Source organism: Eleutherodactylus coqui, chromosome 7 (genome assembly GCF_035609145.1).
Source record: "Eleutherodactylus coqui strain aEleCoq1 chromosome 7, aEleCoq1.hap1, whole genome shotgun sequence".
In the NCBI taxonomy this organism is placed as follows: domain Eukaryota; kingdom Metazoa; phylum Chordata; class Amphibia; order Anura; family Eleutherodactylidae; genus Eleutherodactylus; species Eleutherodactylus coqui.
The window spans coordinates 164,736,135-164,808,223 of NC_089843.1; the positions used below are offsets into that span (position 1 = coordinate 164,736,135).

General features: G+C 45.2%; 1 pseudogene; it reads right to left on the reverse strand.

Moving 5' to 3' along the window:
- Window positions 1-37,751: 37,751 nt before the first annotated feature.
- On the reverse strand, window positions 37,752-45,118 carry LOC136573552 (myosin-9-like; annotated as a pseudogene).
- Between the last annotated feature and the right edge of the window lie 26,971 nt (window positions 45,119-72,089).

Genomic DNA, 72,089 nt, shown 5'->3' on the forward strand with positions numbered 1-72,089 from the left:
AGTTGTGTCCTGTTACTGAAACAGTAACTCCTGTAGCCACAAGAATATCTTTCCATGGCAAATGCTCTATCATTTCCCAGACATAGTGTCACCCATCCCTACTCTGGGAAAGACAGGCAAGGAAGGTAAGGTGGACAAGGCACTTAGCCCGTCAATCTTCTGATTCCGCCGAGGTAAGATCAAGAGAATCGGCATCTTTAGACATCAGATCTGCATCACTCTACACAGCAAAAATCTGAGAAAATGCTATCTTTAGCCTCCTGAAGATTCCTTAACTCTTCCTGTGCCACAACATATGGAAGGGATTCACTGGTCTTTGGGGGCAGATAATTTCCACCCCTGGTCCAGTAGGTGTAGGTAGTCGGGCAGATGGACCATTAAAAACTGTATTAATTCTTTGCAGAGCCATTGTACTGCTAATAATGTCGAGTCCTAGGGACCCTGCTGCTCCAATACCTGAGGTTGATGTGAGTGCCCTCCTCCTCTGCTACTTTTCTTTAAAAGCTGGGGACGATGTATTTTAATACGCTCCACTTTATTACAATAATAGAAAGGGTGCCGAGTCTGCTGTGGGAATCCGTGAAGTGGAACCGGCCCATTCCTTATGGCTGGCCAGACTTTCCAGTTGTTCCCCTGTCGAACACAGGTGCCATGCAAGTAAACACCTTTATCAACTCTGCATTGGAGGCATCTGGTTGCAAAAAAATGTCAGTTCTTCGAAATCTGTTCTACTTTCTCAACACTGCTTGACTGCTCATTCTCAACTACTAATTTTATAGACTTTATCTAGACTTGCCAACTTCTGTACAAATTGCTCTATCATAACTTTGACATCTTTTTTTAGTTAACTTTATAATAATCTTTCTCCTAACTAAGCACCACGCAACCTTCCATTTCTCTCTTTGTAAGGCCAGGCTCACGTGAACGGGTCGGCTTCAGCTTGTGGCTATCTGCAGCAGAAGACCTACAAATGATCGCGGAAATGAATTGCAAGTGGTCCTGACTTGTGCAGTTATCCGCGTGGATGTACGTGTATAGATAGCGTATTGTCCGCGCGTAAGAAAGATCACAAGCAGAGAATGACATCAGAAAACAGCCCAATCCCATGGAAACACCCTTCTATCGCCCAGGCGACATTCCCTTGTGCTGATCTATTGGGAGAGCCTTCAGTACGGGATACTGCTCTCTAGGCTTGGCTGGTTTATACTACTTATTTTGGAAGTAGTACTGTTTCCCCAAAAATAAGACACTGTCTTACATTAATTTTTGCCCCAAAAGAGGCACAGTGACTTATTTTCGGGGTTGTCTTATACTTACCTGGCCCGTGGAGTCTGGCTACCTCGCGCTGGTCTTAGGCGCTGCGGCAAGCTGCAGTGTAATCCTCAGCATTGATACAGCACTCTTTCTAGTGGAAGGGGCTTTGAATACCCCACCTCCAGCAAGCGAGTTCTGTGTTTGGATCAGGAGCGCTGTAGCTCAGCCAATCAGAGCCGGCGCTCGATGAACCAATCACAGCCATTCAGTGATGTCATCCACTGAATGGCTGTGAATGATCAAGCACCGTATCTGATTAGCTGTGCCACAGCGCTCGTGATCCAATCACAGCACTCGCTTGCTGGAGGCGGGGGTATTCAAAGCCCCGTCACCAGAAAGAGAATGCTATGTCAATGCTGAGGACAGGGCAGCCTGTTATAGGGCCAGAGACCAGCTCAAGGGAGCCAGACACCACAGGCCAGGTAAGTATTGCAGTTTTTTTTTTTCATTTCATGTAGTTTAGCTAGGGCTTATTTTTCGAAACCTCCCCTACCCCAAAATAAGCCCTATCGTGTGTGGGGGGTGGGGGGGCTTATTTAGGGGAAACACGGTACAAACCACTTTTTAAAAAAAACACTTGTTCCTTGTGGAGGAACAGCCCAAAAGATTAAGCTGAGGTTGCAGACAGTCTGGATGGATTGCTCCCCTGGCTCTGTCCTGCATTGTCTGCCCACAGATTCCTTCTTTCTTTATTCCATTTGTATCTTGTCTCCTTGCAACTTGTGATCGAATCCGCGCCTATATGCAATGTTAATTGCATATGCACTGCGGATCGAACACATCCATAGAAATCAATGGAGCCCACAGTAAAATACAGCATTATACGATTTTTCTTCGTCTTCTCCTAGCCGCAAGTGTGAGCGAACAGGCGTAAGTCCATGTCTTTCAATGCCCATGTATTACTACATGTCGTCCGCACGAACGGAGATTGCAGAATCTGCAATTCAAATATGTGCGTGTGAGTCCGGCCTAAGGCTGTTCGTCAGTGACCGGCCAGTGTGCTCCCTTCTCTTCCCTCCTTCTGACTAGCGACAAAATTGCCTCTTTGACTCTTTAAGCTACTAATTACAGTGGCTCCTCACTGCCTCCTTTCTTACACTTTTTAATAGTCCCATCAAACTGATTACTATAACTTTTCCACTTTGTACTGCTACAAATATTTTTTTTTTCTTATCTCTCTATTCTCTCTCTGATCGAAAGGCTACCACAAAGCTGAATTATGAGCATTATCTCTGCCTAAGGCCGCCTGCAGACGGCCGAGTCGGATCCGACCCAAGCCCCTGCAGGGACCAGCGCGGCACTCACCTGTTCCCGCGGCTCCGGCTCTGTGATGTGCCGGTTGCCGCCCAGCCGGCGCATGCGCAGAGCAGAGCCAGTGCCCAGGGAGCCCTGCACAGAAATAGAGCATGCCGCTATTTATTTTGCGTGTGACATTTCGCGCGGCCAAATCACGGCCGTCTGCATAGGATTGCGTTTTCCAACGCAATCCTATGGCAGCTTCCACGGGCGGAAATTCTGTGGGAAATTTCACAGTGAAATTTCCGCCCGTGTGCAGGGGGCCTAAGGGTTTTCTTAGCTCTTTGCTTCTGTTTAGTGGTTCCAGAAGTATGCAATCTAGTTACACACCTCCGGCACTGAGGGGAGGGAGTGGCTGTTTGCATCTTTCTGCCTGTTTTCTTAGCACATTCCATGGTTACAAGAGATACAATCAAGATCTCAGTCCTAACACCTTGCAACACAGAAATAGATGTTAGGCTGGTTTCCGCTCTGTGTTGGTACCTCCGGTCGGAGGTTCCGTCGCAGATCCGGCTCGACATACTAGAAGAAAAAGCGCTGCAATTCTAATATCCTTGTAAGATGACTGAGGCCAACATGGCCGACTCTGGTCAAGACTGATTCTCCTACATGCAGCTTTGTATCTTCTCTGCTTTGCTCTGTACAGCAGAACTCCCAGCCACATGCTATACTGGGGACGACTGCATGGCACTGTTCAGGTCAATGCAGGTAGCTGCAGTTCCTTGCCCAGCAGAGTAGCCGGGAGCACCGCTGTGCTGAGAAAAGAAAGGGACCCATTGCTAAATCAACGTAACCCCCTGCAGTCATAAACTAATGGAATATCTTGCTGATGTTGTATCACTTTATAAGTTGAGATTAACCCTTTCATCTTTTCTCTCTCCTTCATTTAAGTCATACCCCAAAGGTGCTCTTACACCCTTAATGGCCGTTGACTTGGCCTAACTTGCATGGGTTTTCAATGGTGAAAGGGGAGTAAACTGTTGGCAGACATTCTTCCATTTTTCACTATTTCAAATTTAGCATAACAGTTACAACACCCTTTCTATATGCCGTATTTGGGTACAAAGTGGGTCTTCTCCTTGGGAGAGCCCCTACATGAGCCTGCAGTGCGCATGTGTAATGCTACATTTTCCCTGTAAGGTCAGGAGAAATTAATAGCTGATGCAAACTTTACCCCAGGAAAATCAGGTGTTTCCGGAGTAGCGCACAAATACTAAAGAGTTGTCTCTGATAACACAACCCCTTTAATACATAAAACAATGATCGTAAATAATGAAATTCCCTGATCAATTTCAGCCATTTCCATCTTACTAATTGCAGGTATCAACCGAATCCTTTAAGAAGGTATTAAAACAAAACTAGACAACGTAGTTACCCTGCTGCTCGAATTAAAGTAAAGGACCATCTGAGATTGAGAGGTTTTATCTGCTTTGAACAACTTCTCTTGATATCTCCTACTTGCACAGGCAAACCAGAATAAGAAGAGTTCAGCAGCAGCTTGTTCACAGTATCTATGTAGTAATGGGGGAGTTTTTCTGTAGCGTAAGCAGATTTCAGGTGTATTTACTTGTGACAGAAAATTTTGGCAAAAATTTCTGCAAATGTTTCATGCATCTGATTCACGTGCTGCGGAATCGACATGATTTGGATGTATGGAACAAATCTTACCTTGTCTTTTCACTATGCTTGGGGTTATGTTATGACAACAATTGTCCAAATTCACAGCCTAGAGGACACTTATGGATCCCCTGATTGGTGGGGACAGTGTAGGCAAGACTATGGGCATTGGCAGGTGCCTCCATTCTGGGAAATAGCTGCTATTCTAGCTGTAGCCAAGAGTATGACATTAAACATTTCCATAAGGTGAACATTCTATTTTATATTTTTTAATAGTGAATGGAACATGGAAAACTTGCAAACCTTTCCTACAGTAATGTTTTCCCAGGTCCTTCTGTATGTATTTTTTCCTAGTTCCTTCTGCATGTGTTTGTTCTTCTTTTTTATATGGAACAGAAATCTGACTTGTTTCATACTTGTGTAATCAAAATCACATGCAACCAACTCCAGAACCCCACAGAAACAACATGTACTAAAGCGCACATGCAGAACGTGCAGCCCATATCACTTGTTGCTTACATTGCAATTTTGTGAAAGGATGCAATATACTCAATTGTATAACCATGTTCATTAACAGCTCTTGGACTCCAAAGATAGCCCTCCTTTCTATGATCCTTGGATCTCTGTTCTCCGCGAAGAGGGGCCTCTTGAGATTCTTTCTCCAGGTGGCTCAGCTTACCATTCATTGTGGAAGTGATTGGACACATTCTCTGATATTTATAGGATGGGGACTAGGGTGGCCCTTATTTTTCAACTTTCTAAAAGTTTAGTTCCCCCCCCCCCCCCCCCCCCGATCTCGTTACAATCAACAACAAAAAGATCTGTGCAAAATTTTAGCTCAATTGGACAACTGCGAGTTGACCCTCATCAATCATGAACCTTTGAAATTTTTGCCCAGAGATTTGATTTCTTTCAAATATTTAGAATTTTATTTTTTAGTTATTTTATTTATGATCATTTGTTAACACTAGTAATGTAAATTAATGCAAGTTTTCATTAATTTAATCAGCATTGCTATTGCTAAGTTAAACTGGTGCTACAATTGATTTATCATAACAACTATGTTATGTGATTTGCGCAATAACTTTGCATGCAGCACTTTTCCTGCATTAAAAGTAACGTCACTAGTAACGGCGGTGTTACTTTTGACATGTCCCCTATGTATAATGCTGTGCACCATTGGTCTGCGTAAATAGGAAACTGCCAGAGTCGGTTAGGAACGGAAGACTGGAAGTCCCTAACAACCAACCCTCTCCCCTGTCCCCACCTACTTGCCCCCCTGGGCTAAAGCCCAGGGCGACAACTGGGCGGCGGTCCCTACTCTGCACTGATGGGGACCCCAGGACAAGGACAGGAGAGACCAACTAACCAGAGAGACAAATGTACCAATAACAGCGGACTAAAACGCCTAGTAACCAACAAAGAACAAAACAAGGAAAAAGACTAAATCCAAGTCAGAGCAAAACCGGGTTAGCAGACTGGGAGAGAAACCTGAGCAAGTGTTAGCTGGACAACAAGCAAACACTGGCAGGGACTGACAGTGTCTGTGGAGCAAAATACCAAAAGCCCCGCCTAGGTTGGGGCGGGACTTGGTGACACGCTGGCCGATAATGCTTATAGACCGGCTCTCCTCCGGCTGCGCCCTCCTAACAGGGGAACTCTGAGCTCGGCCGCAGAGGCCCCACCCAGCAGCACCACGGACCCCACACCTGACCCCAGACCGGATGCCAACCCGACGGTCTCGGGCACGTTGCCACGCCCACGCCACACGCCCCCTTCCAGCAACAGCAAGTCTCCTCCTAACAGAAACATTACTACCTTTATCACTGCACTTGATGGAAGGATGATCCTGGTTACAAAAGTGGACAAACAATCACTGAAAATGGCCGTATATTTACTGACTTAGGAGGGCAAACATGTGCACCACCTCAGCATGCAGATAGCAAAGTGCCAAATGAGGGAGCCAATTACAGCTATGAGGGATACCTGATGAAACAGCCACTCACACAACCTCCTAATATAGAGGGGGGTAGCTGCTTGGTTTATACTCCCACAAACAGTAGATACAAAGTGTCAGACCTTTTGATACATGTAGTGCAGCATGCAGACCAGCAACCTATTAATGACGCCATAATAGTTTGGCAGGTTGCCCTGCACCTTAAAAAGTGAACCACATTGGTACTGCCACCCTGGGCTCCCACCGGCATTTAAAAGCCGCACTGCATGTGAATAATATATAATAAATGCAAGATATTAGTTGGATTTTTTTCAAAATTCATAAGCTCACAAGCCAATCGTCAAGGCTGCTTGTGTTTTGTGAGTCCCTACACTAATATAAATACATCACAGAAGGAGAAATATAAAAACAAACAATCACTGAAAATGGCCATATACTTACTGACTCAGGAGGGCAAACATGTGCACCACCTCAACATGTGGGTAGCAAACTGCCAAATGAGGGAGCCAGGGGGAGCCCAGGGTGGCAGTACCAATGTGGTTCACTTATTAAGGTGCAGGGCAACCCGCCGAACTATTATGGCATCATCAATAGGTTGCTGGTCTGCATGGTGCACCACATGTATCAGAATGGTCTGACACTTTGTGTCTAGTCTGTGGAGGAGTATGCACCAAGCAGCCACCCCCCTCTATATTAGGAGGTTGTGTGAGTGGCTGATTCATCGGTGTCCAGCACAGCTGTAATTGGCTCCATCATTTGGCAGTTTGCTACCTGCATGCTGAGGTGGTGCACATGTTTGTCATCCTGAGTCAGTAAGTATATGGCTGTTTTCAGTGATTGTTTGCTTTTATATTCCCCCTTCTGTGACCTGGTTACAAAAGTGGAATTGAAAAACTTGAGAAGACAGTGGTTGTGAATGACTTTGCAGTAAGAGGTGTCAAACCCATTCAGGATTACAAGAACATTCTAACAAAAGATGTTATTTGTTTTACAGATCGTGGCCGGAGACCGTAAAAAATACCCAACTGCTACTAAATCCTCTCTTAGGAAAACACAATGTTCAATGTTCGTTCGTCCACGTTGTGCTTTGATTCTATAGAAATTATTTTTGTAAATAAAAGTGCATTTCTCTTATAGAAGTTGTCTGATATCTTAAATTTTTCATGCTATTTCAGGAACTTTTTGGAATCACCTTTTGGGAATTTTTGATTCAGTATGTTTTTAAACAATTGCTGGGGTTGCCTGGATGTGTCGAGATGGGGAAGAGTATATCGCTTTTGAATGGAACTAATTATTACGTAATGCATATACTATGATCCAACTTCAAGGTGTTGGAGGGTTGCCTGGCAGTTGTTTGATTGAGCTGAAGTTTTGCTCTGCCTGTTTTTTTGATTGGATTAGAATTACGGTGGATTCAGACGACTGTATATCGGCTCGGTTTTCACGCCGAGCCGATATACGGTGTCCTCATCTGCAGGGGGGGGGGGGGATGGAAGAGCCAGGAGCAGGAACTGAGCTCCTGACCCCTCTCTGCCTCCTCTCCACCCCCTCTGCACTATTTGCAATGAAGGAGGTGGGATGGGGGTGGGGCTAAGTAGTGGGATATAGCCACGCCCCGTCCCGCCTCTCCGTGGTGGGCCTGATTTTCCCCCTGGACATGAGGCCTTAGGCTGTCCTCCTGACTACTCAATCAAGATGGCCAGAGCTCACGTTCACCTGCCACTCAACTCACTGCCAAATACAACCCCACCATAATTTGGACAAGGTAGACTAACTTTTTGGGGAAGAACCCCAAAGATTCTACTAAGCAGGGGAACTAGTCTGACAACTCTGGCTTATTTAAGTGGATGGGCTGGATCAATTGTATTATAACTGTCACATCCAGTGACATATTTAATTGAGATATGTTCATACAACTTTTAATATTGTTATTAAAATTAACATATGATTGTCACCAGGCCCTCTACTCAGAATCACTGTCATTTGATTTCTCCCGGGTTTAATGGTACACAATGTAGTTCTAGGCAAAAACTATTATGACAACCACAATGTAAATTGAATGTGGCTACACAATCTCTAGAGTTCTCACTCCACTCAACTGTGAGTCACTAGGCCTAATAATGACCCATTAATTGATTAGAACATTTCCTAATGGTGAAGGTTTACTACTTCGAAATTCCACAAAAGAAATTTATGAAAATACAGCAGGACAATTTTGCTTGAGAAGAGTAAACCAGGTAGAATGACAGACAAATAATTACTCATTCAGTTATTCTGTGTATCTAATTTTATCAGCTTTTATAATATATCAGTCAAAAGATTTATGCCTGCATTTCAGTCAGAGATGTAAGACATGAATAAATAATGATAAAGAACGCAGTTCACATGCCTAAGTAATAAGCAATCTATGACTTTTGTTTATTTGTATATTCTCATCTTACAATTAATTTTCTTAGTGACCAATTGTTTGTGTTAGATTTATGTTCAGTATTTTTGCATTTTATAGTGTTCCAGCTTGTCATAATTTAGTCACTTGAGAATGGAAAGGAAAATGCTTAGGGTTTCAGTATTTTAAAAGGAATATTAAAATCTGTTCCCTTTTAGCTTAATAGCATTTTCTTCTGTATAAACAATTAAAGTGGTTTTCTGCTTGTAAACTATTGATTACACTTATCTTTCAAGAGATTTATAGGGGAGCTACGAAAAAGAAGGCAGTGAAGAAGCACTAACAACCAATTAGGAAACAACTCCATATCAGCATGGGTTTACGAAAGATTACTCCTGTCAAACCAATCTGATCAGCTTTTAAGAGGAGGTAAGTTCTAGACTGGACCAAGGAGAGTCAATGGATCCTCTATATTTAGACTTTTCCAAAGCGTTTGATACTGTGTCGTATAAAAGGTTGGTATATAAAATGAGAATGCTTGGTCTGGGTGAGAATGTGCGTAAGTCAGTAAGTAACTGGCTCAGTGATATAAAGCAGACGGTTGTTATTAATGGTATATACTCCATTGGGTCACCGTTAGAGATGAGTGAGCGTACTCGTCCGAGCTTGATACTCGTTCGAGTATTAGGGTGTTCGAGATGCTCGTTAATCGAGACGAGTACCACGCGGTGTTCGAGTCACTTTCATTTTCTTCCCTGAGAAATTTGCGCGCTTTTCTGGACAATAGAAAGACAGGGAAGGCATTACAACTTCCTCCTGTGATGTTCCAGCCCTATACCACCCCCCTGCAGTGAGTGGCTGGCGAGATCAGGTGTCACCCGAGTATTAAAATCTGCCCGCCCGCGGCTCGCCACAGATGCATTCTGACAGAGATCAGGGACAGTGCTGCTGATGCCGGAGCTGCTATAGGGAGAGCGTTAGGAGTTATTTTAGGCTTCAAGAACCCCAACGGTCCTTCTTAGGCCATAGTCAGAAATCGCAGATCGCATCTATCTGCGATCTGCGATTCCTGTTCTCTTCTCTTTTTGCGCTCAATGGGGCCGGCGGCAGCAGCGCCGACCCCATTGAGAACATATAGAAGACAAATCATTCTTCTCTGCCACAGCTGTAACAGCTGTGGCAGAAAAGAACGATGTTTGCCCATTGAATTCAATGGAGGCGGCAATACAGCAGGTTCCACTGAAAGCAATGGGCTGCCGGCGTGCGCGGGATGAATTGTCGGGAAGGGCTTAAATATAGAAGCCCTTCCCTGCAATTCATCCAGAAATGTGTTAAAATAAAAAATATATATATACTTACCTTGTCCCGGCAGACGGAGTTCAGCGCGGCCGACAGTGGGTGTGAAGGGGGTGTGAGTCAGATCTGCCTCTGATTGGCTCAGGCTGAGCCAATCAGGGGACAGGTCTGACTCACACCCCCTTCACACCCACTGTAGGCCGCGCTGAACTCCGTCTGCCGGGACAAGGTAAGTATATATATTTTTTTTTTATTTTTACACATTTCTGGATGAATTGCAGGGAAGGGCTTCTATATTTAAGCCCTTCCCGACAATTCATCCCGCGCACGCCGGCAGCCCATTGCTTTCAGTGGAACCGGCTATAAGCATGTAACCCAGGAGAAGTGGCAGCGGAGTGTTATGCAGGCAGTGATTGTGCTTTGTTGGAGGTAGTGTGGTGCTTAGCTAAGGTATGCATTGCTAATGAGGGTTTTTCAGAAGTAAAAATTGTTGGGAGGGGGGGGCCCACTCTTGCCGCTATTGTGGCTTAATAGTGGGACCTGGGAACTTGAGATGCAGCCCAACATGTAGCCCCTCGCCTGCCCTATCCGTTGCTGTGTCGTTCCCATCACTTTCTTGAATTGCCCAGATTTTTACAAATGAAAACCTTAGCGATCATCGGCGATATACAAAAATGCTCGGGTCGCCCATTGACTTCAATGGGGTTCGTTACTCGAAACGAACCCTTGAGCATCGCGATAATTTCGTCCCGAGTAACGAGCACCCGAGCATTTTGGTGCTCGCTCATCTCTAGTCACCGTTGCTAGTGGCATACCACAAGGTCAATATTAGGCCGTATTCTTCTTAATATATTTATTAATGAACTGGTAGAAGGATTGCAAAGTAAAATGTGAATATTTGCAGATGATACTAAACTATGAAAGTAATTAACACAAGAGAATACAGAATGCAGTTTCAAGTGCATCTGATTCATTTCAGTAGGAACTTAACCTGCAATACCAAACCTGGCCACTACAGTAAGAATGGAGCTATCTGCTTCCTGTAGAATTCAGTTTAGTACATGAGTACAAATATCTGATCAGCAGGGTTCCTGGGCACCAGACCACAGGCAATCTACTACTGATAGTCTATCCTTCGGCTTACAACTGGAAAACTCGTTGAAATATGTAAAGCAATATATTTCTTTGTTCACAAATTCAGAACCACTATTCTTTCAGGTAACATATTCATGCAAAATAACAGATTAGAGTATTACTATTTATAATGTTCTTATCCTATTTCCATTTCAATAATACAAGCATAATAACTACATTAGGTACATTCTAAGTGCTATTGTCTGTTTAATTTTCTCTCCTATTAGTACTGTAGGTCATTATAGGACACTGAATATGAGAAATATACACTGTAAGTTAATCACTTGCATTATGCACTTAATAATACTTTTGCTTTATAGCAATTTATTGTAAAATGCTCTCTTAAAATGAAGTAGCATGACATGTCTATAGAAAAACTAAATGCACCTTCTTTGAATGATATGGTTTTATGTACCAGGACATAATAGAAAAAGATATTTGGTCCTTAAAGGGTATTGAAATTAGGCAAATACAACCTCAGAACAACAACACATAAAAGATTAAACCTAATATAACAAAATCTCGTCCAAAATGTAGAAGCAGTACACCCTTATGGCTTCCAAAGGAATTACGAGAGTAAGTAGCAGCCGTGTGCTGCTAATCATATACCTTTGATTAATAATAATGTTTATTTGTATAGCGCCAACATATTCCGCAGCACTTACAAAGACAGGGGGAATACAGAAAGACAAAAGTACAAAAATTACAGAACCACAGTTACATAGTAATCAGTTGATGGAAACAATAGGGGTGAGGGTCCTGCTTCAACAAGCTTACATACTACAGATAATTGGGTGATACAGAAGGTAAAGGGGCTGTAGATGTGCACGGTATGGCGAGGTGGAGAGTGAAGAATGCTATACACATAGACAATGGTCAGACATTTAGCCACGTGACGGCAGAATAGGTATGACTACAGGGGAAGTTGATGGTGGCTGGCAAGGATTGCAGTCAGTAGGTCAGGGAGCATGTTATCAGGTGGTGTACTGAGGGGTTTGTTTAGGGAATGCGGTATGCCTCCCTGAAGAGGTACGTTTTTAGAGAACGTCTGAAGTTTTGTGAGTCCAGGATTGCCCGGGTAGCCTTTGGTAGTGCGTTCCAGAGGACTGGTGCTGCTCTGGAGAAGTCTTGGAGATGGGAATGAGAAGTTCGAATTAGAGGGGTGCGCAGTCTAGTTTTGTTAGCAGAGCGCACAGCCCAGGCTGGGTGATGGATTGAGATGAGGCACGCAATATAGGGTGCTGCTGCGCTGTGGAGGGCTTTGTGGATGAAGGTAGTGAGCTTAAACTAAATTCTGTATTTAACAGGCAGCCAGTGCAGTGACCAGCACTGATTAATTGATCATCAGCATGTGTGACCACCTCCATAAAAGCAGACATTTTGGAAGTTTGCTGGTCTGGAGCATTAAGGAGGGAGTTAACACAATCCTTAGGAGGAAGCAATCTTCAGACATGTGAACACACCATAGGGAATTCAGAGGTTGTAATACACGCATGTTTTTGTGCGCGCGTATGCATGCACATAAACACGCTCGTGCGAATCCAACTCCAATCTGGAAGCTGCGGAAAAAATCCATTAAGCGAATGACAGGCGAGAGCTGCCTGTAATTGGCTGAGCACCTCAGCCAATCAGAAGCAGGTCTTTCAGCAGGCGGGGATTTTAATTCCCCGTCTGCTGAAAGAACTTCAGTGCAGAGCCAGGGACGGTGGAGACAGGATGCGGCTGAGCCCCGGCAGCTGAAGAAAGGGGAGTATGATTTTTTTACACCAGTTTGGATTGTTTTTCAGGGAAGGGTTTATATTTAAAGACCTTCCCTGAAAAACAATTAAGGGGTGTCGGCAGCTGGATCCTCTACCGCAGCAGTCATCTGGATTTAGATGGGAAAAAATTTATTCATCCCTAAAAGATTGTGAATGTGTACGCAGCATATTATTGCTCACTATATAACTTAAAGAACTATAAAACTATTCATCACCCCTCAGAGAAAGAAATTCTGAGTTTCCTACAAAACATTAATCTCCCCTGTCTGTCCACCGAGGAGGGAGCTGAGCTCTCAACACCAATTACTCCACTCGAGGTCCTAGATATGATTAAATTCTTGAAGTCTCTCAAGGCGCCGGGCCCAGATGGCTTTTCAAATGGTTATTATAGAAAGTATGCTTCTTTGTTGGTTCTCCATTTGGAGTCTGTGCTCAATGGGGCGATGGATAAAGGTTCCTTTCCATCAGAGATGATGAGGCACTGATCATTACAATGCCGAAATCTGGAAAGGAGACTACATCTCCGGACAACTTTCGCCCTATCTCCTTGCTGAACATGGACATCAAAATCTATGCGAAGCTCTTGAGCGTACGTTTGTTCTCGATCCTTCCCACACTAGTGGCAATGAATCAGGTGGGATTCATCCCTCAGAGACAGACCCCTGATGGCACATGGAGATTTCTGGAACTATTCAGAATGGCTGAGGGAGGTAGAATCCCTGTCCTGCTTCTGGCGCTGGATGCAGAGAAAGCTTTTGATCAGATACATTGGAGATTCTTAAAGGCTACCCTGGAGAGGTTTGGCTTCTCAGGGCCCATTAAATCAGCAATCTTATCTCTGTATTTAGAGTCATCTACAAGAGTCTTCTCCTCTGGGTGTATATCTCCCTCGTTTGTTATTTCTAATGGTACAAGGCAGGGTTGCCCCCTCTCGCCTTTAATATTTGCCCTTCTCATGGAAACGTTAGCAGAATGGATCAGATGTAATAAAGAAATACAAGGAATCAGGAAAAGATAGGCTTATACGCAGATGACATTATTTTGGCAATCACAAATCCTATCACCTCCTTTGCACAGGCCCAACCTACTCTAACCACTTTTCGTAAGGTTTCATATTACAAGGTGAATAATACAAAATAACAGCAAATCATATTGGACACTTTCCTATTTGCTTAAAACCGGCACACTATATCGTATTTAGGTATCAACATAGCCTATTCCAGTTTTCTTACCATTGTAAAAAGCTACCTTCCCCTTCTTAACTATATCACGCAAATTTTAAATAACTTCCGTGAACCCTTTATTTCTTGGACAGGCAGAATTGCAGCTGTTAAAATGATGATTTAACCTCGAATTTTATGCATCTTTAGGCCTTAGTCAGACGAGCGTTTTTTCGCGCGATTTGCGCATCGCATGTCGCATGCGCAAATCGCGTGACCGGAGGCAAAAAATAGCGGGAAAAATCTGCACCTAGCCGCGTTAATCGTTGCAGCAAAATGCCCGTCTGACCGGAGAAAAATCGCCGTGCGCATCAAAATGCGCATGAAACTTCGTCTGACCGGCGGAAAAAATGATTTTGGTGCGCACATAAAACGCAGAACGCAGATAGGCGCGATCTGCGAATCGTCGTGTCCTATAATTTTTCGCATATGCGCATAAAAAGCGGACATGTGACCGATACCATAGCGAACCATTGGTTCTATATATGCGCAAATCGCATGCGCATGCGCAAATCGCGCGAAAAAACGCTCGTGGTGTTTTGCTGCAGTTATTTTAGATCAAATTAAACAATGGTGGGTCATCCCGTCACATAAAAAATGGCTTTCCCTAGAGACTGCGGCTTTTGAAGCTCCCTTGATTTCCCTTCTTGGTGCTAGGCCCCCTGCCCACCAACGCATGCTCTTCCAAGCCTTCAAATTTCGGTCCAAATCTGGAATCAATTGGTTTCTTTAGCTTCTGTGAAGGTCCCAACCGTAGTCCTTCTTTGAGATTTCTCTCCTATATACTTGCAAATTTTGACTTCAGAATATGGGAGGCCTCAGGTATCAAAAAAAATTGGTGATTTATGTAAAGATGGGGTCATGATGGGTTTTCTGACGTTAAGTCAGTAGAGATAAGCGAGAACCAAAATGCTCGGGTGCTCGGTACTCGAGTCGAACTTTTCGCAATGCTCGAGAGCTCGTTTCAAGTAACAAACCCCATTGAAGTCAATGGGGGACTCAAGCATTTTTGTATGGTACCGATGCTCCGCATAGGTGATGACTTGTGAAACACCAGAAAACATAAGAAAGTCATGAAAACACCACAGAAACAGATAGGGAAGGGCAGGGGCAGCATGCATGGCTGCATCTGAGGCTCCCAGGTTCCACTATTAAGCCAAAATGGGGGCAAGAGTCTAGCATTACCCCCCTAACAATTCACTTGGGACAAACCCTCATTGGCAAGGCACATGCGCTGGCACATCTTAGCTAAGCACCACACTACCTGCAACCAAGGACAATCACTGCCTGCAGGTGACACCGCTGCCTCTTTTCCTGGGTTACATGCTGGCATTGCTGTCCAACCCTGCGTTCACAGCGCACACAAAATTTTCCGTGCGCAGCTTTCAGCTGGCCTCATGCCACATGCTTGCTTCATAGCCACACCACCCTCATGTCTATTTATAAGTGCATACTGGATGAGGAGGAAATGGAGGCACACACTGCAGAGGGTTGGCAGGGCTAGGCAGCGACCCTCTTTGAAAGTGTGGGCAATAGCCCACAATGCTGTTGAGAATTGATGATCAATTGACGTATGATCATCATTCCAATCCTGTGTGACCTTCGTCAAAAAATTGTCAGGAGCCGCAAACGTGGGCATAAAGGGGACTCTACACATCTCCACTCTGCATGGGAAGCACGTGAGCGGGCCCAGCGTCAGGCTCGGTCCCAGCCTCCACCTTGTGTGACCCAAGGTGCCACAAGTTACATAGCAATAGGAAATCCATGTCCCCACACAATTCATTCTGTGTAGGTGTCAGATAGCTCAACACCGCAATGGGAAGTCTTTGAGTTCCTTGGGCTCGCCTATGCTGTCGGTGCACAAAGATGGCATTACACAGGAAGAAATCAGAGTGCCCAAACATGGCAGAGTTTCACCACGCCAAGAACCTCGGCCTCGGCCCACATTTCTGCCCTAGTCAGTCAGTGTATTTGTGCCACACAGTTAAAACACCGTGATGGGAAGTCTTTGTGCACCCACAGCATAGGCGAGGCCAAGGAACTGAAAGATGGTATTACACATGAGGAAAACACAGTGCCAAAACATGGCAGAGTTTCACCCCGCTAAGGGCCTCGGCCCACATTTTTGTTCTAGTCAGTCAGTGTATTTGTGCCAGACAGGTAAAACACCGCGATGGGAAGTCTTTGTGCACCCACAGCATAGGCGAGCCCAAAGAACTCAAGCATGGTATTACACATGAGGAAATCAGAGTGCCCAAAGATGGCAGAGTTTCACCCCGCCAAGAGCCTGGGCCTCGGCCCACATTTCTGCCCTAGTCAGTCAATGTATTTGTGCCAGACAGGTAAAACAACTCAATGGGAAGTCTTTGTGCACCCACAGCATAGGCGAGCCACTGGAACCCAAGGAAAGTTTTACACATGAAGAAATCAAAGTGCCCAAACATGGCAGAGTTTCACCCCGCCAAGGACCTCTGCCTTGGCCCCACATTTCTGCCCAATTCATTCTTTGTATGTGTCAGATAGCTAAACAATGCAATGGGGAAGCCTTTCTGCACCCGCCGTATAGGCGAGCCCCTGGAACCCAGGGACAAAATTAACCAGGAAGAAAAGAGGGTGCCCAAACATGGCAGAGTTTCCCCCCGCCCAGGACCTCAGCCCACATTTCTGCCCAATTTATTTTTTGTATGTGTCAGATAGCTGGACAATGCAATGGGAAAGCCTTTGTGCACCCACAGCATAGGCAAGCTGATGAAACTCAAAGAGAGTATTAAACATGAAGAAAAGAGAGTGCCCAAACATGGCAGAGTTTCACCCCGCCCAGGACCTCAGCCCACACTTCTGCCCTAGTCATTCAGTGTATTTGTGCCAGATAGGTAAAGCACCGCAATGGGAAAGCCGTCTGCACACTAGCCAAGTCAGTCAGTGTATTTCTGCCATACAGGTAAAACAACGCAATGGGAAGTTTTTGTGCACCCACAGCATGGGCGAGCCCATGAAACTCAAAGATGGTATTACACATAAAGAAATCAGAGCACCCAAACAAGGCAGTTTCACCCCACCAAGAACCTCAGCCTCGGCTCACACCCTCAGTAATCGTGGGCATAAAGCGGACTTGGATGCTAGTACAGCTGTGAACGTCTCTTTAAATCAGTTACGGTAGCTCCATCACTCCAAAGACTGGATGAACCACAAAGAAGTTTCACAGGCCATACCTGGCGCAGTTGATTCTTCCCCCCCAGGTCCTTGGCCTCGGCCCACATCCTCAGTAATCGTGGGCCTCAAGCGGACTCGGATGCTAGTGCAGATGTAAACGTCTCATTAATGCAGTAATGCTCCTTTTGTTTGGCCCTAACCACTGTCTCAGATAACTGTGGTAACACGAGAGAAAATACATATTGCCCACCGCTGATCCCCAGACCCAAGCAGGAGGAGGAGGTGGCATATTAAGGCCGAGAAACCATGACCGAGGTAGGACCCACAATACTCCGTGTGGGAAGTACGTGAGCGAGCCCTGGGTCCGGCTCGGTCCCCGCCTCCACCTTGTGTGACCCAAGGTGCCGTGAGTTAAATAGCTATGGGAAATCCATGTGTCCCCACACACTTCATTCTGTGTATGTGTCAGGCAGCTGAATACCGCTATGGGAAACCTTTGTGCACCCACAGTATAGGCAGACCCCAGTAACATTTCTGTAGCAAGAGTATAGGCGAACCCCTCAAACCTTTCAGTAGCAAGTGTATAAGCGGACTCCAGTACCATTTCTGTAGTAAGAGTATAGGTGAACCCCTCAAACCTTTCAGTACCAAGTGTATAGGCGGACCCCAGTAACATTTATGTAGCAAGAGTATAGGCGGACCCCAGTAACATTTCTGTAGCAAGTAACATTTATGTAGCAAGAGTATAGGTGAACCCCTAAAACCTTTCACCACCAAGTGTATAGGTGGACCCCAGTAACATTTATGTAGCAAGAGTATAGGCGGACCCCATAACATTTCTGTAGCAAGAGTATAGGCAGGCCCCAATAACATTTATGTAGCAAGAGTATAGGCGGACCCCAGTAACATTTATGTAGCAAGAGTATAGGCGGACCCCAGTAACATTTATGTAGCAAGAGTATAGGCGGACCCCAGTAACATTTCTGTAGCAAGAGTATAGGCGAACCCCAGTAACATATCTCTATAGCAAGAGTATAGGCAGAACCTAATAACATTTATGTAGCAAAAGTGTAGGCGAACCCCTGATACATTGGTGTACCAAGAGTATAGGCGAACACCTGAAAAAATTTGGTTACCATGAGTGTAGGCAGAGAGCAGAAATTCAGGCGCAGGTGTGCCGTGGATCCGGACGGCTTCCATAGGCTTCAATAGAAGACTGCAGGAGCCGGCCCCGTGGGAGACCCGCACTAAAATGGAGCATGCTGCGTTACAGGCAGACACCTGTAACATTTCTGTACCAAGTGTTAAGGTGGACACCTGTAACATTTCTGTACCAAGTGTATAGGTGGACCCAAGTAACATTTCTGTAGCAAGAGTATAGGCGGGCCCCAATAACATTTATGTAGTAAGAGTATAGGCGGACCTCAGTAACATTTCTGTAGCAAGATTATAGGCGGACCCCTGTAACATTTCTGTAGCAAGAGTATAGGCGGAGCCCAATAACATTTCTGTAGCAAGAGTATAGGCGGGCCCCAATAACATTTCTGTAGCAAGAGTATAGGTGGACACCTGTAACATTTCTGTACAAAGTGTATAGGCGGACACCTGTAACATTTCTGTACCAAGTGTATAGGTGGACCCCAGTAACATTTCTGTAGCAAGAGTGTAGGCAGACCCCAGTAACATTTATGTAGCAAGAGTATAGGCTGACCCCAGTAACATTTATGTAGCAAGAGTATAGGCGAACCCCAGTAACATATCTCTATAGCAAGAGTATAGGCAGAACCTAATAACATTTATGTAGCAAAAGTGTAGGCGAACCCCTGATACATTGGTGTACCAAGAGTATAGGCGAACACCTGAAAAAATTTGGTTACCATGAGTGTAGGCAGAGAGCAGAAATTCAGGCGCAGGTGTGCCGTGGATCCGGACGGATTCCATAAGCTTCAATAGAAGACTGCAGGAGCCGTCCCCGTGGGAGACCCGCACTAAAATGGAGCATGCTGCGTTTTTTTTCCCGCACACGCAATCCGTGCCCTTAAGGGGAAAATGACATCCGCAGATATTTAACTACCTGCAGGTGTCCAATGCATCCCTATGGGGTGCGGATCCGCGTGCGGGAAAAAACGCTGCGGGCTTGAAATCTTATTTTTACCGTGGACATGAGGCCTAAATCCTTGCCTGCTGAAAGGGCTGTATCTAATTGGCTGAGCGCTCAGCCAATTGATAAAATGACAGTTGAGCATTGCCTGTGATTGGTCACAGCACTCAGCCAATCACAGGCAGCGCTCGGCCATTCATTGAATTCAATTAAAAGCAATGTTGCCAGGACTTGCATTCACGCTTATTTGTGCACATTCGTGGGCACACATGCTCGTCTGAATGCACCCTCAAACTGACATGTTCCTAGCTGTTATTATATGTTCCCAAACATTCTCTTTAAACAAGTCATTGTTCAGATTTACTGTTCCAAGAAGTTAAGCATGTATTATTATTTCTGCACCTCTGCTGCCTTTGCCTGGCATTTTAGATGTTAATTCCTTATCTTGCATGTCTATGTTTCTTTGACCAATGGTAATGAATGAATTATAATAGATTTCATTATTGCAATTGAAGCTTGTGCCCCTATAAAATCTGATGTCTGTCAATCAGTAAACAGATTACTTTCATCAAGCTAAGTGTTGTTATGGTAAGAGTCAATCTGAGCTCAGCTTACTTCCAACAAAGAATTTAGACCCCAAAAAGCATATTCTAAAACAATTACTGGTTTTTGCACTAACATTCCTCCAGAAAGATGTGAGAGATAAAGTCAGACAGAAAACGATTGCTTTAAGTTATTGCCACTAAGGCCTCATGTCCACGGGGAAAATCAGGCCCGCTGTGGATTTGTAATGCGGATTTCTGCTGCGGATGCAGTGCGGATCAGCTTAAAATTGTATTTTATTGAATGCGGGTGACGTGCACATGCGTTTTTTTTCACGCGCGTATGTACGCGGATGCAATTTTTACGCTGGAGGTGTTTTGCCGACTTTATCCCCCCTCCTAGTACTTTCCCCACCTCCCAGCCTTGAAATCCGCAGCGGATCTTGCGCACCCATTTAATTCACATTTAAGATCCGCAGCCAATCTCCCGCACCCATAGAGATCAATAGGGGCCATCCGGAGCGTTATCCGCATCTAAATGGAGCATGTCGCATTTTTTTCCCGCCACCTGGAATTTTAAAATCACTTTAAAACACCATCCGCGGCTATTTATCTACCCGCGGGTGGTCAATGCATTCATATGGGAGATTTTACATGCGGATCTTAAATTTTATTTTCCCCGTGGACATGAGGCCTAAAGGTGTTTCTACAAGCTGCTGATTCAGGGGGAGTACTTCATTTTTCAAACACTGCTTCTGCATTTTTGCCTATTTTTTGTTAAATAAATAATGACACGGTGTAATTGGGCCTACGTCTTGTTCATGTGAGGTTGTATCCACCTAATTTTAAGAACTTTTAGAAGGACCAGATACTTTTTATTATGCCCTGATATGTGAAACCATAGAATTCAAAGAGACTGTACTTAGTTTTTCTCTTGAGTGTGTGTGCGTATATATGTATGTGAATAAAATATAGTTATATGAGATTTCCAAATTATTGCATTGTATATATATGTACACAATGCAATAATTTGGAAATCTCATATATATATATATATATATATATATATATATATATATATATATATACACTGGCTGATTTTCCCATCACATTGAGCAGCCGCTCAGTTGAATTGAGGTCTGAGGACTTTAGAGGTCAAGTAAACATCTTGAACTCTATGCCGTGTTCCTTCAATTATTCTAAAACAATTTTTGCAGTGTGGCAGGTCACATTATCTTGCTGAAAGAGGCCACTATCATTAGGGAATACTGCTGCCATGAAGAGGAGTGCTTAGTGCAAAATTTCTTACATTGGTTGTACATCCATTTGAGAGCCAGGAACCTGCAACTCCAATTCCAAAAAAGTTGGGACGCTGTGTAAAATGTACATAAATGTAAAGAAAAAAGAATGCCATGATTTGGAAATCTCATATAACTATATGTTATTCACAATAGAAAATGGAACACATATCAGAAGGTAAAACTGAGACATTTTTTTCATTTCATTTTAAAAAGCTAACTCCTTTAGAAATTCTTGGCGGCAACACATCTCAAAAAAGTTGGAACAGGGGTAACAAAAGGCTGGAAAAGTAATTGGCCCTAATGAAAAACAGCTGAAGGGTCAATTTTGTACAAAATCACATAACTGTGTATAAAAGGAAGAGCATGTTATGGAGACAGAATCTCTCAGAAGCAAAGATGGGCAGAGGTTCAGCAATCTGTTAAAAACTGTCTAAAAATTGTGGAACAATTTCAGAAAAATGTTCCTCCACATAAAATGCGAATACCTTGAATATTCCATCATCAACATAATGTCATCAAAAAATTCAGAGAATCAGGAAAAATTTATGTGCATAAAGGACAAGGACAACAGTCAATATTAGATATTTAACCCCATAGTGACCAAGCCTGTTTGCGCCTTAATGACCAGGATAAATTTTGAAAATCTGACATGTGTCACTTTTACATGGAATAACACCGTAAAGGTTTTGCATATCCAAGTGATTCTGACATTGTTTTTGCGCCACATACTGTACTTCATTTAGGCGGAAAAAAAAGACCGATAGAATTTGTGTATATTTATTAAAAGCACCAAATTGGGAGAATTTTGAAAAAAATCCTCATTTTTTTCACATTTCCAACTGCAATATTTCAAATATGTGCAAACATAATATAGAAATTTTTGATAAGGTATATATTTCCATGTTTACTTTATTCTCGGCGCACCTTGTAAAAACTCTTTTTTTTTTAACCATTTAGTAAATGCACAAATTTGACATTACTTATTAACATTTTGAGGAATACTTTATTTTCCTGCACCAAGCCAAGATTGCAAAGGTTTATAATTGTCAGAATGATACGTATCCCCACAAATGACCCCATTTTAAAAACTACACCCCTTAATGTATTCAGTGAGGGGGGGTCATGAGTATTTTGACCCCACGGTTTCTTTTCAGAAATTAATGCAATTTAGGCCTCCTTCCCACGAATGGATTTCCGCCGCATAATTCGCGGCGAAAATCCGCTGCGTTGCCCGCAGCTATTAGGTTCTATTGAACCTAATAGCTCAGGGCACACAGTGCGGAATTCCGCACCGTGAAATCTCCCGTCCTCACCCGCGGCATGCTCTATTTGCCGTGGGTGTACGCGCTGACGGCTTCCATTGCAGTCAATGGAAGCCGTCCGTTCATGCTATCTCCCGCTGTAACACAGCGGAAGATAGCGTGAAAACGCTTTTTCGCCTACCGCCGCCGTGTCATATGACGCAGCCGGCGCGTCACATGACACGGCCGGCCGCGTCATGTGACGCGGTGGGCGTGTCATGTGACGCGGCGCCGGTGAGCGGGGAAGCGTCATGCGGGAGCGAAGACTCCGGATCCGCTGGTAAGTATGGAGTCTCTGGGGGGCGCCGTGACGGGCTTCGCTGCGGAATATTCCGCGGCGGAGCCCGTCACGCTCGTGTGCAGCCGGCCTTAGACAAGAAAAAATAAAATTCCATATTTTTGCAAATATGTAATTTTAAACACAGGATTTTTTTCTATAGTGCACATGAAAATGAAGATTTGCACCCCAAAATGGATACAACCGTTTGTCCTGTGTTCAGAAATATACGCTAATCTTCTGTCCGTATAGACAACGGGGCCCAAACTGAAAGGAGCAGCCGGTGGCTTTCAGATCAGACATTTTGCTTGAAGGCGTTTTAGGCCCCATTGCAAACTTATAGACCCCTTGAGCAGCCAAAATGACACAGAACCCCACAAATAATGTCATTTTGGAAACTAGGCCTCTTAACAAATTCATCTGCGTGTACTGCGTATTTTGACCGCACAGTTTTTGAATAAATCAAAGCAAGGCAGAAGGAAAAAATTACGATTTATTTTTTTGGCAATCATGTCATTTTAAAAACAGGTTTTTTTGTACAGCATACATAGGAATGAAGACTTTCACCCCAAAATGGATACCCCCCTTTGTCCCGTGTTCGGAAACATACGCATTGTAGCCCTAATCTTCTGTCTGGATGCACAACAGGGCCCAAACTGAACAGAGCATCAAACTTTAACTGTCTTTTAACTTTTACATGATTGCCATTATCCATTGGATAATGGCGATCACGTGACCGCCATTAGTAGCCAGCAGCAAGCAGATTTTGAATTTCCTCTTGCCCTTCCCAGCTTCTGTGCTTGTGTCCCCCATTTTGGCGAGGGGCGCATGCGCCAAAGCTGGGTTAAGGTCAGCGGATAAGGATCCTGTCAGGGGACATCGCCTGTGGCCTTGGTTAAGTAATTTCACCTCCCCTCACAGATCGGATCCCTGACGGGAGGTGAAAATGTAGCTTTTTTTTACTTTTATATGATCACCGTTATCCATTAGATAATGGCGATTACGTGACTGAGAACCACGTACCGTGGCACCCCATGAAATTTTCTGGCTCTAGGCTACATTTAGTAGCCAGGTGCTGGGAGATTTTAAATTACCCCGCCAATCTACGGCTTTTGCGCCTGCGTCTGTCATTTTAGTGACGGACGCGTGCACAGAAGCCAGGGTAAAGTCTGTGGATAAATCCGGGGGCCTCCCCTCATGGGTATGATTCAAACTTTTTTCTTTTTTTATTACACTTTTTAAACTTTTACATGATCGCTGTTATCCATTGAATAGCAGTGACGATGTGACTGGGAACCGCATACAGCGGCTCCCGGTGACAGCTCCCTGCTCTCGGCTACTCATACTAGGCGGGAGCAGGGAGTTTTTAAGTTTCCCGGGCCTCCCGGCTCTCTGTGCATATGCGTGACATAATATATCTGGCGCGCATGCGCAGACGCCAAGGGCTAGTCCGGGGAGAACAAAGAAGACACCAGACATCGCGGAGGACAGGGGGGTGAGTATTTTCAGCTCCCTTATGGATCCGATCCATAAGAGGAGCTGAAAGTTTGACTTTTTCCAACTTTTCATTGACCTTAACGTGATTGCCGGTATCCGGTGGATACCGGCGAACGTGTGACCAGGAGTGGGGTCCTGTGGCCCGGGATGACACCTCCATGCTGTCAGCTACCTCCAGTAACCAGCAGCATGGAGCTGTCACATGCAGAGCCTGCAGGGCTGTCATTCCCAGAGGAAGCATGTTTTTACGTCCTCTGGGAATTAAGCCCAGCAGGCCAGGATGTAAAAAGGCAATGGGCTGGTCACTAAGGGGTTAAGATCTACAGACCTTCAGGTGGCACTGCATTAAACACAGGCATGAAATGCCTATCACTGCATGGGCTCTGAAATACTTCCAGAAATCATTGTCTGTGAACACAGTTCATGGGGGAATCCACAAATACAAGTTAAAACTGTATTATTTAGAGAATGACAAATGTGAAATTGTGTTTAGAAACCACAGACTACGTGTCCTGTGGACTCAAGAGGAGAGGGGCCATCTAGCTTGTTATCAGCACACAGTTCAAAAATCTGCATCTCTAATGGTATGGGGATGCATTAGTGCCTGTGCCATGGGCAGCTTATGCATCTTGAAAGGCACACTCAAATCTGATCAATACATAGAGGTCTTAGTACACCATATGCTCCGATCAAGTAAATGTCTCTTTCATGGAACGACTTGCATATTTCAGCAAGACAATGCTAAGCCATGTACTGCATCCATTACTACAGCATGGCTTTACAGAAGAAGAGTCTGGGTGCTGGACTAAGCTGCCTGAAAGCAAAACCTTTCACCACTAAAAAACATTTGACACATTAGGGGAAAAAAATCCAGCAAAGACCCAGGACTGTTGACCAGCTAGAATCCTACATCAGACAAGAATAGGAGAAAAATTCCTATCCCAAAGCTTCAGCAATTGGTCTCCTCACTTCACAGACATTTACAGATTGTTGTAGAAAGAAGAGGGGGATGCCAAATAATGGTAGACATGGCCCCGTTCCAACTTTTGTTAGATGTGTTGCTGCCATCAATTTCTAAAGGAGGAGTTAATATTTCAAAATAAAATGGAAAAATATCTTGCTTTCAGCTTCTGATATGTGTTCTATGTTCTATTGTGAATGCAAAATGGTTATCTGAGATCTCCAAATCATTGCATTCTTTTTTTTTCTTTACATATATGTACATGTTACACAGCGTCCTAACTTTTTGGGAATTGGGGTTGCAGATTTCCCAGTAAAAAATTACCCAGGACGTCACACTGACTCGCTTTCTTTCCATAGTGCATCCTGCTGTCATCTCCTTCTCAAGAAAGTGACAGACACACAGTAAATTTTCACATAATGTAAAAGAAAATATGATTCATCAGACCAAGTCCTCTTTTTCCATTGCTCTATGATTCAATTCTGATGCTCACTTTGCAATGCAAAATCTGTAACAGGGCCTTCACCAAACAAGTGACATTTATAATATTATATTGGTGTTTCCTTACGTGAGAACAAGGGCTCGGGTTCAACTGCTATATCCACATGGCCTACAGTTATACTTCAGATAGTGTTAAGGTTCTTAAGAGGCCAACAGTTGTCCCAACAATTATCACTCATGTGCTTTCACACAGGGGTGATCATTCATTGAATGGTGGTTGAGCACATTGGAGATCTCTTCTGGCCACCAGCCTCCATTCAGAATAAACAGGCAGTCATTAATAGATGAATAACTGCCTGTTTACATGTGCCAACAATAACTTGGTTTTGAAGGGAACTGAAAACTAATCGACTCTGACAATTGAGCTCTGTTGGGTTCTGAGTTTACATGGTATGACATTAACCCATAATTGCTCTTTTGAGCAATTTCCTGAGCAACTGTCAGCGCATATAAAAGTACCTTTACTATCCTTAGAAAAAAAGAGATGGATCTGAATCTTGGAGGAGTAGAGATAAATTGAATGTGCAGTAAAATGTAGGGAGAAGAAATGGATAATAGATATAGAACATTAAGAAGTAAAGACATAGTAGAAACAGAGGTGAGGACCATAAGAATCATAACGTTTTCATTTCTTGTACTAACTTGGTACTAATGCTCAAGGCTACTTACACAGTGGTTTCTCAACTTACAATATTAATTTATACTAGAATGAAAATTGTTAGTTGAAAAAAATTGTAGCTTGAGACCATAAATCTGCAGAAAACTAGTAAATGATTCCAAAGCCCCAAAATATTATCCCAAAATAGTACAAGGAAAAAATTGTGCAATCAAAAAGAGAAAAGCTCCTCAGCGCTCCGTCAAACTATACAAAATACATCACGTGATGACGACTATATGGGAAAAAATGATGACTACAAGGAAAAAATTAAAATAGTAGAAAAAGAAGGATAACTAATTAAGTTCAAGCACAAAGACATACTAAAAACTGTAAATCACTTTCTATATAGAGGACAAGAGTTACTTCAGTGTCCTATATGGTATACACAGTGTACCTAAAAAAAAACATGGAGCTGCTCTCACCTGGTGCCCAAAGGAGCCGCTCATCCTGGCACAGGTAGAGATAACTAGAGAATATGTAGCACCACTACGTACTGTAGAGAGGTGTTTCAAGTTACGATGGACCAGGGAAACCTATTGCAAGTTGAAAATATTGTGACCTGAGGCCATTGTAACTTGAGAGACCAGTGTAATACTAAGAATACAATAGAGCATTCTCTGATTGTCAAGTGCAATGAGTGATGAATTGCAGACTACTAGATCACAAATTTCAGCTATTAAGTAGCTGTTATCTATAGATGGGTAACAGAGTGCTTAACCATGGATTTGTAGAAGATTTGTTTCTTTATTGGTGCTATGGAACACTTCCAGGGAAACACAACAAGGGTCTTTTGGCCAGGTCAAAATGTTTTTCTAACTGTTAGTATACAGAATTTGTTTAAAGCACCATTGGTAGTGACACACAAGAAAACAATCAAAACCTCATTATTATGGATTGTAAGCTCCAACATGCTGAGAGAAATTCACTTATCTGGTCATTAACTGCACCAAACTGTATTTTTTTTCTTCTGACTTAGAAAAATGCAATCATTTTGCTTAACAATTCTCTTCACACCAGTACATAATCTTGTTCCCCTGTGGTTATAGTGAAGCAGAACACACTTTTATTTCTGATCTCAAAACAAAATATAAGAGGCTTCTTTTTGAACAAACTAATTATTTCACCTTCATTTACTTTATTGCATTTTTATTGTAATTAATGCACTAGGGATACATGCAAACTGCTATTATTTTATACTGTCTAGATAAAAGACTAATTCTGTGGATAGTCAAGCAGGGCAAATAACCGTGAGATTCCTAACAACCAAGTTTATGAGCATGCTCTTATATACACTTAAGTAATAGAAGGTGACCACATTTACTCATCTATATACTGGACAGCATACCAAGTACAGTGTACATGCAAGTATAATTTAATATATAGTCACAATATAGTGCCTACTCAAGAGCCACTAAAGACATGTATAAAATATGGGTTTGTGTAGAAGTTGATCAACTAACCTCCATTAAAGCCCATAAGGGTTCCAGAGTTTTATGTTGTCAGTTCATAAGGCAAGCAAGCAGTCCACCTAGTACAATGCTTTTCAAAAGTCCTGCATCACACTAGATTTTGAAGACTTAATTACATTTAAATCAAATTTACATTTAAAAGAATCTAAATTTGGCAACAATATTATAAAACTCCTTTGTTTAAAATTATAAGGAGACTAACAAATTATGAAAAAATGTAATTTATCTTATAAGTGAACAATACTACAAAAAACATCACAGAATGTTTTAAAATTGCTCAAATACAGCAAAAGTAAACTATAAAGCACAACACGAAAATATTAGTAATTCATTATTAATATCTAATTGGCTATCCGTTGTTCTTGATACCAGTCTTCCTCTTTCAGGCATGGAGTTCACAAATCTTTTCAGCAGCTCAACTGAAACCACTTAAAGGGGTTGTCTCGCGAAATCAAGTGGGGTTATACACTTCTGTATGGCCATATTAATGCACTTTGTAATATACATCGTGCATTAAATATGAGCCATACAGAAGTTATTCACTTACCTGCTCCGTTGCTAGCGTCCTCGTCTCCATGGTTCCGTCTAAATTCGCTGGCAGCTTGCTTTTTTAGACGCGCTTGCGCAGTCCGGTCTTCTGCTCTGAGCACGAGCCGCTTCAGCCTGCTAGCCGCTACAGCTCTTCTGCGCATGCGCAGAAGAGCTGTCACTTCTCGGGAGCGCGCTGGAGCGGCCATTCTGTACCATCCTCTGTTAGAGGAAGGTGCAGAAACTGGAGCCGCCCAGCCGTCCCGAGAAGCCGTCCAGCCGTCCAGCTGTCCCGAGAAGCCGCCCAGCTGTCCCGCCGTCCAGGTAAGTGATGGGTCGGGGGTGATGTGTCACTAACAGGCATGGGCCCCTCCGGGTGTCCTAGCACTGGGCTCCGGAGCCTAGCGCTGGGCTCCGGAACCTAGCGCTGGGCTCCGGGGCCTACCGCTGTGGCCCGGGACCTTCACCTGTCTTGAGGGGACTGCCGCTGGGCCGAGGGGCCTTCGTCTGTTGTCAGGGTCTAGCGCGGGGGGGCTGGGGTCTAGCGCGGGGGGGTCCGGGGTCTAGCGCGGGGGGGCCGGGTCTAGCGCGGGGGAGCCGGGTCTACCGCTGGGGAGCCGGGGTCTAGCGCGGGGGGGCCGGGTCTAGCGCGGGGGGGGCCGAGGCCTAGCGCCCTTTACCTGCTGCCTGGCGGTGGGTGACTGTGTGCCGTGGTCGGCCGCGTTCAATCCCGGGGTCCGGTCGGCGGCTGCGGGGCGTCTGGTTGTCAGGGAGACACAGCTGGTAGCGTCTCGGGAGCGCGCACGTCGGGCTACAGCAAGCGAAGGGAAAAGAGCCGGTGGCCATCTTGGGAAAAATTTTTGTAAGTTGCTGAAACGCTGGAACTGTAAGTACAAACCAGCTAGAAAAGTCATTTACAGGGAGGGCTTAGTAATGTATGCTTAATTAGGGGGACTGGGAAAAAAAAAATTCACTGCTTCCTCGAGACAACCCCTTTAATGTCAGGTGTTGATGATGCTTTCAATCAGTTCTCTTTTGTTAGTGGGATGCCTTTTGAATATTTCATTGAACACGTTATATCATAAATTCTCAATCAGATTTAAATCCAAGGACTGGGCTGCCCAATCCATTGGCTGCATACTATTCCTCTGAAACTACTGCTTAACGAGTTTTGACCAATTGCAACAAGCATTATTGTTTCGAAAAATGAAGTCCCCATTGGGAAACAATAGTCTTGGTCTCTTAATCTCATTTGTTTTTTAGTACTGCACAGTATTTTAGGCCAGTCATCATCTTCAACAATGTATAGTCTACCAACTCTGTTTGCAGCCATACATTGCTAAATTATTACTGACATAGGGTGTTTAAATGTAAGGACTGTGCACTCTTCTGGCTTGAACTCTTCTCTCTTCTCCCAGGTATCTCCTGACAAGTCTGGAACTAAAAGGTACTTTTTCCAGTTGTTGGGGAGACCTATGGCAATGTTCTTTTGCACAGGCCAACTTTCATTTCCTTTGATCTTTTAATAGCAACGATTTCTTTTTGGATTTACACCCACACAATCTAACTTCAACAAATTCAGGCAATCTGTAGCATACTGTAACTGTGGTGCACATCAATCCGGGAGATTCAGGACTAACAGACCAGTTCAGGTGATGTCAGATTTCTGATTTTGATAGAAAGCCTCTTCAAAATCTTGTCAGCACTTGCGGATGAGCACCTGAGGCACCTGGACTGTTGTTGATTAGCAACACTTCCCATAGTTTTATGTCTCTGGATGATTCTAATTACCGTTCATTGGTTGCATCCTACCCTGTCTGATATCTTTCTTTGCTCATCCAAAAGAAACTTAAACTTCATTTTGCCTAAAACTAACCCATACATGGTGCATAGCAAGCTGGTCAGTGCTTATGTATGGATGATTCCAATTATTGTATTCTGCTGTGGTATAATTAAAGCTACACTGTGATTGGCTGCTATGGGCAACTACTTTTAGATATTTTCATAAATCTGCACCCCCATGCAGTATACAGTCTACTTCACTAAGTTCCTGATGGATAAATATTTGTGGTTTGTGTTCTCATTCGTCATTATACACTAGCATCTAATTGGTTACTATTTTCATCTCAATCCTACAAACTGGTTGTGTTTAGTTGAAGTTTTTATTAACTATCTAAAGGCAAGGCGATGTCATAATTCAGCAAAGTACCTCTTCCTGTCTCCAGAGCTTCTTTCTCTAGTAGTAACTTTCTCAACCCCAAGTCTTGAAATCGGAATAATCTCTGGATCAACAACCCCTCTGAAGTAATTACGGACTATAATATGTAATATTGTAACATGCAACAAATGTGTCCAGGCCCCTCTTACACTCTTTTATTGGGTTTATCACCACGTCCTCAGGCAGAGAGTTTCATAGTCTCACTGCTCTTACAGTAAAAAAAAACCAAACTTTTATGTTGGTGTAGAAACCTTCTTTCCTATAGACATAGTGGCACCCCCTTGTTACCGTCACAGTCCTGGGTTTAAATAAATCATGGGAGAGATCTCTGTATTTCCCCTTGATATATCTATACATAATTATTAGGTTAACGCACAGCCATCTTTTTTCTAAACAAAATAACCCCAATTTTGATAACCTTTCTGGGCATCGTAGTCCACCCATTCCATCTATTACTTTGGTTGCCTGCCTTTGAACCCACTCAAGCTCTAATATGTCCTTCTTGAGTACTTCAATGGAAGTGTTAAAACAAAGGCTGAAATCGTTTTTAAGGACCTTCCACTTACCTCTAACTTTGGCATTGGTGCCAATAATCGTTGGATCCTCACTAGCCACTCCTAGTAATCTGTTAACCCAATCCGCAACATTTCAAACTGAAGCGCCAGGAAGACAACACACAGTTCGATGATCCCGGTCTTTGTGGCAGATTCCTCTGTCTATCATCTTAATAATTGAGTCTCCCACTACCAGGACCTGTCTAGCCTGCCCTGTGCTCCTATTTCCCTTCTTTGAGCAGACATCCCCCTGGCAGTCAGAGGGCATGTCATGCTGCAGCAGTGCTAAGCCTGTAATGGCATTCTCCTCCTCTGACAACTTGCAAATTTGTTGGGTTGTGCCAGTTCAGGACTAGCCTCCCTGAATCTCTTCCCTCTACCCCTCCATCTAACTGTCACCCAGCTAGCTGCCTGATCATCCTGCCCTCCCATACTACCATCTACCCCAGCAAGTGCTGGCTTAGTGAGCAACAGACTCCTTTTCATGTTGGCATTGGACTTCAGTGTTGCAAGCTGCGCATTGAGAACCAGGATGTGGGCTTCCAAATGTACAATGCAATCACATTTCCTACAGCAGTATACACCCTCAAATGGCTGTTCAAGGATTGCATCCATGGCACAAGATGTACATTGTACGGCATTGTCAATCATAGAGCATATTCTAAATGGGAATCATAGAGATGGACTATATAAAAGTAATGTATGCAAAAATTCAAATAAATAAACAGTAATTAATTACAAATGACTCTTCCAAAGTCACTAATCCCAAGTCCCACACTTAAGAAACAGCAGACTGTAAACTTTGACCACCTGCACACAGGCGTATTTGTATTGCAGAATCCAAAGCGGGCATCCTCAGGATTCTGTAGCAAATACCACCCATAGCATGCAATGGAAAAGCAATATTTTCCTGCACATGAACAAAAATCAGTTGCGACCCTTCTGCAATCATGAAGTCATAGCTTAGCAACGGTGCAGCAAATCTGTACTGCACATGTGCACCGGTGCTGGCTGGACCATCTGCAGTACAGATTAAGAAAATTCCGGACAAGTATGCGAGGTCACCGACCAGGTACAGGGTAGGATTCCGCTGCAGGATCACGCATGCGGAATCCATCCCATTTGTGTGCAGGCGGCCTTAGAATACAGGACAAACACAGCTAATACTCTGACTTATGTTTGCTTTAAGTCCAACACACAAGACACAAAAGCATAGGAAATAGAATTTTATTAGAACTCCAGATTACTAAAAAATAGTAAAATACATAGTATGTAGAGATGAGCGAACACGTTCGGCTCCGCCCCTTTTTCGCCCGAACACCGAACTTTGCGAACACCTCGGTGTTCGGGCGAAAAAGTTCGGGGGCCGCCGTGGCAGCGCGGGGGGGTGCGGCGGGGAGCGGGGGGGAGAGGGAGAGAGAGAGGCCTCCCCCCTGTTCCCTGCTACTGCCGCCCGCGCCGCCGCGCATCTCCCCGCCCCCCGGCGGCACCCGGACACTTACGCGCGAACACTCCAGTGTTCGCTAAAGCCGGTGTCCGGGTGCGGATGTGTCCGTTACGGACACGTTCGCTCATCTCTAATAGTATGCAGTGTCCATATAAACAGTGACCTCTTGAGAAAGCAGGTGGTGAAACGTGTGTTGGGGCTCAGGAATGCCCTCCAAGAGTTGTGGGACATTCATCCTTGTCTGTCACCTCTTCACCCACCTCCTCTTCCTCCACCTTTTCAAACCACATAAAATTCATATTTCTAGGGTAGTGCAGCCACATGGCTGAAGACATGTTGTCAGCTTCGCAGGCCCAGGCTGACACATGGCTGCCCCCTAACAATCTGAAGCCAGGCATGGTCATATGTGACAATGGGGCCCTTCTCTTTGGCAATCTTACACACATACCTTGCCTGGTGCATGTAATGAACCTAATAGTGCAGTGCTTCCTAAACAATTACCCAGGTTTACATCCATTGCTGAAAAAAAAGCCAAGAAACTGTGCTTGCACTTTCAACAGGGGTGTAACTGTAGGAGATGCAGAGCATGTGGTTGCACCCAGGCCCAGGAGCCTTAGGGGGCCCATAGGGCCTCTGTTCTCCATATAGGGAGCTTAGTACTATGAATAAAGCATTATATTTGGGGGCCCTGTTACATATTTTCCATGGGTCATGCCTCTGACTTTCAACATTCACCTGGCGGAGCTGTAGTGACAATTCAGGCTACCACACAACCGCCTCATCTGTGACATGCCTACATAGTGGAATTCCATGTAGCATATGTTGCAGAAGCTAAGCCAGCAGCAGAGAGTGATCACAGTGTACCAGATTGTGTATATCGTTAGCAAGTGTTGTATGTTGATCGGTCACTTAACGCCTTAGGAATGACTGCAGACCACATGCGGTTTTTTTCTTGCTTTGAGGAAGTGATACCAAAATGGTCAGTCATGATGATGCATTGATCATTATGACCATCATGGGAGTAGAAGGAGGAAGGGATACCAATCTCCCAACTGTCTGACCAGCCCGCAATTACTCAACACTACATGGAGAGTGGGTTTGAGAAAGAAAGGAGGCATCTTCTCTAAGATGTTTCTCCACCCATCGGAGAAGTATAGGGGAGGACAAGCAGGAGGAGGAAAAGGAGGGGGAAAATAAAGGGCAAGAGCCAGGGGAGGGGGCAATACAACATTCCTTCCATCCATCACTAACTCCATCTATTCTACATGGATAACAGGGCCAGCCAGAGGATTCTCAAGCCTGACCGCAAGCAATGTTGGCCTTCACCCTTAGGCAATTTGAGGCATATGAGTGCTTTTATTTTGTACTGCTTGCAGAAGGACCATTACATAGCCCACATCAAAACATCAGATCATTACTGGGGAGCCACTCTCCTTGATCCCACTACAAGGCCAAAATGATAACTCTCATTCCATCAGTGGAGAGGAATTCAAAATGCGGCAATGTCAAGACAGACTGTTAAGTAGCTTGAGCAGAGAATTTCCCCATGGCCACAGGGATGCATTCCCAATGCCACTGATGGCAGGGTAAGTCTAACAAAGGTGTGGCATAATTTTTTAGCCATCATAGCTTGCAGAAAAACCACAGGGTAGGACTTACAGTTACAGAGTATGATGGTCCAAGAGTATGTCAGCCCCCATGTGGATGTATTCAGAATGGTGTTGGCCCTTTTGATGTCTGAGTGTCTAAGCTGAATGAGTGGCCAGAACTTACACAACGTGCTTTAGAGGTGCTTTACTGCCACACTGCCAGTGTGCTATCAGAAAGGGTGCTCAGCACAAATGGAGGTGCGATAAGTGACAGACATCCTCCTGTTTGCAGACAATGTTGATTGCCTGATGTTTATAAAAATGAACCAGACATGGATTTCACCTGATTTTGCACCACCATGGCAGATTCCACTGATTAATTAACATGCTGGCAATTTTTAGTCAAATATGAATGAGCATAAATTTATATAAAAGATTCAAGGTGCTGTTGGCAGTGGTGGTGCTGCTGCTCTCCTTCTTCCTCCATGTAGAAGTAGGAGGCCAATGCTTAAATGTTGTGTTCACCTGGCAGAATTTGTCCTTGTAAAATTTTTGACATTGCATTTAAAACAAGCAGCAAACCTGTCTTATTGGCACAATTTTTGATCTAGGAGACCCTATGGGGGCCTTCTTTTGTTTTCAGTGACACCTCTCTGCTATGATCAACCACTGCACCCCTATACACTATTTTGGCCAATTTTTTGGGTGGAGCACAATGATCCCCAGATGTGTGACTGTAATCTTATGCAATTTGGGGGGCTTTGGCTGCATTGCTTCTGTTAGGCAAAATACTGAAACCAATTTTACTCTCATTGACTTTAATGGGAGTCAGAACCAGCCATCCCAATTCACGATAATTTTGATTAAATCGGCCCGATCCTGACAAGAACCGATTCCACTAATTGCTTATCACTAGTTTTTATAACATGCACTTGCTTAATGCCAGCTATGGCAGAGCTGCAGCAAAACATAGAATATTTTTATTCTTTTTGTAAGATTTGATTACTTTCATATGTATGGATTGTAAGCTCCATTTTACTGTAAAAGAAGAAAGAGAGTATGGTTTATCTGCTCCTTTAAGACTGTAGGATTCTGGATACTAGAATATTACTAGAAAGATCTAGTGTAGTAAGAACTTCAGTTCAGAGTGTGTGGGCTGACCATTGGAGTGCTTTTTAACCTAAACTAACGGCAACTTAACCTCTAATTTACTGGCTTATTGTTTGGATTTTTTGGCTTAAAAGAAATATAAGCATTGAGTAGGAGCATTGCTAGAGTGAAGACCGTTAATAGCAAGTGCACCCACACCGCAACATATAGCTAAATATTGTACCCTGTAAAATGTGCCAGTGCATAAGAAATGTCCAAATACAAAGGAATTTAACAATAGACAGATTTATTCATATATTCATTTAAAGTCATGACCATAACTAATCAGCTTATGAGCATAGAATGCTGAGGGGTATATCTTACTCACTGTACAGATTTCGGTTAAAATAAGAGATGCACATCCACAGTAGGTTATAATTAGGAATAATATTCCAAAATAAATTTTCTAACTTAAAAGTCTTTAGATTGGACATAAAAAAATCTCTGTTAGAAATATATGTGCTAACAATAAATAAGCTAAACTGATATTTAGTATGTCACTGAAGTATGTTTTGCCTTTTTATGCGTGAAATATTAAAAAGTCCTGAACATTCTGAAATGTCTTGGAAGTAGAACAAGTACTAACTGTTACTCCTTTGTCAGTTCTCCTATTCTTTTATTTCCCATGGGCTATATCAAAGCATGCACATATAGCGCTATGTTTTATTAATATATATGTAAATTAAATACAAGCTTAGTGAAACATTTATTTCCAGATAATTCTGTGTGTTAAAGGTGGTTTATTTATTTGTGTGAATAAACAGTGACTGGGGCTTATTCCTAAGGCTCCTTTTAGACAAGACGATTCTCATTTGCACAAGTAAACAAGCGGGTGATGTGACCGCTAGCTCGTTCGTTCTCGTGCAGCCTGTTTAGACAGGCAGATGCATCATTGGCTTGTTCAACGTGAATCGTTCAATATCATTCAATCTTTCACATTCATAACGAGCGAGAGGCGAATGATTCTCATTCGTCACTCAATCACAGGCTTACGTTTAGACTGAATGATTATCGCTCACTTTGGTTGGATTGAACAATTTTTTGAACAATAACTGTTCCACCTAACTGCCTAAAAACTGGATAATTTTGATATTGTATAAATCAAAAAAGGAAAAACAACTTAAATACAACCAATGCAACTCACAAAGGTTCCCATATTGTCACTGAATGATCTAAGGGCAGACTTACAGGAGCATAATTTGGTAGCGTACTAGGCGTGTGGTGTACGTATGCGTAATATGCAGTGAATAGAGTCAATGAAAGTACATTGATTTTCATTGATCCATTCACACTTGCGTATATACATTGCGTACAACACACGCGTAAAAAAGAATGCAGCATGCTCTATTTTTCTGCATATTACACGAGTTAGAGCGCTATTGTTCTCTATAGGCACGTAATAAATGCTGTATATATGCAAGCAACAGAGCGGGAAATGTAAATAAAAGAAACAAGTCAGTGTCACGTTACAGCCAGCACATGTCAAGTCCTTGCCTGCACACCTTTGTTTTTGTGGGTTCTATCCTGATTAGTTAGGGTTAACATCGCCTGTGCTTACTAGTTCAGGTTAATTAGGCCTGCAAATGGCAGCGAGGTGTGGCTGGTGATTGACAGTTCTGTCAACCAGTCAGCTTCTCCCTCTTCCCTATGTAATCCAGCTCTTCCTGGCTGGAAGTTGATGGTTACTTTTCAGTGTTCTCTGAGCAGTCATTCTGCTTAGAGCTCTTGTGTGTCTGGCTCCTGTGTTCGGGTTTGTTCCCTGTTTGTATCTGTGGTTTGTCTGGTATTCTATCGTTCTTGTCTTTTAGTTATGATCAGTCTCTGTTTGTTCCTTGGTTGCCAGCATTCTGGTTCCCCTCAGACCCCCTTTCCTGTTCTCATGGAAGAAAGTGGGGTTGCCACTTTCAGGACGAGTGTTTCGCTGCAAGGTGGGTTCGGTCTGAGGGGTTCAGAGGGCCCCGCTCTGTCCATTTCCTCACTTTTCTGTTCGGCCTGCGTCTAGTCACCAATATAGCAAATTTACATGTCCGTTCTGGCTTCCCTCATACCAAGGTACCTCAGATTTCCGTTGGCAGTCCAGGACAACTGTAATGTAATCAGCCCAATAAAATTGAGTTAGCTACAGTATGGATCCTATTTAGAGATTCACGATTCAGGTTAGTGCCATGTCCGTACAGGACCCAATGCAAGCTCTGGTTCAGCCAGTGTTAGCGTTGTCACAACAAATAGTGAACACTATGAATCAGATATCTGCCATAAAGTCTTTGCTTGCATTATTTGACGTTTCTGCACAATCTGAACCAAGGCTTGAGTTATCAGACCATTTTTCTGGCAAACGTAGCGATTTTGTCTCATTTCGGGAAGTTTGCAAGTTATATTTTTGTTTGAAGCCAATTTCTTCAGGGAATGAGATCCAGAGGGTAGGCATTGTAGTCTCTCGGTTCCAGGGAGACCCACAGGCCTGTGTGTTTTCCCTTTCTCCCACCCCACCTACTCTGTCTGCAGTGGACATTTTTTTCTCAGTGCTAGGCTTGCTCTATGATGATCCAGATCATTTTGCCCTCGCTGAAAGTAAAATCCTTATGCTGCAAGGCAATCGTCTAGTTGAGGACTACTGCATGGAATTTTGGTGCTGGAGAATGAAATACAGTGGAATGATCCGGCTTTGAGAAGCCAGTTTTGTTTCAGTCTGTCATGCAAGGTGAAGAATGCAATGGTTCAGTGTGCTACACCTTGCATGCTGAAGGATGCTGTGGTGTTGGCCATTTGGGTTGATCGCGGTCTGCGGGAAAGAAAGCAGGAAACAGTGTTTGAGTCTCCCTCCTCATTACTTATGTTCCCCGAAGAGATTTCGGATGAACCAATGGAGATAGAGACAGTTTCTATTAATAAAGAACATATGGATATTTGTCTAAAGAAAGGTTTGTGCTTTTATTGTGGGCAAGATGGGCACTTTATTCACAGTTGTCCAGTGACACCCAGGAACAAGCAACCAGTAATTCAGTGGGATCCACAAGTTGCTTGGTTGGCTAAGTCCAGGCAAACATTTCCAGCTGAAGTAATTTCAGATAAAAACATCATATCTACTGGTGTTTGTTTGGATAGTGGGTCGGACAATAATGTGATTAATTCTCAGTTTGCCTTAAAAGCCAGTCTGAAGAAAGAAACTCTCCCTAAACCAATTTCTGTCTCCACTATAGATTCATCTCTGTTACACCTGAAACTTTATTGTTGTATGTCTGTGAGGGCCTGCCTCCTGATATTTTCCTTGGATTACCCTGGTTAAAAATTCATAACATGATCACTAACTGCTTTTCCAGTAATATTTTTGGGTGGGGCACCCAAGGTCTTGCCAGGTGTATTCCAGTTATGGAGTACTAGCCCTCATCCTGATTGATTGAAAAGTAATAATCTATCTTACTTTATTTATTAGACCTGGCGTGATTTTTTTCAGTTTCCAGTTCCCCTCGGATTTCGTACACTAGTTCCTTACAGATTATTGTGACTGAGGCTATTTGAGTAAGGCACAATAGTTCTATCCAGGGTGTTACAATTTTATCTCTCTGATTTTGTACACACTTGTCTTGCAGACTATTGCGACTGTGGCCAATTATGTAAGGCACAATAGTTCTGTTCTGGGTGTCTTGAATTGGATTCTCGCTACCTATTGTCATATTTATGCATTTGTTTCAGGCCCATATGGATAAATCCTGTATGACATGGTGTCTATTGGAGGAGTTGAGATACACATTTGTTTTGCCCTAAGGGTCCAGAGGCCTCTTTTGTTAGAGTGGAGGGAAGGGGGGTAGTGTCATGTTACAGCCAGCACATGGTCAAGTCTTCGCCTGCACACCTTTGTTTCTGTGGGTTTTATCCTGACTAGTTGGTGTTAACATCTCCTGTTCAGGTTAATTAGTCCTGCAGCTGTTAGTGAGGTGTGGCTGGTGATTGACAGTTTTGTCAACCAGTTAGCTTCTCCCTCTTCCCTATGTAATCCAGCTCCCCCTGGCTGGGAGTTGATGGTTATTTTTCAGTGTTCCCAGAACAGTCAGCCTGCTCAGAGCTCCTGTGTATGGGTTTGTTCCCTGTTTGTATCTGTGGTTTGTCTGGCATTCTATTGTTCTTGTCTTTTAGTTATTGTCAGTCTCTGTTTGTTCCTTTGTTGCCAGCACTCTGGTTCACCTCGGCTCCCCCCCCCCCCCCTCTCCCTCCACCGTCCTGTCCTCGTGGAAGAAAGTGGGATTGTCCCTTTCAGGACGAGTGCTCTGCTGTGAGGTGGGTTAATTATCTTTTGTCCATTTCCTCACTTTTCTGTTCGGCCTTCGTCTAGCCACCCATATAGCAAACTTACGCATCCGTTCTGATATATCAAGGGTCATATCAAGGGTCTTCATGTCTCCATTGGCAGTTCAGGATGAATGTAACAGTCGAACTGCTCATGACAGCAAGCTCAAGATGCGCTGTTGTGCACAGTGAAAAGGAACTACCATACGTGGCAATACACCGGCTCACGCTGTGGTAAAACGTGATGTTATGCACGCAGCATTTTACACCCAGCCTAAGACTCTGCTCAGAAGATCCTTTTCATTTCTAATCAAAGAAGATGGACAAAATGGCACAGCATGCTATTTTGTCCATTAAAAAATTACAGACACCATGATCTAAACCCAACAGATTCCATTATAGTCATTGGTGTATCCTCGGTGTTCATCTTGTGCCTATTCTTGCACTTCTGCCATTTTGTTGTTCTGCTTCTATGACAGAGCAGAACCATAAACGCAAAATGTGAACAGGGTCTTATAAAGCAGGTGGATACCAAGTTACAGAGGACAGTCGGGTAACTGTCACCCTTCAGCTTCTTCCCTACAATTTACTTTGTTTGCCAAATAGTGTGAGAATGTCCTCCAGGGGAGGGGCAGCAACGACATGCTGGATTCCAAAGTGCATAAACTCACTGCAGTCTTTATTTCTTGTACAGCACACACAATGCAACAGCAACAGGAAAAAGTCCATATAACATGTACAATTCTGTACCACGCAGGGTGCTCAGGTCCAGTCTAGGAGGTGTTCCACCTCAGGCTGTCAGACATAAAGTCCATATACACATCTCACCTAGGTGTTGAGGTTAGGGTGTTCACCCCTGTCAACCTCCTACCTTCCTGGTCTGCAATAGACCCTGAGGCTAGCAGCCCTCCTGGCTCCACTGAGCTGTCTCTCTGGCTCTCTCAGCTAACATCTCCCTTGATTCTACCCGGAATGCACACTTATATCCCACCTCCTGACCACACGTGTGGGCGTTTTCACTTTTCTCAGGCACCAGAATGCCTGTCTGTTGGCCCCTACAGGCCCTTTTCTGTAGTGCACCTCCACATATCCCCCCCCCCCCCTTCCCTTTGATAAGGCCGTAAGCCATATCACGCAGGCTCGGGGGTTTCTTTCTGTTTTTACTTGTCTGACAAGCTCTTTTTTCTTGTCTTCACTCTGCTCATCACACCCTTGCAGATCTCTCTCAGACTGTGCCCTCACAGCTTGCAGATTGACTTCTGAGTGCAACTTTGTATCCTCTGTGGCTTGTAACTCATCTTCGAGTTCCTCTACCTGAATCTTGCTTTCTTCTACTTCCTTAGACTTTTCTAGTTCATGTTCACTCTTTTCACCATCATCCTTGGAGCTAACTTAGTCCTCCCCTTTAGTGCACACCGGCTTGTTAAGACTTTCAAACTGAGCCTCCATGTTGAAGGTTTCTTCTAGCTCAAGAACCTTCTCTCTGTATTCTTCCAGTTCCCCCTGTAGCTCATGCTCCAGCATGGCCTTGCTATGGATTACAGTCTCTAATTTACTTTTCAATGCCTTCAGCTTTATAATTATTATCTTTTCCTCACTTTGTAACAGTTCTACTTCTTCTCTTAGTGTTATCATCGGTTAGACCCTATAGCATTCTTCAAAGTTCCTTTACCTCTGAATCTGACTTTTGCATGGTAGTATTCAGTTCACGGGCGAGTTGGTCCTTGGAGCCAGCATCCCTGTGATAGGCTTCCACCTGTTACGTGTGCTGCTGAGGCAGGTTGTACTATTGTGATTCCAGCAGCACAGCACTCAGGGTTAATGATTGAGCTGGCTGGGTGTGGTACTGTCTGCTAGCCAATCCCCTGGATCTGTGCTCGCATATAAACCCAGCTCCTGGTCAGTCACTGCATGGCCCCTCAGGTGAGTAGTCATGAATGCTTGTCTGGTGGAGTTTGCAGTGATCTGGTTTGTGTCCGTTTGTACGTTTAAATTCTGTCAGTTTTGTGTCAGTGTGCTGTGTCAACGGTGTCCCGTTCCGCTGGATTCCTGGTTAGTGTAGGGACTAGCAGTATAACCAGGATCCGTGAAGTGGCCTGCTGGCTTTCAACATCTTGTACAAAATGTCAACCAATACCTGGTATTTATATTCAGCTTCCTATCTGTTACTAGTGGTTGCATGTTGTATGCGGTGTATTCTGGGTCTGTCATGTGGCATGTGAATGCATCCTGTTCTGGTGCGTGGCTCCTAGGATCAGCTAGGGCTCAGAACCGAAGACCGCTGGGCAGCCCTTATTGGGGCAATGTCCCCGCTTAGGTAGAGCACTGTCATCCCCCGTGTAGCACAGGGCCAGTTGCATGAAACCTGTATGCATATTGAGCTCCTTTGGTCACGATCGTGTGGGTCCCGTGCTTTGCCTGCCCACACAATCATAACATAATGCCCCCCTCCCCACTTACAAAACACCACCACTTGGACAAACTGTTTCTTCACCTTCTGGGTTTGCTTTTTGAGGTCATTACACTCTTGCTGCAGTTCTTCCAAGATTTCTGCTTCCACTTCTGAGACCTTCACAGCTTCAGTAGCCTCACTTTCGGCCTTCTCCTTGGTCTCTTGTACTTCAGAGGTCTGTTCAGTCTGCATCTTTTGCTCAGCTCTCACCTTAATGACTTTTCTTTTATTTACAGAAGTGATTTCTTTCCTCCAGACTGTCCCGATCTTTACAAACTGTTCACCTGAAGTGCCCAGGTCACCTTCACATAAATTGATATGCTTCACCGCTTGTGTCTTATTTTTAAAATTCTTTATTCCTGCCACCGGTTGTTGGAGCACACCCTCACATTTCCTTTGTACCAGAGTTCGCTTTCCAGCATTAGTATCGGGAATCTTGCACAAGACCTTCTTCTCTTTTACTTGCTGTCTGAACTGGCTCAGACCGCACTATTCTCTGAACCCTCTTTTCGGCAACATGACACTGTGCTGCCCAGCGTTTCATCTTCACGCTTGAATTCTTGGTAAACTTTTGGAACAGCCCCTTTTTCTCTGACATCATTTTCAGGGTGCGTGTCAAAGTTAACACTCCGGTCTCTTTCATACAGACCCTTTCTTCAGCACGCTTACATTCAGTGACATATCTTGCAGACCTGGTTTTCTCCTCAGTAAGCTGCTGCTCACATATTTTCTGCATCTTCCTCAGTTTGGACACAAGCTTCTTTTGGAAACCAAGCTCCACAGAAACATCTATCTCTTGCTGAAGACTTACTTTAACCTTCTCAAGCTTATCACAGGCAGCTGTCTTCTCTTCATACTGCTGCCTTGTAACTTCTAAATCCTCTTGTATTTCTCTTTTCTGCTCTTCCACAGAATCCAAGCACATAGCACTTTTCTCCAGTCTATTTTCCAGATCCAACACCTCAGCCTAAAGTGTTGCAGTCTGCTCTGACAGGTTTCTCTTAGCTTCCTCATCTTCCTCTACCTGCTTGAGGAACACATTTTTCTCATCATGCATTGTCTTCAGGTGTGCACTGAGACCAAGCCTTTGCTGTGTCTCTTCTTGCAGTAGCTTCTGGGACTCTTCACTCTGAGCTTCCAGCTCTACCTGCAGTCTGCTAACCTGCTCAGACAACGCTGTCTGCACACTGTCACCTTCAGTGACTTTTACTTGTAGCTCTTGAAGCTGCATCTCTACTGCCTTTTCCTTGCATTCCAATTCATGTTTGTCTTCCAACAACACGTTCACCTTTTGGGTCAGCTAAATACACTCACTTTTCAACGTTCCTTTCACTTTTCCAATTTGCTTCAACTGCTTGGACAATTCCCCCACAATGATAGCATGACTCTGTTCAAGCTCCTGGATTTGAGCTTCATATTCTTCAGCTTCCTCATCCAGGCTCATCTGTAGCTGGGACACCAGCCTTTCTTGCAGTGCTTCCTGGTTTTTCTTGTGACCCAGTCTGTCTTTCAAGACCTCTGCTTCCTTCTCTGCCTGACTGCAAGCAGCTTTCTCCATTGCCAACTTTTCCTTAAGCTGACTTAGCTGGGACTCCAATTCACCATTTTTCTTTGCTAACTGCATTTTCAACTCTGCAACTTGATTTTGCAAACCTGTAGTTTGATTACTTGCACCTGTAGGAGTTCTTTCAAACTTGCAACCCTTCACCTCCAACTCTTGGGTTTTCATTTGCAGTTTTTTACAGTCCTGTTCACACTGCACATTCTTCTGTTCCAACAACATCCTGTGTTTAGCTTTCTCCCTAGCAAATCTCCCAAGGTGCTCATTCTCCTTTAAGAGAGCTGCATTCTCTGTTTTCAGCTGCTCAGCTTCCCCAAGAAACTTTAGGTAAGCTTGTCTTGGTGCAAATCCCTCCTGGATTTTAAATAAGTGTTCTCTTGCTGTCTCACCCTGGACCTCAGGATCTTCCCTACACACACTCTCTTCATTACTGCTTCCCTCTTTCACTAGAGGTAAATTTACCCTGACTCCCACATGGAGTTGGATGCACTTCTCATTGCAACCTGTTCACACCGGGGCAACATTTCTAGCCATAATAGGCACATCACATAGAAAACACATCCCACATTCCCCCATTCATGATACTTCAGGGTTGCGGGGCTTTTCTTGCACCACCTGGTCAGCAATACAGTTCTCAGACACATCTTCCTTAAATGTCCGTGCAGACTGTGCAGTATTCACGGTATCATCGTGCACAAAAAAACATATCATGCAACACATTATGCACCATATGGTTTTTGAACCTTTTTGCACCCAATGCAGACACTGCAGTTTTCTCAGTACTCTCCGGAAAGGAAAACATTTGGTCATGCAAAAATTTCCACACATCATCATCTCCAGCAAAGATCTGTAAAGGAAAGGTTACATTTCCTGGTTCAATTTCCACATTGCGGAGGGGTAAGGTCAGTTGGGTTTGCGCCAGTCTCATTTTAAGGGGTTGTCATCTTTCCCCACGAGTCTCAGAATAGAGAGAAATCGCGCCCCAACATCACACTGTGCATTAAGTCCTTGACAATACCTACACCGTGGGTTACGGTTCCGACAGGGGTCTCAACGTCACACTGTGCCATAGGGTATACCCTTGTGTTACTGTGTATACATACCCCACTCATGTGCTTACCCGGTATGAAGCCATCGTCTATCAGGCTCGCATGCACTAAGGTGACCAGACTACCCGAGTCCAGTAGAGCCTCCACAGAATGGTGGTTTATCCTTATGCGACACCATTGAGGCTCAGTCTTTAGTCGCTGTGAGGCACCGCAGGCAGGAACTGCGAACACGGACCGGCGCCAAGCACTGTCACACTCTATAGGCTCCTCCTTTGCAGAAATCCCTTTCACGGTCTCTTTGGGCCGGGCCGTAGTCGAAGCTCTGTCTTCCTTCAAGGCCGGGTGCTTCCGGAGAACATCCACCAGCCGGTCCACAAGCGCCAACAGCTCCTTCACAGCTGGATTCTGTGCTTGCATCGCCATTGCAGTCTTTATCCAGGATATTCCCTCAGGTGCCTCGCTGCTACCCTCAGCAGCCGGGATTGCTGCCTGCATCCAAAACACCAACTGTGAGAATGTCCTCCAGGGGAGGGGCGGCAACGACATGCTGGATTCCAAGGTGCATAAACTCACTGCAGTCTTTATTGCTTGTACAGCACACATGATGCAGCAGGAAAAAGTCCATATAACACGTGCAATTCTGCACCACGCAGGGTGCTCAGGTCCAGGCTATGAGGTCACCCTGTCAACCTCCTGCCTTCCTGGTCTGCAATAGACCCTGGGGCTAGCAGCCCTCCCAGCTTCACTGAGCTGTCTCTCTGGCTCTCTCAGCCAACATCTCCCTTGATTGTACCCGGAATGTACACGTATATCCCACTTCCTGACCACACCTGTGGGCATTTTCACTTTTCTCAGGCACCAGAATGCCTGTCTGTTGCCCCCTACGGGCCCTTTTCTGTAGTGCACCTCTACAATAGTCATTGCCATTACAAAAGGAATTTGGGGGGGGGGGGGGCATGGCCTATCAACCAAATAGGGCAGATGGAGGAGAATGTCTTCAGATTACCGCTAAAATCTCAAGTTCTCTGGCTTCCTACTCTAGATGCCAGTGCCATTGCTCTCTCGGCACTGAGAGGAAAGAGAAGAGGGTCTCAACGACTCATTCAAACTCTTTGGGAACCTGAGGCCTGCAAAGCCATGGCCTAAATTGGTGGGGAAACCTATGCCAGAGATAGAAGAGCCAGGGGAACAGCAAAACACTGCCAATACATTGCTCCTGGACACCAAGGGTCCATCACTTTGATACCCATGGTCTAGGGTTCCCGAAGCGCAGCTTGAATAGTGGCACCCTGTGAGGCTATACATAGTATCACCAGCCTTCTATAGCAGTGGGTTTATCTCTAGTGGGACCCCCTTTTACCATCCAGACGGGTTGCAAGGTAAAATATGGATCCAGCTGCTAGACACCGCCGCTGGGCCAGGTAAGCCTCAGGCACAAACAAGCAGAACCTTCCCCACTAGGAATCTTTGGGCCAAGACTGCAAAGGGAGTCATATCAAGCCTCCATTAAACATACATGCAGCTGGCGGTGATTTTTTTTGCGCAGGGTGAAAGGACTAACACATCTCCCTTTGGGATCATTTACCAGGAAAAGTTTGTGACCATTCACCAGGATTCTCAAAGAGATTCCTAAAAACAAAAAAGTCCAAAGACCACTTTCCTTTATCAAATCCCCCTATGCACCTATAAGCTATTATCTATATTTCTACTTGTCAAGCCCATCACATAGGGAAATTGTCTCCTGAGTGCTGATTGTGATAGAAGCCTGAGCTAATATTTCGTCACACAAGTGCCCTATGCAACATCGACTGAATTTAATACAGTTACACGATGATGAAGACAGGGAGAGACAGAAGTGGGCATCTCTTCAGGGGGCAGAATGCCACAAAAAGCCAAGCAGACCTCCAGTGCTTTCCCAAAAGGCCAACATTCCACAGTTTGTGTGGCGGGGATGGCTCCATCCTCTGCAGCTGAAGATGAGACACTGGCAGATTCAGACATGGAGAGTGGGACAGAGGGTGAGCATGAAAACCCAACTCAGATGTCTATTTCTAAATACTTTCTTAGGAAGGCCATCTTGCAAGCACTGAGGTTGGTGATGTCGGAGCTATCTGATATTTAAGTCGAAGTCCTGCACATAAGGCACAGGGTTGAAGAATTAGAAAACTCCAGCACCCCTATCTCCTCAGATGTTAACGGACTGACCTCTGTGGTCACACAGCAAAAAGACCATATTGACAGAGGATGACATTAACCGCTTCCCGCTCCAGGGCATAAGTTTACGTCCTGGCAGCGGGATACTTCCCGCAACTGGGCGTAAACTTACGTCCTGCGCTTACAGTGTCACCGCGGTGACAATCGCGGCGACACAGTAGTGACGTCTGCTAGCATTGTTAGCAGACAATCACTACGTGCGGACCAGGGACCAATCACAGTGGTCCCGCCCCAGCGATCGCTTTGATTAGTCAATGAAGAACTCACTGACCAATCATGGATCAGAAAAAAAAGCCCGCTGTTTATATTATAATCTCTCTCTGCAATCGCCTCACAGTGTTTCCGGCGGTTGTAGAGAGAGATAGGGCTGTGTTAAAAAAAAAGAAAAGAAAAGTGATCTGTACTGTAGTGAGGTGTAATCAGCAGTGTAGTGTAGTGAGGTGTAATCAGCAGTGTAGTGAGAGTGTAGTGAGGTGTAGAGATGAGCGAGCACCAAAATGCTCGGGTGCTCGTTACTCGGGACGAAATTTTCGCAATGCTCGAGGGTTCATTTCAAGTAACGAACCCCATTGAAGTCAATGGGCGACCCGAGCATTTTTGTATATCGCCGATGCTCGCTAAGGTTTTCGTTTGTGAAAATCTGGGCAATTCTACAAAGTGATGGGAACCGCACAGCAACGGATAGGGCAGGCGAGGGGCTACATGGTGGGCTGCATCTCAAGTTCCCAGGTCCCACTATTAAGCCACAATAGCGGCAAGAGTGCCCCCCCCCCCCGCACTGTCAGCGTAAAGATCGTTCTCCTCTGCCATAGCTGTAACAGCTGTGGTAGAGAAGAACGATGTTAGCCCATTTAATTCAATGGAGCCAGCAATACAGCAGGTTCCACTGAAAGCAATGGGCTGCCGGCGATCGCAGGATGAATTGTCGGGAAGGGGTTAAATATATAACCCCTTCCCTGCAATTCATCCAGAAATGTGTTACAATAAAAATATATACCGGCGTATAAGGCGACGGGGCGTATAAGACGACCCCCCAACTGTCACCTTATACGCCGGCAATACAGTGGAGCAAAGAATAAAAATCATTACTTACTTCTTCTGACGTTCTGCGGCGCTCCTGCAGGCTGTCGCTCCCTCCTGGTTCCCGGCAGACCATTGCTTTCTGGACGCAGGGCTTGAAATCCCCGCCTCCAGAAACACAGCCAATCACAGCCATTCAATGACATCATTGTCATTGGCTGTGATTGGCTGAAGGCACGTGTGTTTCTGGAGGCGGGGATTTAAAGCCCTCCGTAGAGAAATCAATGCTCTGCCGGGAACCAGGAGGGAGCAACAGCCTGCAGGAGCACCGCATAACACCAGGAGGGAGTGACAGTCTGCAGGAGCGCCGCAGAACGTCAGAAGAAGTACGTAATGATTTTTATTCTTTGCTCCACTGTATTGCCGGCGTATAAGGTGACAGTTGGGGGGTCGTCTTATACGCCCCGTCGCCTTATACGCCGGTATATATTTTTATTGTAACACATTTCTGGATGAATTGCAGGGAAGGGGTTATATATTTAACCCTTTCCCGACAATTCATCCTGCAATCGCCGGCAGCCCATTGCTTTCAGTGGAACCTGCTGTATTGCTGGTTCCATTGAATTCAATGGGCAAACATCGTTCTTTTCTGCCACAGCTGTTACAGCTGTGGCAGAGAAGAAGGATTTGTCTTCTATATGTTCTCAATGGGGTCGGCGCTGCTGCCGCCGGCCCCATTGAGCGCATATAGAGAAGATTTATGGCCTTAAGAAGGACCGTTGGGGTTCTTGAAAACTAAAAAACTCCTAACACTCTCCCTATAGCAGCTCCAACACGATAGCACTTTCCCTGAACTAATGTCAGAATGCATCTGTGGCGAGCCGCGGGAGGGGCAGATTTCAATACTCGGGTGACACCTAATCTCGCCAGCCACTCACTGCAGGGGGGTGGTATAGGGCTTGAATGTTGCAGGGGGAAGTTGTAATGCCTTCCCTGTCTTTCAATTGGCAAGAAAAGCGCGCTAACGTCTCAGAGATGAAAGTGAAAGTAACCCGAACATCGCGTGGTACTCGTTACGAGTAACGAGCATCCCGAACACCCTAATATTCGCCCGAGCATCAAGCTCGGACGAGTACGTTCGCTCATCTCTAGTGAGGTGTAATCAGTAGTGTAGTGTAGTGAGGTGTGATCAATAGTGTAGAGAGGTGTGCTTTGTAGTGTAGTTGGGATCTGTAGTGTGCGTGATCAGTAGTGTAGCTTGGATCTGTAGTGCAGTGTGATCAGTATAGTAGTGTAGCGCATTTCGTAGTCCGCCTTCCCGTCATTAGTCAGTGCAGTTTGTCAGTGTATATGTCAGTGTTTAAAAAAAAAAAAAAAAGTTCCTTTCGTGTTCCCATTTTATAGTCACCCTTCCCGTCATTAGTCAGCGTAGTGTGTAGTTAGTCAGCGTGGTTTGTAGTTAGTCAGTGTAGTGTATAGTTAGGGTAGTTTCAGCATATCTGTCAGTTTAAAAAAAAAGAAGAGAAAAATAAAGTTTGTTCTGCATTTCTGCCCCTGTTCCCTGGTCACCCCATCCCAGTGATCCCGCAGTGTCCTATACAATAATTATTTTTTTCTGAAGTACATATTACACTTTTATAATGGCCCGCAGGAGATTTACTGCTGAGGAGGCATACGTACTTATTGCCTCTGACTCAGATTCAGCTAGTGGGGATGACGCCACTTTTCTGGCATTCTCCTCCTCCTCATCAGCATCCTCATCTAGTGAATCTGAACTCCCTGTACCCCCAAGAAGGCGTCCAAGGACTTCCACTACTGTGGACCCCAATACACCTGATGTTAGTTGGGGTACCCTTGAAAGTTTTAGTCCCCAGATCCCTGACTTCTTTGGCAACCCAGGGATTCAGTTTGATACTGAAGGGCTCAGAGCGAGGGACTTTTGTATGTTTTTTTTCAGATGATTTTATTGCCCACATAGTGACCCAAACGAATTTGTATGCCCAGCATTTTATACAACAAAATCCCACCTCCAGCTACGTAAGACCCGATAAGTGGACCCCTGTGGATGCATTAGAAATTTAAAAAATTGGGGGTCTTGTGTTAACTATGGGTCTAGTAAAAAAGCCGACCATCCGGGAGTACTGGAGTACTGACATTTTGTATCACACTCCTATGTTCCGCATGGCGATGTCAAGGACACGTTTTGAGATGATCCACTATAACAATAATGCAGAGTGCCCCCCAAGTGATCATCCCAATTATGATCGCTTGTATAAAATCAGGCCAGTATTGAAACATTTTAATTTCAAATTTGCCCAGGCATACACCCCAGAAAAAAATATTGCAGTAGATGAGTCCCTGCTGCACTTCAAAGGGAGGCTTAACCTCTTAGTGACGGAGCTTTTTTGCTTTTTTCCATTTTTGTTTTTTCCTACTCCCTTTTAAAAAATCGTACCTCCTTAATTTATCCATTGACGTCGCTGTATGTGGGCTTGTTTTTTTGCGGGATGAGTTGTATTTTTCAATGGCACTATTTATTGTACCATATAATTTACTGAAAAACTTTTAAAAAATTCTAAGCGGAGAGAAATGGAAAAAAAACGACATTCCACCATTTTTTCGGTGCATCCTGTTTCTACGGCGCACAAGCTGCAACAAAAACGACCTGATATTTTTATTCTATGGGTCAGTACAATTACTACGATACCAAACTTATATAGTATTTTTTTTGCTGTAGTGCTTGTATTTTTTTTTAAGATATTTCATTTTTTTCAATTATTTTCTGCGGTCATTTTGTGCGCGCAATACCTTTTTTATTTTTTACGTTGACGTAGTTGAGCAAGAGTTCATTTTTTGCGGGATGTCCTGTAGTTTCCAATAGTATCAATTTGGAATACATACGACTTTTTGATCGCTTTTTATTGCGTTTTTTCTGGGAGACAGGGTAACTAAAAAAGTGTATTTCTGGCGTTCTTTATTTTTTATTTTTCTGACGACGTTCACCGTACAGGAAAAATAATGCGCTACTTTGATAGATTGGACTTTTACGGACGCGGCGATATCAAATGCATATTTTTATTTTATGATTTCGATTTTTTAATAATAGATATGGCAAAAGGGGGGTGATTTAAACTTTTATAACTTTTTTTTTAACAATTAAAAAACTTTATTGATTTTTTTTTTTTACTTTACTTTGAAGTCCCCCTGGGGGACTTTAGCATGTGATGCTTTGATCGCTCCTGCAGTATGACGTAATGCTATAGCATTACGTCATACTGCTTTTTGACAGGCAGTCTATCAAGCCACCCTGTGTGGATGGCTTGATAGGCAGCCCTGGGGCTATTCATTAGGCCCCCAGCTGCCATGACACCTGCACGGCTTCCCCGATCTCACCGTGGGGGGGGATGTGCGGGACGATTTAAATGCCGCTGTCAAAATTGACAGCGGCATTTAAAGGGGGATATTAGCCGCGATCGGCCGTACGGCCGAGTGTGGCTATTGCCCGTGGGTGTCAGCTGTAATAAACAGCTGACGCCCACGCTGTATGGAGGGAGATAGCGCCGCTACCTCCCTCCATACACGTCCTGTGACAGCAGGACGTAGTTTTACTATAGCCCCGTCACTAAGGGGTTAAACTCCGCCAGTACCTGCCCAGTAAGTGGGCACAGTATAGCGTGAAATTGTACAAGCTGTGCAAAAGTACATCGGGGTACACCCACAAGTTCCACATTTATGAGGGGTAAGACACCAAAATTGAGCCCCCAGAATGCCCCCCCCCCCTTGTGCTGGGAGTAACAGGGAAAATTGTGTGGGAACTAGTGCACCCACTATTAGTCCAGGGTTACCATCTATACCTGGATAACTTTTATACCAGTGTCCCCTTGTTTCAGAGCCTCGCTTCCAGAGGAACAGTGGCATGTGGTACCATCTGAAAAAATCAGAGAAGCCTCCCTAAGATGCTGCTTGGGCAACTGCTCAGAAGGGGTGAGAGCCGGGCCCAATGCAGCGACAATATGTTGTGTGTCAAGTATAAGGACAAGAGGGATGTCCTTATATTGACCACAATACACGGCCACAGCAGTACCCCCTGCCCAGTACAAGGTACCAGTACAGAAACCCCCAAGCCAGACTGTGTCCTTGTCTATAATAAGTACATGGGAGGGGTTGATCTATCAGACCAGGTACTGGAGCCGTATAATGCCATGCGGAAAACATGGTTGTGCACCTCGTACAGATGGCACTGTACAATGCCTACGTGCTGTATCGGGGGGCAGGCCAGAGGGGCACCTTCCTCGAATTTCAGGAAGACGTTATCAAGGCCCTAATATTTGGGGACCAGGAGGTGGGAAAGCAGCCCAGTACTTCAGGAAACGAAGGGAAGGACCCAAAAAACTGCAGAGTGTGCTACAAACAAGGGATAAGAAAGGACACCATGTATCTTTGTGAAACATGCCCCACACAACCAGGCCTGTGCATAAAAAATTGTTTTAAGCCATACCACATATCCCTGAAATTTTAATTTACTATTGCCCGGACATTTTACCCTGATGTACTTCGCACAGCTTGTACATAAACCCATATGCCAAGTCCTTCCCTTCAGAGCCCTGCAATGTGCCCAAACAGTTTATGTCCACATATGGGGCATTTCTGCACACAGGAGCAATTGGGTAATTGCTCCTTGGTAAAAAAAAATATATAAATCTGGGCCTAAAGCTAAACATTACTGGAAAAATTTGAATTTTTCGTATTCAACTCAAATTGTTTAAAAAATTCCTGAAAAGCCTATGAGTTCAAAACGCTCACTAAACCCCTTAATAAATTCCCTGAGGGGTCTAGTTTCTAAAATGGGGTAAATTCTTGGGGGTTTCAAATGTACTGGTACCTCAGGGACACTGCAAACACTACATGGGGTCTAAAAATTATTCCAGCAAAATCTGCATTCAAAAAGCGCTCCTTTCCTTCTGAGCCCTGCCATGTGCCAAAACAACAGTTTATGCCCACATATGGGGCATTTCCGTGTGCGGGAGCAATTGGGTAACGCATCATGGGGTACCTTTTCTCCTTCTGCTCTTAGTAAAAAATATAAATCTGGGCCTAAAGCCAAAGATTGCGGGAAAAATGTGAATTTTTCGTATTCAACTCAAATTGTTAAAAAAATTCCTCAAACAGCTTTGGGTTCAGAATGCTCACTACACCCCTTAATAAATTCCCTGAGGGGTCTAGTTTCCAAAATAGGGTCAATTTCGGGGGGTTTCAAATGTACTGGTGCCTCAGGGACACTGCAAACACTACATGGGGTCTGAAAATTATTCCAACAAAATGTGCATTCAAAAAGCCTTCTGCTCTTGGTAAAAAATATAAATCTGGGCCTAAAGCTAAACATTACTGGAAAAATTTGAATTTTTCGTATTCAACTCAGAGCTTATTTAGACGGCCGTATATCGGCTCGGTTTTCACGCCGAGCCAATATACGGTGTCCTTGTCTGCAAGGGGGGAGGATGGAAGGGCTGGGAACAGGAACTGAGCTCCCGCCCCTCACCACTATTTGCAATGGGAGGGGCGGGGCGTGGTGGAGCTAAGTGTCAGTACTTAGCTCCACCCCCATCTCGCCCCTTCCAATTGCAAATAGTAGCAAGGGGCGGAGAGGGGGCGGGAGCTCAGTTCCTGCTCCTGGCTCTTCCATCCCCCACCCCTTGCAGACAAGGACACCGTATATCAGCTCGGCGTGAAAACCGAGCCGATATACGGTCGTCTAAATAAGCCCTAAAATTGTTTTAAAAAATTCCTCAAAAAGCTGTGGGTTCAAAATGCTCACTACACCCCTTATAAATTTCCCTGAGGGGTCTAGTTTCCAAAATAGGGTCAATTCTTGGGGGTTTCAAATGTACTGGTGCCTCAGGGACACTGCAAACACTACATGGGGTCTGAAAATTATTCCAACAAAATCTGCATTCAAAAAGCCAAATAGTATTCCTTTCCTTCTGAGTCCTGCCATGTGCCTGAACAACAGCTTACGTCCACATATGGGGCATTTCCGTTCTCTGGAGCAATTGGGTAACACATCATGGGGTACCTTTTCTCCTTATGCTTTTGGTAAAAAAAAAAAAAGAAATCTGGGCCTAAAGCTAAACATTACTGGAAAAATTGGAATTTTTCGTATTCAACTCAAATTGTTAAAAAAATTCCTCCAATACCTGTGGGTGCAAAACACTCACTACACCCCTTAAAAAATTCCCTGAGGGGTCTAGTTTCCAAAATGGGGTCAATTCTAGGGGGTTTCAAATGTACTGGTACCTTGGGGGACACTGCGAACACTACACGGGGTCTGAAAATTATTCCAGCAAAATCTACATTCAAAAAGACAAATAGCACTCCTTCTCTTCTGAGCCCTGCCATGCGCCCCAAACAACAGTTTACATCCACATATGGGGCATTTTTAAAAATTGCAGAATCCTGGTAATACATCCTGAGTTTTGTTTCTCTGCTATCTCCTGCTGTTTTATAGGGGAAAAAATGGTTTTAAATTGAAAATCTGTAGAAAAATTGAATTTTTTTAAATTTCTCATGCACATTTGTTTAATTCCTGTCAAATATCTAAAGGGTTAACAAACTTCCTAAATGCCATTTTGAATTCTTTGAAGGGTGCAGTTTTTAAAATGTGGTGATTTATGGGGGTTTTCTGATATACAGGCTCTTAAAATCCACTTCTAAACTGATTTGGCCCTTAAAAATTCAGATTTTGAAATTCGCTAGTAAATTTGAAAAGTGACTGCTAAATTTATATGCTTTGTGGAGTCCTAAAAAAATAAAATAACGCTAAAAAATTATTGCAGTATAAAGTAGGCCTATGAGAAATGTTAATTAACTATTTTGTGGTGTTTGACTATCTGTCTTACAAAAAGGAAAAATTCAAAGTTTGAAAATTGTGAATTTTTCCAAATTTTTTAGTAAATTTACATTTTTTTCCTAGTTTAGACAAAATTTATTGATGCAATTTTACACAAACATAACGTACAATATGTCACGAAAAAACAATCTCAGAATCACATTTATAGGTAAAAGCATTCAAAATTTATTTGCACATAAAGTGACAGATGTCAGATTTTAAAAATAAGGCTTGGTCCTTAAGCCCAAAATAGGCCATGTCCTTAAGGGGTTAATAGAAGACCAGGAAAATGGAAGCAGATGCTGTAATGTCAGAATCATGGGAGCCTGACTCTTTCAGACCTATAGCAAATTACAGACTTGCTGGCGAAAGAAAGAGCAAAAGCCATTACCATCAAAAGAATGCATAGAGCAATATGCCCAAAACCTAATCCAGGTGACAGATGTCATATTGGTCTTTTATTTGTTGACAAACAAGCCATTCTAACCACAGCCAGAAACAGAGAGCAGTTAATGTATGAAGAGGTTAACATTCAATTCTTCCAGGATCTGGCTCCTTTCACACTTGCCAAAAGAAGACAATTAGAAATGAGCGAGCGTACTCGTCCGAGCTTGATGCTCGTTCGAGTATTAGGGTACTCGAGATGCTTGTTACTCGAGACGAGCACCACGCGATGTTCGAGTTACTTCCATTTTCTTCCCAGAAAAGTTTGCGCCGTTTTCTGGCCAATAGAAACACAGGGAAGGCATTACAACTTCCTCCTGTGAAGTTCCAGCCCTATCCCACCCCCCTTGCAGTGAGTGGCTGGGGAGATCAGGTGACACCCGAGTATATAAACTGGGGCCGGCCGCGGCTCGCCACAGATGCACGCTGAGAGACATTAGGGAAAGTGCCGTCCTGCTGTAGCTGCTATAGGGAGAGTGTTAGGCTGTTATCTTCATCTTCAAGAACCCCAACGGTCCTTCTTAGGGCCACATCTGACCGTGTGCAGTACTGTTGAGGCTACTTTTAGCAGTTTTGCACATTTTTTTTTTGTATATCGGGCGTGCAGACCATAGCGTCCTCAGTCTGCAGTCATTTTACTGATTATAGGGGCGGTACTGGTGAGGCAGGGACAGTGGTACAGGGAAAGAGCTATACTGGCTATATAGGCAGTGGGCTTTTTCAAAAAAAATTGAAAAAAAAATCTTTGGGCTGCCTGTGACCGTGTTCAGTTTACTGCGTGTCTGCTGGGGGTAGTAGTCGCTCACTATTACCCAGCTAGGTGTTACTGCAGCCTTGCGCATAATTTTTTCTGGCTGCACTGTGCTTTCAATAACCACAGTCATCCTCCAACAGGGAAATCCATATACAGGTTATATAGACAGTGGGCTTTTTCACAAAAATTGGGAAAAAATACAATATTTGGGCTGCCTGTGACCGTCTTCAGTTTACTGTGTGTCTGCTGGGGGTAGTAGTTGCTCATTATTACCTAGCCAAGCCTGTGACCGTGTACAGTTTACTGCGTGTCTGCTGGGGGTAGTAGTCGCTCATTATTACCCAGCTAAGTGTTACAGCAGGCTTGCGCATAATTGTTTCCTGGCTCTGCTGTGTCTGTTACATGATCGCTGTCATCCCGCCAGAGGGAAACAGTATACATATATATGCTGCATACGGTGTCTGTCTGGTTTTTCACCTCACCATTTTAAAAAATTGAAGCAAAATACTTAAGGCCTACCACTGGCCTTTGGCCACTTGACTGGTTCTGCCCTGTGAATTCCAGTAGCTCAGTCATACGCACCTAGGTCTCACTACAGGCTTGCGCATAATTGTTTCCTGGCTCTGCTGTGTCCGTTACATGTTCCCCCTATACTGTGCTCCCCCTATACTGCTGCTAGTGATATGTTACTGGGGCCTGTCTAGAATGCTACTACTACTGAAATGGAACTAATACTGTGCTCCCCCTATACTGCTGCCAGTGATATGTTACTGGGGCCTGTCCAGACTGCTACTACTACTCAAATGAAACTAATACTGTGCTCCCCCTATACTGCTGCTTCAGAATTGTTACCGGGGCCTGTCTTGACTGCTACTATTACTGAAATGGGCGGTTGGCCAGCATGTAACCCAGGAGAAGTGGCAGCGGAGTGTCATGCAGGCAGTGATTGTGCTTTGTTGGAGGTAGTGTGGTGCTTAGCTAAGGTATGCCTTGCTAATGAGGGTTTTTCAGAAGTAAAAATTGTTGGGGGGGGGCCCACTCTTGCCGCTATTGTGGCTTAATAGTGGGTCCTGGGAACTTGAGATGCAGCCCAACATGTAGCCCCTTGCCTGCCCTATCCGTTTCTGTGTCATTCCCATCACTTTCTTGAATTTCCCAGATTTTCACAAATGAAAACCTTAGCGGAGCATAGGTCCCATACAAAAATGCTCGGGTCGCCCATTGACTTCAATGGGGTTCGTGACTCGAAACGAACCCTCGAGCATCGCGGGAAGTTCGACTCGAGTAACGAGCACCCGAGCATTTTGGTGCTCGGTCATCTCTAAAGACAATTAAAACCTCTTCTAGAAGTCGTCAGAGAAATTAACCTGCAATATTCCTGGCTGATCCTCTTTGGGCCATCAATAATGAAAGAAGGAAAACACATTATAATCCACACTCCCTCTGACTTGGAGAAGGCCAGGAAGGCTCTAAATCTTCCACCAATTCTGGATTGATTCCTGGATGCCGCTGTGAGATTTTGAAGTCCTTCCACTAAAGTCGAACCCTGTACCATGGAAGGAGACCCACAGATTAAATTCTCCATAGAACTGGAAAACGCACACCAATCTTCAATTTGTAAAGGCTTATGAAGAGTTATCTAGCCACCAGAACACCAAGTGATTGGGGCGGTTCAGCCCTTAACTACAGTTTAACCACATAGTTCTGTTTCAGTTGCTTAATAGAGATGAGCGAGCACCAAAATGCTCGGGTGCTCGTTACTCGGGACGAAATTATCGCGATGCTCGAGGGTTCGTTTCGAGTAACGAACCCCATTGAAGTCAATGGGCGACCCGAGCATTTTTGTATATTGCCGATGCTCGCTAAGGTTTTCATTTGTGAAAATCTGGGCAATTCAAGAAAGTGATGGGAACGACACAGCAACGGATAGGGCAGGTGAGGGGCTACATGTTGGGCTGCATCTCAAGTTCCCAGGTCCCACTATTAAGCCACAATAGCGGCAAGAGTGGGCCCCCCCCCCCTCCCAACAACTTTTACTTCTGAAAAGCCCTCATTAGCAATGCATACGTTAGCTAAGCACCACAGTACCTCCAACAAAGCACAATCACTGCCTGCATGACACTCCACTGCCACTTCTCCTGGGTTACATGCTGCCCAACCCCCCCCCCCCCACGACCCAGTGTCCACAGCGCACACCAAAGTGTCTCTGCGCAGCCTTCAGCTGCACTCATGCCACACGCTGGCCTCATAGCCACACCACCCTCATGTCTATTTATAAGTGCGTCTGCCATGAGGAGGAACCGCAGGCACACACTGCAGAGGGTTGGCACGGCTAGACAGCGACCCTCTTTAAAAGGGGCGGGGCGATAGCCCACAATGCTGTACAGAAGCAATAAGAAATGTAATCCTGTGCCACCGCCATCAGGAGCTGCACACGTGGGCATAGCAATGGGGAACCTATGTGCCACACACTATTCATTCTGTCAAGGTGTCTGCATGCCCCAGTCAGACCGCGTTTTTTTATAAATAGTCACAGGCAGGTACAACTCCGCAATGGGAATTCCGTGTGCACCCACAGCATGGGTGGCTCCCTGGAACCCACTAGCTGTACATAAATGTATCCCATTGCAGTGCCCATCACAGCTGAGGTAACGTCCGATTAAATGCAGGTGGGCTTCGGCCCACACTGCATGCCCCAGTCACACTGGGGTTCTTTAGAAGTGGACACATGCAGTTACAACTCCCTGTGGACCCACAGCATGGGTGGGTGCCAGGAAGCCACCGGCGGTACATAAATATATCCCATTGCATTGCCCATCACAGCTGAGGTAATGTCATGTTAAATGCAGGTGGGCTTCGGCCCACACTGCATGCCCCAGTCAGACTGGGGTTCTTTAGAAGTGGACACATGCAGTTATAACTCCCTGTGGACCCACAGCATTGGTGGGTGCCAGGAAGCCACTGGCGGTACATAAATATATCCCATTGCATTGCCCATCACAGCTGAGGTAATGTCATGTTAAATGCAGGTGGGCTTCGGCCCACACTGAATGCCCCAGTCAGACTGGGGTTCTTTAGAAGTAGACACATGCAGTTACAACTCCCTGTGGACCCACAGCATGGGTGGCTCCCTAGAACCCACCGGCGGTACATAAATATATCCCATTGCAGTGCCCAGCACAGCTGATGTAACGTCAGCTTTAATGCTGGTGGGCAAAAAATTAATTGGATTACACTGTAGGCGAGGGCCCCAAAAAATTGGTGTACCAACAGTACTAATGTACTTTAGAAAAAGTGCCCATGCCCAACCAAGAGGGCAGGTGAAACCCATTAATCGCTTTGGTTAATGTGGCTTAATTTGTAACTAGGCCTGGAGGCAGCCCAGTTAAAATAAAAATTGGTTCAGGTGAAAGTTTCAACGCTTTAATGATCATTGAAACGTATAAAAATTGTTTACAAAAATTATATGACTGAGCCTTGTGGGCCTAAGAAAAATTGCCCATTCGGCGTGATTACGTCAGGTTTCAGGAGGAGGAGCAGGAGGAGGAGGAGGATGAATATTATACACAGATTGATGAAGCTAAAAGGTCCACGTTTTTGATGGTGATAGAGAACAATGCTTCCATCCGCGGGTGCAGCCTACGTATTGCTTAGGTATCGCTGCTGTCCGCTGGTGGAGAAGAGAAGTCTGGGGAAATCCAGGCTTTGTTCATCTTGATGAGTGTAAGCCTGTCGGCACTGTCGGTTGACAGGCGGGTACGCTTATCTGTGATGATTCCCCCAGCCGCACTAAACACCCTCTCTGACAAGACGCTAGCCGCAGGACAAGCAAGCACCTCCAGGGCATACAGCGCGAGTTCAGGCCACGTGTCCAGCTTCGACACCCAGTAGTTGTAGGGGGCAGAGGCGTCACGGAGGACGGTCGTGCGATCGGCTACGTACTCCCTCACCATCCTTTTACAGTGCTCCCGCCAACTCAGCCTTGACTGGGGAGTGGTGACACAGTCTTGCTGGGGAGCCAGAAAGCTGTCAAAGGCCTTAGAGAGTGTTCCCCTGCCTGTGCTGTACATGCTGCCTGATCTCTGTGCCTCCCCTGCTACCTGGCCCTCGGAACTGCGCCTTTGGCCACTAGCGCTGTCGGATGGGAATTTTACCATCAGTTTGTCCGCCAGGGTCCTGTGGTATAGCATCACTCTCGAACCCCTTTCCTCTTCGGGTATGAGAGTGGAAAGGTTCTCCTTATACCGTGGGTCGAGCAGTGTGTACACCCAGTAATCCGTAGTGGCCAGAATGCGTGTAACGCGAGGGTCACGAGAAAGGCATCCCAACATGAAGTCAGCCATGTGTGCCAGGGTACCTGTACGCAACACATGGCTGTCCTCACTAGGAAGATCACTTTCAGGATCCTCCTCCTCCTCAGGCCATACACGCTGAAAGGATGACAGGCAAGCAGCATGGGTACCCTCAGCAGTGGGCCAAGCTGTCTCTTCCCCCTCCTCCTCATCCTCCTCATGCTCCTCCTCAACGCGCTGAGATATAGACAGGAGGGTGCTCTGACTATCCAGCGACATACTGTCTTCCCCCGCCTCTGTTTCCGAGCGCAAAGCATCTGCCTTTATGCTTTGCAGGGAACTTCTCAAGAGGCATAGCAGAGGAATGGTGACGCTAATGATTGCAGCATCGCCGCTCACCATCTGGGTAGACTCCTCAAAGTTTCCAAGGACCTGGCCAATGTCTGCCAACCAGGCCCACTCTTCTGTAAAGAATTGAGGAGGCTTACTCCCACTACGCCGCCCATGTTGGAGTTGGTATTCCACTATAGCTCTACGCTGCTCATAGAGTCTGGCCAACATGTGGAGCGTAGAGTTCCACCGTGTGGGTACGTCGCACGGCAGTCGGTGCACTGGCAGATGAAACCGATGTTGCAGGGTGCGCAGGGTGGCAGCGTCCGTGTGGGACTTGCGGAAATGTGCGCAGAGCCGGCGCACCTTTCCGAGCAGGTCTGACAAGCGTGGGTAGCTTTTCAGAAAGCGCTGAACCACCAAATTAAAGACGTGGGCCAGGCATGGCACGTGCATGAGGCTGCCGAGCTGCAGAGCTGCCACCAGGTTACGGCCGTTGTCACACACGACCATGCCCGGTTGGAGGCTCAGCGGCGCAAGCCAGCGGTCGGTCTGCTCTGTCAGACCCTGCAGCAGTTCGTGGGCCGTGTGCCTCTTCTCTCCTAAGCTGAGTAGTTTCAGCACGGCCTGCTGACGCTTGCCCACCGCTGTGCTGCCACGCCGCGCGACACCGACTGCTGGCGACGTGCTGCTGCTGACACATCTTGATTGCAAGACAGAGGTTGCGTTGGAGGAGGAGGGTGGTTTAGTGGAGGAAGCATACACCGCCGCAGATACCAGCACCGACCTGGGGCCCGCAATTCTGGGGGTGGGTAGGACGTGAGCGGTCCCAGGCTCTGACTCTGTCCCAGCCTCCACTAAATTCACCCAATGTGCCGTCAGGGAGATATAGTGGCCCTGCCCGCCTGTGCTTGTCCACGTGTCCGTTGTTAAGTGGACCTTGGCAGTAACCGCGTTGGTGAGGGTGCGTACAATGTTGCGGGAGACGTGGTCGTACAGGGCTGGGACGGCACATTGGTAAAAGTAGTGGCGACTGGGAACTGAGTAGCGCAGGGTCGCCGCCGCCATCATACCTTTGAAAGCCTCCGTTTCCACAACCCTATACGGCAGCATCTCCAGGCTGATAAATTTGGCTATGTGCACGTTTAACGCTTGAGCGTGCGGGTGCGTGGCGGCGTACTTGCGCTTGCGCTCCAACACTTGCACTAGCGACGGCTGGACGGTGCGCTGAGAGACATTGGTGGATGGGGCCGAGCACAGCGGAGGTAAGGGTGTGGGTGCAGGCCAGGAGACGGTAGTGCCTGTGTCCTGAGAGGGGGGTTGGATCTCAGTGGCAGGTTGGGGCACAGGGTGCAAACCGGAGGCGGTGAACGGCCTTCGTCCCACCTTGTGGGGTGCTTGGCCATCATATGTCTGCGCATGCTGGTGGTGGTGAGGCTGGTGGTGGTGGCTCCCCGGCTGATCTTGGCGCGACAAAGGTTGCACACCACTGTTCGTCGGTCGTCTGCACTCTCAGTGAAAAACTACCAGACCTTTGAGCACCTCGGCCTCTGCAGGGTGGCATGGCGCGAGGGGGCGCTTTGGGAAACATTTGGTGGATTATTCGGTCTGGCCCTGCCTCTACCCCTGGCCACCGCACTGCCTCTTCCAACCTGCCCTGCTGCTGCACTTGCCTCCCCCTCTGAAGACCTGTCCTCAGTAGGCGTAGCAAACCAGGTGGGGTCAGTCACCTCATCGTCCTGCTGCTCTTCCTCCGAATCCTCTGTGCGCTCCTCCCTCGGACTTACTCCAATTACTACTACCTGAGTGATAGACAACTGTGTCTCATCGTCATCGTCCTCCTCACCCACTGAAAGCTCTTGAGACAGTTGCCGGAAGTCCCCAGCCTCATCCCCCGGACCCCGGGAACTTTCCAAAGGTTGGGCATCGGTCACGACAAACTCCTCCGGTGGGAGAGGAACCATTGCTGGCCATTCTGGGCAGGGGCCTGGGAACAGTTCCTGGGAGTCTTCCTGCTCCTCAGAATGTGTCATTGTAATGGAGTGAGGAGGCTGGGAGGAAGGAGGAGCAGCAGCCAGAGGATTTAGAGTTGCAGCAGTGGACGGCGCAGAACTCTGGGTGGTCGATAGATTGCTGGATGCACTTTCTGCCATCGACGACAGGACCTGCTCACACTGCTCATTTTCTAATAAAGGTCTACCGCGTGGACCCATTAATTGTGAGATGAATGTGGGGACGCCAGAAACGTGCCTCTCTCCTAATCCCGCAGCAGTCGACTGCGATACACCTGGATCAGGAGCTCGGCCTGTGCCCACACCCTGACTTGGGCCTCCGCGTCCTCGGCCGCGTCCACGTCCTCTAGGCCTACCCCTACCCCTCAGCATGGTGTATTACCAGTAGTGCAGAAACAGAACGCTGTAATTAAATGTGCCGCTTATTGGCCTGTGGTTGGAGGCTGACTTCGCTTACGGAACGCACAGCAGAGGCAGGAAAGAATTTTGCGCAAGCCTGCTGTAACACTTAGCTGGCTGCGTATGAATTAGGACAACTACCCCCAGCAGAGACCTAGTACACTTGTGGACAGGAATACAGCGGTGATGTAAGAGGCAACACAGAGGCAGGAAAGAATTTTGCGCAAGCCTGCTGTAACACTTAGCTGGCTGCGTATGAATTAGGACAACTACCCCCAGCAGAGACCCAGTACACTTGTGGACAGGAATACAGCGGTGATGTAAGAGGCAACACAGAGGCAGGAAAGAATTTTGCGCAAGCCTGCTGTAACACTTAGCTGGCTGCGTATGAATTAGGACAACTACCCCCAGCAGAGACCCAGTACACTTGTGGACAGGAATACAGCGGTGATGTAAGAGGCAACACAGAGGCAGGAAAGAATTTTGCGCAAGCCTGCTGTAACATTTAGCTGGCTGCGTATGAATTAGGACAACTACCCCCAGCAGAGACCCAGTACACTTGTGGACAGGAATACAGCGGTGATGTAAGAGGCAACACAGAGGCAGGAAAGAATTTTGCGCAAGCCTGCTGTAACACTTAGCTGGCTGCGTATGAATTAGGACAACTACCCCCAGCAGAGACCCAGTACACTTGTGGACAGGAATACAGCGGTGATGTAAGAGGCAACACAGAGGCAGGAAAGAATTTTGCGCAAGCCTGCTGTAACACTTAGCTGGCTGCGTATGAATTAGGACAACTACTCCCAGCAGAGACCCAGTACACTTGTGGACAGGAATACAGCGGTGATGTAAGAGGCAACACAGAGGCAGGAAAGAATTTTGCGCAAGCCTGCTGTAACACTTAGCTGGCTGCATATGAATTAGGACAACTACCCCCAGCAGAGACCCAGTACACTGAGGACGGTCACAGGCAGCCCAAATAGATTTTTTTTCCCAAATGTTTTTGGAAAGGCCCACTGCCTATATACACTAAATATGTCTTCTGTCCCTGCCTCACCACTACTGGCCCTGGACAATGTAAAATCACTGCAGGGCGCAATGCTCTGCACGGCCGATATACAAAAAAAAAATGTGCAACACTGCAAAAAGCAGCCTCCACACTACTGCACACGGTTAGATGTGGCCCTAAGAAGGACCGTTGGGGTTCTTGAAGCCTAAAATAACTCCTAACGCTCTCCCTATAGCAGCTGCGGCACCAGCAGCACTGTCCCTGAACTACGTCAGAATGCATCTGTGGCGAGCCGCGGGAGGGGCCAATTTATATACTCGGGTGACACCTGATCTCGCCAGCCACTCACTGCAGGGGGGTGGTATAGGGCTTGAACGTCGCAGGGGGAAGTTGTAATGCCTTCCCTGTCTTTCTATTGGCCAGAAAAGCGCGCTAACGTCTCAGAGATGAAAGTGAAAGTAACTCGAACATCACGTGGTACTCGTCTCGAGTAACGAGCATCTCGAACACGCTAATACTCGAACGAGTATCAAGCTCGGACGAGTACGTTCGCTCATCTCTATTGCTTAACCATTTCTCTTTTTACATAGTTGATATGGTTTTCCTGGAGGACTTTGAGGTGCCTTTCCAGGCGACTGAGCTCCTAAGTGTTGCCCTGTCCTCTCCTTCACAAGACGCAGAAGACCTCTGTTCTCAGAAGCATGAACTCTTTCCTTATGACGGCATAACCATAATGTACTCTTTGCTTTATTGACCTACGGTCCTAAATTGGACAACTCTTGCCTTTGTTCACTATTTTTTTTCTTATCTACATACCTTATAAGCTAGTGTTCGGCAGCACTCTAAAATAGTGTTGTGCCTTCACTATCTCCCCTTTGCCTCTGAGGGGCGCTGGATTGGTCCTGCTCCAGGGAGACCTTGTGGCCCCCATCGGCTGGTCTGCTGCACGAAAGCAGAGCAGGAATGGGAGTCAAGATAACAGGCTGTGAGCCACTGGGGGGCCATTGGGCCAGTTGACAGAGGGTTTGTGCCTCCTGGGGGATGTCCCGGGGGGAAGACGCCTCTTCCCTTTGGCTAAGATGATGTGGGCCAGTTGCAGAACATAGGTTCTACTTTGGTGGAGACCCAACCTAGTCCCTCCTGTTCTCACATAACTATTATGTTTTCACTTGCTCCCAAAACTGATGGTATCCTTCCAACAATTGTAACCTCACCATCGGTTTTATAGTCTCCTCAATAGGGTATTGTAGCTGGGTATATTAGATGCTTCTAATGCAAATCTACTACTAGTCTTATGTTGCAATACATAAGTGCGCAATACGATTCAGAAGCTCCTTTCTCCAGTGCTCCTAAACTTCTTTCTCTCTGATGCTTAGTCGGGTTTATTAATTGAACCCCGGCTCTTAGCAGTGAGAGGAAACTCATCTGCAGGGAATCTCAGGTCTCCCTACAGTTTCAATTTCCCCCTCATCCCTTTTTTTAACTCGCCCCTCAACCTTAACTAGAGGGTTAATTAGTTTCCTTAATTCACTTCCCATTTCAGCCACTCATTCTCCTGCCCACCTCTGAATTGCACATAGGTCTAATTTTCTTCCCCCAAGGGCGCTTTAACCCTTTAAAGACCAGGCTGTTTTGTGCCTTAAGGACCAGACGCTTTTTAGGAATTTTAACCATGTGGTGGTTTTACTGTCCTATTTTTTTTTCCTTTAGCTACCAAAATTATTTTTGCTGCATTTTTTTCCATGACATATAGGGTGATTTTTATATATATATATATCTTTTTCACTGGCTTTTTTTTTCTGTTTTTTAGTTTTATTGGGGGTAAAAAACTAAAAAAAAAAGAGTTTTTTAATATTTATAGTTGTTTTTTTTTTTTTAAAATTAGTATATTTATGCTACAATAAAGTATGAGACCGGGTTCTTCTATTTGTTTTGGATGTTTTCATATACGGTATAACATGTATGGTTTTGGATTACAGGGTGCCTATGACTTCTTTGGAGCCCCCTGCTGGTCATTCTGCTAACTGCACTGTCTAGATAGATTAGATAGATAGATAGATAGATAGATAGATAGATAGATAGATAGATAGATAGATAGATAGATAGATAGATAGATAGATATTCCTATTTTTTTTTTTGTCATCAGTGAAGTAATGCTCTTTTTTGGGAGGGGGTGGGTAAGGGGCACCTCAGGCAGCAGAAATGCTAGGGGTATCCCTGTCATTTGGCAGCACTTAGGGTGGCTTCACATGAGCGTGTTTTTGTACGTACATAGGTGTGTACATAGGTGCACACCTAGGTACGGGCAAAAACATGCGTATATGCAGCTGCGTGCATTTTTTTCAATCAGAGCTACCAGCAGGCGGGGATTTTAAATTCAGAACTACAGAAGTCGCAGCTGAGCCCCGGCAGCTGAAGGCAGGTGAGTATTTTATTTTATTTTTTTTACACTATTTTAAATGGCTTTAAAATCCATTGATGGCTGGCGGGGCTCAGCAGCGACTTCTCGCGCTGTCCCCAGCTGTGTAGAGCTGCTGATGTATCAGCATCCGGGGATTTAAAATCCCCACCTGCTGGTAGCTCTGATTGTGATTGGCTGAAGCACTCAGTCAATCAAAATCAGAGCTACCAGCAGGCTGGGATTTTAAATCTTTTTTGGACGGCTGATTTTATGCACTGGAAAATCACCCTTTTGAATGGATGCATTGGAATCCAGTGCTTCAGATGGTCGCAATTTTCGGCCAGCACTTTTACTGCGATAAAACACTTATGTAATAGGCCTTAGGCTTTGGTGTAACCTGGAAATCTCCTGTATATAATTATATATGTACAGCTGGTATAAGTTATACCTCTCCTGTTATATAATTATGTATGTACAGCTGGTATAACCTGGGTATACACTGTATATAATTATATATGTACAGCGAGTATAAGTTATACATCCTGTATATATTTATATATGTACAGCTGGTATAACTTGGCTATCTCCTGTATATAATTATATATGTACAGCTGGTATAACCTGGATATATACTGTATAAAATTATATATGTACAGCTGGTATAGCCTGGATATATACTCTATATAATTATATATGTACAGCTGGTATAAGTTATACCTCTCCTGTTATATAATTATATATGTACAGCTGATATAACCTGGGTATATACTGTATATAATTATATATGTACAGCTAGTATAAGTTATACATCCTGTATATAGTGGAGCATGCTGGTATAACCTGGGTATTTCCTGTTATATAATTATATATATACAGCTGGTATAACCTGGGTATATACTGTGTATGATTGAGCACTTTACACACAACTGAAAAACACATCAGAAACCTGCATGCAGTTTAAAAACTGCCTGTATTGTTTGAATCCACGTGCGGTTTTTAATAGAGGATGCAGTTTTTAGATGTTATTTTTGATTGTGGTTTTAAAAATGCAACAAAATCCATGAACACAGTCTTAGGCTGGCTGCAGACAACTGGGTAGCATTCTGCATGCGTGAGCCCGGCGCCGAATCCAACCCTGTGCCCGCATCCGCACGTACCTGTAATTTCTTTCTTTTTTCTGTACTGCGGATGCTGCACAAGGCGAGCCGTCAGAGGTGCGCAGTACTTTTTTTTTTTCTTTTAATCACTGAGTTTCAAGCGCAGTCGCTAGGCGATGACGCGGGTGCCCGTGACTTTCCTGCAATGTCAGGGCGGCGGGTCGCACGGCTTGCATTGAGTTCAATGGAGGCCGTCCATGCAGATTCTGCACTAAAATAGAGCATGCCATGATTTTTCCTCCGTGAGCGGAAAACCGCTATTGATTTCTGCTCGTGTAGAGGAAAAAAACGCTTTTCCATAGCATGCTATGGGCGGTACATGCTGCGGAATCCGTAGGCGAATGCCCGCTCCATATGCAAATCCAGCCGTGTGCAGCCGGCGTTAGGCTAATTTCACATGGGTGAGTCTGATATTGGGACGTGAAACTATGCCCCATATCACACTCACCAACGTGTGCTGTGCACACGAATGTGAGGGGTTGTTGTGTTAAAACCAGCTCACATCACATCATCATATTCTCATGCGATGCAGAGAAAAAACAAAATATCGCTCCTGTGTATGATCGCATTCAAAAGAATGGGGTTCAAATTTATGTGCAATTTGTGCATCTTGCAACGCACAAATCTCGCACGATTTGTACGGCCGTGTGAAAGCAGCCTAAGACATTACCAACAGATTTTTATGTAGTCAAGGAAAGGAGTCATAATGAGAAGGCTAGATCATGTATGTAAATTAGCACAGTTGAGGTATAGGTACGGGTACAGATGGAGGGTATTAGTGTATCTTGACACCACCGGAAGCTAGGGGTTTGACAGGAGGAACGCCTCTGTCACACCCCCAGCTCCCGATAGGGCCAAGCCTCGCAGGTCCTTCTAGGACACTGTGGATAGATTTGTGTGTGATGTGCAAAACAGTTCTTAGGCTTACATTGTTAGCTGTAAATTAAGATGTAATAATGTAAGCCTAATAAGAAAAATAACCCTCACCCTAAGGTACCCCGCTCACAGCAGCCGGACTGCAGCTCCATGTCGGCCGTTCCCCCGCTTACAGCTGCGGCGCACGTCTTGGGTGTGCTCCGCCGCCGGGACTGTAATCTCCGTGGATGCCGCTTCCCTGCTTACAGATGGCGCCCTCACTGCATCTTCTCTGCTGGCACTGGGACTGTGACATCCGTGCCCCCGCTCCCACAATGACAGCTGCCGCTCTGTGCACTTCAGCTTCGCCAGGAGCAAAGCTGCTTCAGCTTAGGGGGGGTGGGTGGCGGAAGTCCAGCGGCATGTGCTCCTGTTGCTGCCGGCCACCGAATAGCACTGTACCTCCTCCTCGCCCTGTCAGCGCGCTGCAGCCGGCGGTATGTGGTAGTTGGGGTTGGGGGTGCTTCAATGGAGCGCTGCCAGCGGCGCAGGCACATCAGGTTGAGGACGGTTTCTCCTCAATGCGGGATGCACTTTGAGCCTCAGTGGGCCGGAAGACTGTGGGAACTGTGCCTCAGCCTTTCAAGGAGTCCCCGCTGGCTATGCACCCCGCTGCATCTCCTTTCCGTCTACTTGTAGTGCCCTTCCTGGACGTCAGGTACAGGGGTTGTCAACCCCCTGTCAATCTTGACTCCACCAGGAATTCCTGGTGGCGTCAAGATACACTAATACCCAGATGGAGGGGGGGGGCAATCTGAACTTTTGCACCCGGGCCCCTTAGCCTTTAGGTACGCCCCTGGGCGACGGCATGGTAGCCTTGGTGTATATGCACTGGGGGCCATGCCATGTGAATAGGCTTCCAAATGATAGATTTGTGCCCCCTTCACGAGCATCTACGCCCTAGATGGTAGCATAAATCGGCCGCCCGTAAAAACGCCGGCCTATATACGCTCGTGGGAATAAGCCCTTGGGCTGCAGTTTAAGAATTTAATCCCAGTAAAAAGGGAGAAAGTGGGAGAGGGGGAAATTCGATCATGAGACCCACTCAGAGATTTTTCTAAAGCTCAATCAGAATTTACAGACTGATGAAAATTTACTTCTGGTATGAATCTCCCATCCAGCCAACTGAATCAGAGGTATATGAAATTTAGAGATATACAGTTGCAAGAGAAAGTAGATGAGTCCTTTATAATCACTGGCATTTCAGCATTGATTAGAAATAAGTTGGTCTGATTGCTATGTAAGTCCCAATTAGAGACAAAATCTAACTAAACTTATAACACATGGTTGCACTGTTCATGTCTATTATTGAGCACGCTAAGTAAACATCCAGTGTGCAGCGAGAAAAATGATCTAACCTTTGTGTTAATGACTTTACCAAGGACTAATTAGCAAAAGCTGTTTCAATTAAGGTTCCTTGTACACAGAGCGAGAAATCGTTATCATGAGTGAATGATGACAGAGTTCGCTCATTTGCTTGTGCGGCCTGTTTATGCAGACAAATAATCGTTCTCAAATTCATTCACATATCATTCAGTCATTTACATACACTGTACCAGTAAATGTGAACGACTAAACAATCGTTGTTCACACGCAACGAGCAATTATTTTTATGTACATATAAAATGAACGACAAACAAGAAGTAAACGAATTCTTCAGTCCGCCTGCAGACGGGCGGAAATTCCGCGGCGGGATTTCCACCCTTGGAAGCTGCCATAGGATTGCGTTAGCAAACGCAATCCTAGGCAGATGGCTGCGGTTTGTCCACGGGAATTCTCGCGCGGTAAACAAACCGCAGCATGTCCTATTTCTGTGCGGGGCTCTGCGAGCCCCGCACAGAATCTTCACTCGCCGTCCGCTGGCTCTGGTCTGCGCATGCGCCGGCTGCTCGGCAGATGGCACATGAAAGATCTGGAGCTGTGGGGCGCGGGTGAGTACTCGCTGCTCTCTGCAGGCGCTCGGGTCGGATCCGGCGGCGAGAATTCTGCAGACGGCCTAAAACACTGAAAAAGAATGATATTCATGAAAGACACCACAAAGTAAGCCATTGTGTCCAAAAAAAAGCCCATCTGAAGTTCGCCAAAGACCACCTCGATGTTCCACAATACTGGAGCAAAAATGTTCTATGGACAAATGAGACAAATGTACAACTTTTTATCACAAATGCACTACATTATATGTAGAGGAAAGAAAATTGCAACACCAACACCAAAACCTCATGACAACTGTGAAGCATGATGGAAGGAGCATCGCAGGTTGGGGCTGCCTTATGGCCTCGTTATCATGCAATCATTGGGGATATAATAAATACTAAAATGTATAAAAACATTTTACAGGAGAATGTAAGGACAGCAGTCCATGACCTCCAGCTGAAGAGACAGTGGGTAATGCAACTATACAGTAACCCAAAACACACAAGTAAATCAATTAAATAGCCCTATCCAGATCATATGGCTTGACCTGAAGAGGGCTGTGTATACAAGGCATCCCAGAAATATTGATGAATTGAAACACAGTTGCAGGGAGAATTGTGCAAATGTTACTTGCAGCTAAAGAAAAATGTGGTGATAATTGCTGCTGAATGAATCTACAGGTTACATACCACAAGGGTTCACTGACTGCATTGTGCATGTTTACTCAATGTGCTCACTAAAATATATGAACAGTACAAGTGTTTGTGTGTTATAAAGTCAGTTAGATTGTGTTTGTCTACAGTTGTTGATGACAATCAGAATACATTTTATTAGTAATCTATGCAGAAATTCAGGTAATTCCAGAAGGTTCGCTTAAATATTTCTGCCAACTGTATATGGACATACAGCAACGCCACATAGACTTCTGTGATTGCCATATTACAAGTTCATAAGGAAGCTGAACTGGATCATAAATCAGTTATGTGCACGAGTTTTAAGATACTTACTGCGTAACGATAAGTTCACATGTAGCAGATTTATTGCTGAAATTTATGACTGCTCGTGGAAGCCCTTGCACTTGCTGCAGAAACAACCCCATTTAGATGTATGGAGAGAATTTTTCTGTCTCAGACATTTATGACAGAAAACGTATGAATGTGGATATATTCTAAAAGGCCTTTTGATTTTTTTAGGTAGGTCATCAGACAAAAAGTACAACATTTTTTACAGTGAACTGTTGCAAACATGATTATCATCCCAAAATACATGCATTTAAGGGTGCGTTCACACGAGCGCATAAACGTCGCGTTTTTGCGCCCAATCGTATAAACGTGACCATCTGAGGCGTTGGTTTCCAATGTATTCGTTCGCACGGGCGATTTTACGGCGCGTAAAAACGGCAACCAGAAAAAAAGACGGAACATACGCGACCGAAATATGCGCCAACGCATATTCGATGGCCGAAAAGATAGTTTGCAAAGTAGGAACAAACGATAATACGCTTTCTAGCTCTGGTCATGATCGCCGAAAAACGTTCTTTCCGGCGATTAAACGCTGCGCACGTGTGAACGTAAATACGCATACGCTCGTGTGACCGCGCCCTAAGGGGAACAAAAGACCCCATCAAAGGCGTCCATAGCTTTAATGCAACTGCCAATAAGCAATCACTAAGTAACAATATTATTATATTTCTGTGTCTTAGTGGTTAGTAGAGATGAGCGAACGTACTCGTCCGAGCTTGATATTCGTGCGAATATTAGGGTGTTCGGG